Here is a 58,524-nt window from a genome sequence, read left to right on the forward strand (position 1 = left end):
GCACAGGACAATAGGCTGTAGAGTTATGAAGACATACAAATGCTGCGGATTTTGTAGCATTGAGAAAAACATTCAGAAATTTCACATGGAGACGGAAATATGACTTTTCAGGGGCAAAATACTTATACTGAGTGTCTATTCACACTAAGTGTCTTGTAGTCAAATTCTGTTTACACTAACTCCACCCACCAAACCAGTCCAACAACTGGCAGGGTGCAGTAAGAACGTAAAGACACTCCATTTCAATTTTGATAACTGTCCTGAGTTTAAATTCGCCTTTTCGCCTCTTTCTTATTATTCTTATTAGCGCAGGGATTTTTTTTTTATAAAAATGAAGACAAGCACTTATGTACTTATGCACTACTCAACCATGCAGTGTATGAATCACATAAGGTTATTTAGTCATTCATAAATGGAGTTTGATAGCCACTCCCCCTTCACTATGTAATTAAAACTGTGATAGTTGAGTGCATGGTTATTTAATTTCTGGTTATTTAAGTGCATCATGCAGTTATTTAAAGTGCTCTTTTTCTGTTTAAAATTTTAGTGTGAACACACTACTCGCACTATTTACACTACAAAACGTCATATAATATTGCATAAGTATGTGATTTGGGACACACCTAATATTCGAAAAGTGGAAATAGCCTGACATGTATTTAATAGCACACTTTGACATGAAGCTTATAATGCAAATAGTATCTGCCACTAGTATTGAATAATATCTAGGTAACACTATATTTATACTTTTTTTTCATTACTTAGGTAATTGCGCTTAGTGTAAATAGGATCTAATTCTATTTGCACTTAGTGCAAATACACCTCTTCCATGTATATACCATTTTCCTAAGAAAGTGTAAGAGGTGCTTGCTTATGCATATGTTGCTGCCATGACAGTACAGTATTGAAATAGTTGCTATGTGCTTGTTAAGGTGTTCTGCATGTTTTCAGCATGTTGCTCTGTGATTGTTATGCTGTTCTAGGAGGTTGCTATGCGGCTGATTACAAGGCCAAGACAAACAAGCCCACCCCCAAGTCTCTTTGATATTCAGGTCTCTAGATATCTCAGACTTTTTAGGTATTTTATTGCACATTAGCCATGTAATGTTTGACTTAGCAAACACTAAATAAAATACATTAAATGCAAGGCAGTATATATTTTTTTACAATTCAGATTCAGTCCTTCTGAAGACTGGTCAGCGTCAGATGAGCATGGCAGATGCACGGCAATGCCAATCAATACACCTGAAGCTAACATTTTCCACCCTCATCTTATTTCCACCTATGAGAGGTCAAGAGTGTGGCACTTCTGTCAGGGCTCAGCCGAGTCATTTCAAAGGAGCCCACATCACTTCATAGACAGACACGCAGAGAAACGCGTGCAGGCCAAGCAAAACACTTTTCACTGGAAAATACATAGAGTGCAGAACTGGTTTCGCTAACAGCACAGGAGCACATTTGATGTGGATTTACTTAGATATGTCAGAAAAAGGGGGCTTTTGCAAAAAAAATCAGTAATGCAAACAGACAAATGGTTAAATAAAAACAAGATTTGATCTGCCACTTTAAAGGTTCCTCTGCCTGTTTATCCACCCTAGACATAGATCAACCAAGTGTGATTCCATTTCTAAATACCCACATCCACACAAACAAATTATCCAATATTATCCATACAAACAAATTAGTCATCTCCCATTTGAACTAGTATACAAGCTGTCAACTTTACTCCCATAATCTCTCTATGCCAGGGTACGTGAAAGGAAAGCTGCACAGTCTTGAAGTACTTAGACTTTCTTCATGAAATGGGGCATCATCTGCAACCAATAGAGACACTCTGGTTACGAAAGGAGAGCCTGTTTGACAGATGTCTCCTGCTTCTTCTTACTCTACTGAAGTCCACTTCCTAGATGGCACCTCATGACTTATGTTTATGGTCAAGGTTGTTTACCAATTCAATGGAGTGCACGCAGAACACATTAATGGAGCATGGAACACGTCAAAAAGACCTGAAAAAAAGTTTTTGTTTGCTTTTATGATGTACATATATTACAACATCTGATGCTCTGAAATATGATTGCAGGATTTTTCACTGGGATCTTATACCATGTTACTGATTAGGAATCTTCAGGCTTTACTAGATTATCATACCCAGTCTCTTTGTAGATTAATACCATCAAATGCAGTCAAATTCAAGTGCGACTCCAACGAGATGCAGTCATGCATGCTTAACCTTGACACTGTACAGAGACGTTAAATTTGAACTCAACCCGCCCTAAAAACTGGGTGCCACTTTAAAGAAATCTGTTAAAGAAACTTCTTAGTGAATTACAAAGGTTTTATAGATGGCGATATCTGCTTTGTTCTTGGAATGAGGACTTCCACCTGTTTCTGATGATGGTAGCTGGAGCCTGTCCCTTTTAAGAGCTTGATCCTTCTTGATCTCTTTGATGTAACTCGACCTAACAGTTCCAGCGAGAAGAATTTGATGATTGCGGATGGGCTCTTTTAACTAGCTGCGTAGGAGATATGAGAATTGAACAAAATGAGTCGAGCCAAAGGAAGGATGGTTAAAAAAACAAAAAACAAATATGGGTTAGAAAAACTGAGCAGTGGTAAAGGCAACATGAAACACAAGTTGCAAACCATTTCATTTCAGTTATCTGCCGGCTTTCCACATGAAACAAGATATTTAATAAGAAAACATGTAGAATGAAGATATTTTTCCCTCATTGGAGACTAATTGTTTGTGAAAATGGGCATTACATACCAGAATGGTAGCAGGTGGTTAGAGAGGTTAAATATAAGAGCAATTTATGCAGGAGGTTTGATTGATTAAACAGCCCCTGCTGGTAAATGTTGTAACTACACACTCTCAGAAAGAAAAAAAAAATGTGCAGAAATTGTATCTTTAGGAACTGTAAAAAGTTGTCCCTGTGCTCTTGTTTTGTATGTGAACTTTTAGTTTGCAGTGTTGTCCTGTTCCTGTTCCTGATTTACTAGCATTAAAGCGATAGTTCACCCAAAAATTTACCCCATTCACCCAATGATTTACTCACCCTCAAGCTAGATGTATGAGACTTTCTTTTTTCAGACTAATATAATCAGAGTTATCTTAAAAAAAAAATGTCCTGGCTCTTCCAAGCTTTATAATGGCAGTGAATGAGGTTTAAGATTTAGAAGTCCAATAAAAGTGCAAAAAGCTATCATAGCTCTGGGGCGGTTAATAAAGGCCTTCGATGCATTTTTGTAAGAACAATATCCATATGTAAAACTTTATAAACTGTAATATTTAGCTTCTGCTAACTGACGTACATGCGTACATGAAATAGTGGCATTCCAGCGGATGAATTAGGCAAATATGGTGACGAACGCCGAGGTGATGAACACAGAAGCAGTGTACGGAGCAAAACAAAACGGCAGTAACAAATTAGAATTATAAAACAAGGATTTGTTAAGAAAAATGTTGGAGGATTTTGATATAAGCAAAGTGGAGACTTAGTTCTTGTGAGCATATTCTCACCAGAGCTTATGAACTTTTATTGAACTTCAAAATTGAACTTAAACCCCATTCACTGTCATTTTAAAGCTTGGAAGAGCTAGGCCATTTTTTAATAAAACTCTCACTCTAACTTTTAATATAGCTTGAGTAAATCATGGTGTAATATTCATTTTTGGGTGAACTATACATATAATATATTCAGATATTGTCTTTTAGCATCAATGTCTTCTCCAACTTTTGTAGCAGCAGCAGAAGCATTTCAATTCATGTTACTTTTTATAACAATCTCTTCATCTTCAGCAGAGAAGTGAATGGGGCGGTTTCACAAAAACTGAATCCAGCTCATGCTCTCCATGTTTTGTATTCTGACTCAAACCCTGAATTCACAGAATATTTATAGTGAGCATTTTGAACCCGCTGAACCTGATCTAAATCGAGTTGGATTTGTTTCAACTTTAAGCCTACTCTGTAATTCAGAGTTTGTTCAACTAGCTTTGTGTAACAAGCCACAGGTCTTGTCTTTCTCAGTATGTACATCGGCAAGCTAAGTTTAATTTCCGGTTTTTCTCTGTTTCCTAGTTCTTGTGTTATTATTGTTGTTAAAAAGAACATCTGAACCAAGTCTGGTGTTCCCTGCACTCCCCAGCCTGATGGTCCCAAGTCCAGTGGTTCTTGCCTTGTGCTTCTGGTTCTTCCCTTGTTGTCAGCGCGTCCATGCCTGGAGCATCGTCCCTAATGTTCCCTAAGCCGTCTCTTCTTCATGGCTTTTAGGCCATCATTGTCTTCCCCGAGTTGCCTGTTCCACCAGCTCCAACGTGGTCTCCTGCTCCGCTGTTGTGGTCTCTATCTCCAGCGGCATTCCCTGGTGGTCTCCTGTTCTTCCAGCTCTGCCTTGGCTTCCTAGTCTGCCGGTACCTCTGTGGTCTCCTGCTCTGCCCAAGGTCCTCTTCCACCTCATGGTCCTGGTCCACCTTACCTTCCCCTGGTGATTTCCATTGTCTCAACCCCTGGTGGATCCTTCCCTGTCCTGTTCATGTTTCCCTTTGTGATTTCCTGATTGTTCTCCCTTGTTTCTTGTTACTTCAATTAGTCCTTGTGTATTTAAGCCCTTGAATCCAGCTCTCCTTCATGTCTGAGTTCACCTGACACAAACTGAGGCAGTACTCTCAAAGCGACATCTTTGGGGCTGTTTACAACTGGTCACTTCATGCATTTTGTCTGATTGGATAGCTATCCGATCATGAAAAGACCAGGTGTAAATGCCCTCCAACATGCATTCGAGACGGATATAAATCCGATCGCTCAAACCACTTTAGGAGGTGGTCTGGGCCGCATTCCAGACGAAACTGGACAAGTGTAAATGCATCTGGTTGTTGAAACCACATTTGCTAATTTTAATCCTCCCAATATATTAAAATAATAAAACGTGTGAGAGCGTTTTATAGGCTATATGGCATGTTATAGTCAGATATGACAGCACTAATGCAACAAGCATCACCACGGATGAGTAGCTGAGTATCTCTTCAGCAAGCCGAGGCGCAAACTGCCGCGAATGAAACTGGAAGTAAGTCGCAAAAGCTCAACACATAATCATCTTCATTAAAATTAGTGAGACTAAAGCAATCTCTCCAGTGCTGATGCCGCGCTCTCTCCTGTTGCGGTCTCCGACATTGAAATTAGCTGATAATGAATAAAATGCAGCGCATATCTATTGCTCTCATTGACGTGAACTCCATTAAATTTGCATATAGTACAGGAATTGAAGAACGGATTTATATCTGTTTTGCGAAGACACATTTATGTGGCCAAGTGTACATGGAAACGTTTTAACAAATCAGATAGATATCCGATCAGAGAAAACGCATGAATTGACCAGGTGTAAACAGGCCCTTTGTAACCTTACATACTCCTGAAAGGTTTATAGGGTACATATTACTACTATTATTTACTACGCACTTAAAAAGGTAGGTTGGTAGATAAAGTATGAAGCTGGCTACTGCTTAAGTAACAAATTATTGTACCCCTAAAAGTACAATTTTTTGCACTCTTTTCCCCTTAGAGCGTGCCAGTATAGGGCCAGAAAGCATCTTTCTCCATTGATGCTATTCAGAAAGCAGGTATTCTGAACAAATATATTTTTTCACAACCATCATAGGCATTTTTTCCTTGTTTGTTGCCTTTCATGCTACAGCTCTGGACAGTCACTAATGAAGGTGAGTGATCTTGTGGAGCCAATAACCAATCAGTGTTGCCCCGGTGTCATTTTCATCTAATTTGGAATAACTGGCACCAAAGAATAGTGCACAGTAAGACCAGGAGCATACATAACATACACAGGGTTTGATTTAAAACGGTCTTCACTCATTTTGTATCACACTCTTTGTGATGACTGATTATAATGTATGTGAATGCTAAGCATAATGGTCTTGTGAGCAGGTCTTCCAGGCAAGAGTTAAGCAGTAAAACCTGAGTATCTGTTGAGGGCACGTGCAACTGATTGGAGATAAAAGACAGCCTTTGACTCTGACAGAGCCGAAGGGTTAGCGAAAATGGGTTAGAGAGGAACATGAAGCTCATTTGAAATCCCCTAATTCTCAGATTGACCCACTTGGACAGCATGAGACACATATCTAGGTGTACTTCAGAGAGCATCTCTTGTAGTGCAGTGGTGAGTTACTGCAAAGACCTGTTCATTGCTGTGTACTCCTCCAACAACAGTAATGTTATCCCCAATGTCATGCTGCCATGTGTGACGGGGCCCCTTGAGAAGGTGTAGCAGAAGTAAAGATCCATCTGTGAGTGATTTAATGGCTACAGTTCCAAAGATGACGTGTAATAAAATGGGAGCTATGGGTCAAAGTGACTAGACTGGATTAGGGACAGACCCTTTCCTTCGGAGTCCACCACATGTTCTAATCTATACAAACATCTGTTTGAAGTTCCCCAATGAATACCATCAGTCCTGCTGGTGTGACCTCATGTAGACAGATCCCGCCACCTCATGCTATTGCTATAGCTCAACGGGAAGAGCTATGTGATGTGTACAGTACACCCCCCTCACAACTGAGTTTTTAAAAGATAACTCACCCAAAAATGGGAATTGTGTCATTATTTACTCACCCTGTGTCATTCAAAACCCTCCAGACACAAATTATGAACAGTTTTCCGCTCAACAGATCTTAGTCAGGTTAGATTGTCATGTTGAATTTTATGTGGATGAAAACGAGACTTTGAGGGACAGACTAAAAGGCTTTACAATAGCATGCACTGTGTAGATCATATAGTTTTCAAAAACATTAAAAACAGTTTATTGGAGTTTTTGTCCACAAAGGTTTGTTTTTTTTCTCGGAAAGATGTTTCGCCAGCTGAACATCTGGCATGTTGTTAAACAAAAGTGCGATCCATCGAACACACTGTATTTCCGTCCCACAAAGCCTTGTTTTCATTCCTGTCAAAAAATTAAACATGACGCTTCCCTGAGTAATTCCCTGGACCCTTTTCATAAGACGCATTTCAATGGTCATCAGCGTCATAAATCCTTGAAAGTTTTTTTTTATATTTTGAAAAGAGCTATGTACATTTATAACACTATACTTTGTATTAGATCACATTTGCAAGATATTACACACAAAAAAATAGCTTCTATGGGAGACACTGTACATTTGACATTGTCTTTTTCTTTTGCGATTTGAGCAAATGGGAATGCAAATATATATATATATATATATATATATATATATCTGTTATACTCTCTCATTCACTGCTCTCGAAGTTTACCCAACTATGATTGTCACTTTGGCCAATTGTAAGTCGCTTTGGATAAAAGCGTCTGCCAAATGACTAAATGTAAATGTAAATGATGACTTCTGCTGCTGAGAAACCCGGAAATGTGAAAAAGATCTATGGAGACTGTAACTGTCAAGCTTTAGAAAGGATGCAAAGCACTAAAAAAAGTAGCCAATATAAGTTATATGCCACTGGCTCTTACCTTTTTGACTCAAACATATTCAAAACTCTATAGCCCTAAATTTGTTTTCAGAACTGAATCTAATCAGGGGTCTCCAACCCTGTTTCTGGAGAGCTACCATCCTGCAGATTTCAGCTCCAACCCCAATCAAACACACCTGAACTGTGGGCTCGCATGGTTGCTTTAAGCAAAGGTTTGCCACTCTGTTAAACCAATGAATTTACATTTGTCTTCCACTCGTTCATGATTTGTTTAATTAAAATTAAGGATAAGGATTTTCAACATTTTTAGCTGGTAAAATAGAGTTTGGCATAGTTGGTAAAATGTAAATTTATTAGAAAAACAACAACAACAACAAAATGTTACTGAGTTCAGAACTGGATCAGTTCTGTTCTAGTACTATTCATTTTAAGGTATAGAAAATATGTTTAACAAACAGAATCCAAATGCCATTTATTCAGCGCTGCTGTCTCTATAGCCTAAATAGTTTTTTTAATGCAAGAAGAGAATAAACACAACTATTAAACAATATTTTCTGAATCATGTACAAAATTTATCAAATGCCATCAAAATCACATCATGGTGGTTATTTACACTCAAATGCAGCATAAATTGACAGCATGCATTCTGTTTTTATTGTGGAATCAAACAAATCCTCTTTAAGTATTTATTTAGTTAGTTAGTTATTCACTTTAAAAGAATGCCATTTAAAAAGTACTGAAAATGCATGCCAGTACTTTTAAATGCTTGAAGTCAGTACAAGTTCACACAGATGTCCAAGTGGAGTAACCTCCAGTGTAGAGAATCACTTTTATATCAACAGGATCCACTGACAATTACAAATTTCCAAACAGGCCTATACTGTTTGTCTTTTTAAGTGTTTTATTATATTTTTTTCTATTTTAATATTAAACATATTTAATATTTAACTTAATATTTCATTAGCAAGTTAATTTTATTTATTTTTAATTATTAGGCTATTTATTTATTTTTAAGCTTAAGTGTCCCAGATCTTTTTGCAGCCAACGTTGGGCAGACCTACCTATGGGCTTGAGTGTTTAATGGTCCTTGTATCTCTGTCTGAATAGTGTATGAATGATCTATTCCAGTGTTTAGCATCTAAACAAAGGAGGACTCGCGGTAAGTGACGGAATGAATCGACGCCAATGGGCGAGTTCCCCCGTTTCCACGGCACTGCATGCATAAAAGTGAGAGCAGTGGTCTGAAACAACAGGCTTGTGTAAAGTTAAGTGTCGCGCTAACACCAGCCACTTGACACCCTTTTATCTCAGCGCTCAATGGCCGATTAATGGCCGACGCAGGAATCCAGCGAAGCCCATTACATTAATGCGATGCGTGAAACACTTAAATGAAGACATCATTGTGAAGGGAGAGAGAATTAAAGGTCTCGAGTGAATAAAATACATTTAGAATAAGCGAGATGAATGAACAGAGGTGGTGACAAAAGGTGAATTTGCTTGTTTGACTGACAACGTGATAAAAAGAAAATTATGCATTTACTCTAGCAAGGAAACGTTTAATTTAGCCACAAAAAAATGAGCATTCCTGTAAGGCGCGGGTTTCCCTTCCGACTCCAAATCTATAGAGCAGAGGGAAATCTGGAAGGGGCTTCATACGGGTGGAGGAGTGATGACCGACCCCTTTGATCTTCAGAGGCCCCGTCAACAGACTCCTGTACATAAGAAGTCCCGGAATCTTTCCTGACAAAAATGCCTGCATACGTTAGACTAAGTTTTCGTCGCAGAGAAGACATGGGGACATTAAAATAATAATAATAAAAATGGGTTTGCATAAATGTTATATTTAAAGTTAGACATCAAATAATACATTCTAAAATATAAGTTTTATATATACAAAATTATAATAGCATACTAACCTAATTAAAAAAGTAACAATATTGTGTGCGTTTTAGGTTCCAATGCACGCTATTCTCGTTGCGCATATATTTTTATTTTTATTCAATGCACGAAAGTGTGTCAGAAGAGTCTTATTCTCACTCTATAAATTCGTGTGGATTATGAAACGGGCATTTCATTGCCAATAAAACCTACCACATCAAGTAAAATATCGTAGATCAAAAGCACCAAACTATGGGCATTTTTTTCAATAAATGAAAAGGACCGAAATCAGTGCCTGGATCACGCCCCGTTGCACTGCCCTCCACAGCGATTGGTTCATGGGAAAGAGAGCAGGGTTAAAACCCAGAGCGGTTAAATACACAGGTATTGAACAGAAGAGCGCACACAGTCCGTTTAAGAGTTTAATGTCAGTGGAGGAACCAGTCTATTAAACATTAGAAAGAAAAAAACCTTAAAGGACTCCTAAGTTTTGCACTGAGAAAGCTCACCTGTTCATCTCACTTAAATTAATTTGGGTTAGTGTAGCCTGTTTTGCTTTTGAATTCAGTGTAACCGGTTCTGCAGATTTTCAGCAACCTCTCAGGATTTTGGGGAAAGCGTGATGGAGTGCAGGCGGCCGCAGAGGAGCATAAGGGTGCTGGAAGTCCTTCACTGGGCTGTGATGCTGGGGTTGATTCAGTCCGTCGCGCTCGGCGCGAGGAGATTCCGCGGAGGTCGAAACCCGCAGCCGCGGCGAGCGCTTCCCTCCGCTCATTACCGGGACCGCGCCGAGACCACCGAGAGCTTCTCACTGGATTTCACAGCTGTTGAAGAGAACATGGACAACTTCATGACTCAGGTGAAGAACTTGGCGCAGTCCCTCTACCCCTGCTCGGCCCAGAAGCTCGACTACGACATGAAGCTACATTTCCTGGAGAATACATCAGTCACCTGTAACGACGGGACCACTGCAGGGTAAGACAGCAAGCCGGTTACAATCACAGACCTCAGGTAACCCAGTGGTCTGCCAACTTTATATATTTGGGCATCACAGGCGCATGCAGCACTGCATCATCTGCGCGCTCAGATTCACACCATAGTCTCATTCATTATTTTTAGTGTACAATCAAACTTTGTTAATTTGAGCCATCACTGTCATAAACCATCAACAGAAAGATTGTAACTTAAGTTTCTTACATCGTCAGAAGAGTTATATTATTATGATTCTACTGACAGTACATATGGCTATTTTTAAACCCCTAAAGTCTAATGTTTTCATAAGAGTTTTTGTGTGTCCATCCACCTTGTCACAACATTTTCTGTCATTGCTTCCTTGGTGTTTCAAAATCAAGTGCTTAAGCAATTGCTGTTAATTTAAATTTGTTGACATTCATGAATTGAGAGTGCGTTGTCTAGTACAGTCTAATTCAGTCTACATCAAATTTTTTATAGGTTTTGACATCCATTTTCTGTAGAAAGACAATGGCATGATGCTTTCATGTTAAATCAGGATTCATTGAAACATTATGAGTGTAATATTAATATTAAAACAATAATACAAATGTGGGATTAAGATGTCAGAGCAAGATGTGCACGTCAGGATCTTGAGAAGACTCACGAGGGAATCGCTAGAAGAAATAGTAATACAGTGACAGGTGGGTGGGGCTTGTGCAGAGTAAGAGGGAAATATATGCTCTAATATAGTCTATAGGTAGAGTTTACAGTAGTTACAACGTATCCAAAATCTGCATTGGAGCTGATGGGCAACTGAGGTAGACATGACAAATATATAGTAGAAATGCCTGCTTGCAGTGACATCTCCTACTGGCTTTTGCAGACATGCCACTGCTGATCTTTTAGAATTAATATTTAATTTGATGTTATAGCAGAAAAAGCCATCTTTGAAAATGTCAGAACAAGTTCAAAACCTCCATGAGGGGCACATCATCCCCAGAGTAATGGTCAATCATTATGGGTTTTCAATGACCAATTCTGAAACATTTACATTCCTCCACCCACACCTTCCAAGTATTGCACAGATTTTCACTTTATCTCTATTTTTGAAAGCATCACTTTTCTGGCATACCTGGTGACTGAAACTCAACTCAAGATACAGAGGTCAAAACAACACAAGTTAATTGGCGATATTGCCCAATTACTAGGGTATATAGAGAAATTCTTATAAGAGCAGGTTGATTGGTTTTATGATATTGCTTGGGTTTAGACACTACAATATGACCATGCTCAAAATAACTTATGTACATTATTTACAATATGAATAATTTATTAGGCACCAGACACATCATTACATGACATGCCTGAGCCTCTGCTGTCTTAAATTTAAATCTTAAGCACTTAAGTTAAAAAGTTAGACTCTTGTAAAAATGTAAAAGTGGGGACAGATGTACAGAAGTAGAAAATTTGATCCAGCTGTGCGTAAGTACTCCTTCCTTGCGACAGTAGAGCATATAGGCCAATGTTTCCAGTGGAAAATAATTTAATAATAACAATGATATCTATAAATAATGTAAAATCTTGTAAATCTGTCAATGTATCCAGTACTGCATTTACATAATCATTTGCCATTTTCCATTCTCCAGCATCATTGTCTTATGAAACTCCATATTATCATGTGACAAATAAAATTTGATCTGCTGCTATAAGGATCATCAAACAACTGACCTTCAAAAACATGTTAAGCATATTTTATGCATATCACATTTAAGCACATAAGTGTTTTGGATTAAGGAATATCCACAGGGAAATGGGTTTTCAAATTTGATTCCATTTGTAATCAACATTATTAATGTTAGATACAAAGAATCTGAAGATGAAGTGGGAATCTAAAAGCTAGAAGTAGCCTATATAGCATTAACTGATTATCTGTTTCTGAGATTCTGTCTTGCAAAATCCTGATGTTCCCAATTACGAATCATAATTAATATGCTTGAGTGGTCTAGAGTTCTGTTACGCTTTGCTATCAGGGAATCAGAGCTGGCGTAAACGCTGTCTCTGGGAACATGCTCACCGTAGACGCTCTTCAATGCACTAAAGCTGCAATATTTTTTTGGCAGCAGCCTGCGTTCTTTCTCAGATCTGCAGTCAGCGCTTGTAGAGAAGGTCTCCTGTGTGTCGTGTGATATGCTGTTACACATGGATGGACTCCACTCATGGATTCCCCAGGTTCTCTGGAACTCAAAATCATTCCTGTGTAGCTACTACAGAAAAGTATTCAGGCTTGTCTTAACTTTTCTGCATTTATAACTTGTTCAGGTTAAGTTTCTGAGGTCTGGAAGACTTGTAGCCCGATCTTTATAAGTTGTAGTGTAATGAAGCATAAATCGTTAGTGTGTAAGTAGTGGTGAAGTGGGTAACAGTGAGAAATGTACACCATATGCCAAAAATGTGGTCTCCAGTGGCGTAAATTGGATGCATATTAAAGCTGTCTTTAATTATGGCAGACTGATGCCCATCAAAGTAACAAACTGAACCACAACTGTAACTTTTCTCACACAAGCAAAAAAATGATTGAAGTTTGAGAGAGACTGAGTTTACACACCCTCTTGTGGATACGGTGAACATTGCATAGAAAAATCAAGTGTAAACTGAATTTAATGTGTTTAGACGCTTAATTGCATCATAATTGCAATTAAATAAAAATGTATTCTAGTATAATTTATAATAAATGCATCAACTTTAGCTTTTTGACCCACTTAAGTACGTCTTTGTGTGTAATGACTTTGTCAAAATGACTTGATGAAATATGGTTAACGTTTACTGTTAAATGCATTGACAAATTTATGGAATACTAAAATATACTTTAATGCAATTTCTATTGAAATTTGTATCATGTATTTTAATATTTGTTGTAACAATTTTGCAATGATGGCGATGCAATTTAAAATATATTAACTGTAAAATGTAATATTGAATAACACTATGGTTAAAAACAATCATATGTGCTTTAGTACGTTAGTCAACACATCAAATAAGTGTATTTCTGTAAAACATGATGAAAGATTATTAAAATGTACTTTAATGTTGAACATTATTACAAAGTGCATTTTTTTAAAAGTGTGCTTACATATAGTCATAAGTACATTTAAGTAGGCCTTTATTTCAATAATATTATATCATCTCTGCATGTACAACACACACACACACACTGACCTGAACCTGCTGCACATTCAATCAATGTCTTTTTAGGATTAGAATCATAAAGCGTGCATTAACGTGCAACAGATTACATGATAACAATAAGCTTGTATATGTTGAGGAGCTATCAAATTCAGAACTAATTTAATACTTTACTGAATTTATAAAAAGGCAGTGCTTTGCCTATATAATTTGTAAGTGTATAGGTTTAATGTAAGTACCTGCTTCATTGCAGGTACTACCTGAAAGAGTCCAAAGGAAGCAGAAGGTGGTTAATATTTCTGGAGGGTAAGTGTGAAGCATTCAGTCATCAGAATAACTTCTTTAGAATTCAGACTCTATTTTCTCAGCATTGTGTGCATCTGTCAGGAAGATCATGTAAGACACTCGTCTCTCTCTGCAGGTGGCTGGTACTGCTTCAACAAAGAGAACTGTGACAGCAGATACGAGACCATGAGGAGGCTCATGAGCTCCTCCAAATGGCCACAAACTAAGACCGGTTAGAATTGCCAACTGCCTTTCAACTGATAATAATATTACTATAAAGGCGTATTCACACCCAGTTCAAATTCCTGGCACAATAAACATAAACTAGATTGCAAAATGAATATACAGAGATTATTCTAATTTCTCTTATTTCATATAATTTAATAACGTATGTCTTTATTTTAACTTTAGGCACAGGAATACTGTCTTCGCTTCCAGAGGAAAACCCACACTGGTGGAATGCCAACATGGTGTGAGTATCCCACTATAAATGTTTGTGTAAAAGAGAAGGAAATATTCGGGGTGATTTTCATTTTTGTTGGCATGGTTTTGGATCTGAAATCTTTGTGTTCATTGCTTATTAGGTTCATCCCATATTGCTCAAGTGATGTATGGAGTGGAGCCACACCAAAAACTGATCAAAGTAAGCCTCCTTACCAGATGTTAAGATGATACAGATGATACATTCACCACTATGGTATACACAGCTTACCATGCACAGATGAAATCTCACATTAACCTGAGAGAAAAAGAGGAATGTTTTATGATTTTGTTTGAATTAATAATAATATTAATTCATTAATAAATATAAATAAATAAATATACATACATGCATGCATAAATGTTTATGGAAAAAAAGAGAAAATTTTGTCAATATTTATAGGTAACTGCTATGTAAAAAATATTTTGTTTCCATTCATAACATTCTCAATTATGCCAAATAACACGGACCGTCTGATTTTGCACAATCGTGTGGATTTCATGCCAGTTCAAGTGTAAATTCATGAAATCTATTGATGATAATATAATTTATGAAAAATGGTGTACTAAATATGATGGGAATACTAAATTAAAATATTTTCACTATAATAATTATAACTATAATTGAATAAGATTTTTCACTAGTGGTCTCAGACTTTTTTGGAAGAAATACCTTTTGCTCACCAAGGCTGCAGGTATTTATCAGTAAACACAGCAATATTGTGAAATATTTTTATATATAAAAAAAATATATATATAATAATTTAACATTTTAATTTGTAAGTCGCTTTGGATAAAAGCTTCTGCTAAATGACTAAATATAATTATTATAAAAAAAATGTATGTATTACTGTGGCAGCAAAGCTAAATTTTCAACATTACTCCAGTCTTCAGTGTCACATGATCCTTCAGAAATCCCTCAAGAAACATATCTTAATATCAATGTTGAAAACAGTTGTGCTGCTTCATATTTGTGTTTTTGAAGATTATTTGGTGAATAGAAAGTTCAAATGCTCAACATGTTTTTGAAATAGAAATTAGTTGTAACATTATACATATCTATTGACACTTTTGAACAATTGAATGCATCATTGCTGAACAAAATTTATAATATCTTTAAAAAATCGTAATGACCCAAAACGTTTGATTATTATATCAGCACTTGATACTGTCACTGTATAGCAGTCCAACGCATAGCTGTCATTAACTTGTTTATTGTGTACAGATGACTATGCGTTCATGGGTTCACTGATCATAAAGGAAGTTGTAAAGGACCTGCTCACCAAGGGTCTGGACAATGCTAAGATACTGCTGTTAGCTGGAAGCAGGTGAGTCCACATTACAGACCACGGTTTCTGTGTTTGATATGCGTGACTGATGTTGGCTAAATTTATCTGTCTTGTCCAAAGTGCGGGTGGCACTGGGGTTTTGCTCAATGTGGACCCAGTATCTGAGCTCCTGGAGGAGTTGGGTCACACAAACATCCAGGTCAGGGGTCTGTCCGACTCCGGCTGGTTCTTGGACAACAAACAATACCGCTGCACTGACTGTGTGGACACCATCAACAGTGCCCCCACAGAGGTCATCAAGAGAGGAATCAAGTAAGAATATTACATTCCTTATTACCATAGAAATAAAATAGATTTTGGTCACCATTGATTTTTTTTCCATACCCACATTCTTCAAAATTCCTCAAACAGAAACTTGAGGTTGAGTGAATGATGACAATTTTCATTTTGGGGTGAACTATCCATTTAAGGATGGTCACATTATAGCGTTTATGTTGTCAGAGAACATTTATTGTAACGGTGATGGTTTGTTGCATGGACTTAGAGGAAAAAAACAATTGTGGAAGTGATGCAATGACAGAAAATTGATTTAATCCAATAAGCAGTGAGAATTTTTTTTAGAGAGGTGGGTCATGTTAGAAATCTGATTTGCTGTTTTCCCTCTTGATTTAAAAAAAGACTCCACGTTTTCTCAAAAACATATCTTGCATATCGCATGTCTTCGCTTCACGACTGTATAACAAAAAGGCAAGTGCTGCATAACTTTCTTGTCATGGAGAATAAACGAAGCATGTTTTTAAACCGCTAGTCATACTTTTTTTTTTTTTTTATCGTTATGCTGTTCAAACAACAGCAAATACAAGAGTACAGAGACGAGAGCCAGGTCCAGATCTTTCCTTTGCTATTCAATGTTGCTTAGCAAAATACTCTGTTCATAAGCGCCACCATGTTGTAGTTTTATGTAACAGCAGCAGCTCTGGGAATGTGACCTAAAGTGCAAATCTTATTGGTTGGTCAGCTTTTTTCACAGTGCGACGGAAAATAGATTAGACAACCTCCATCAAATTGGCGACATGCAAATTTGTTTGTTGTTTGATTCAAATTAAAATGTTTATCGTATTGAATATTCAACTTGGTGTGAACAGTCTTTCAAATACAAATGGCATTCCATGATTACCTTTTCCTTCATAAACATGTGAACTTGACAGATTCATTCCTCTAAATAATTAATTAAAATTTTTTTTGACAGATACTGGGGCGGTGTGGTACCTGAGCGATGCCGACAGGCTTATGAAGGAAAAGAATGGAACTGCTTCTTTGGATATAAAGTTTATCCTACCATTAAACGTGAGTATAGGACATACTAAGCACCAGCCATGGCCACATTTTAACTAGTTTCTTACAGACACTGTTGAGTTTGGTTACTTTTTGTTAACCCAATGTGATGTTTCTTTGTCACAGGCCCTGTGTTCATAGTGCAGTGGCTGTTTGATGAAGCCCAGCTAACAGTAGACAACATTCATCTGACGGGACAGCCTGTCCAAGAGGGCCAATGGCGCTATATTCAGAATCTGGGGACTGAGCTGAGGAACACTCTGAAGGATGTCCCGTAAGTTTCACTAGCCCTTCAGAGACTCTCATTGTGAAGAAAACATTAAGTTTTGTTTGATGTGAATACCTTTTTTGCTGTTTTTAATGCTCTGCTTCTTACATCCAGTGCCATGTTTGCTCCAGCTTGCCTTTCGCATGAATTTATAACAAGAAGGTAAGTGATCTCTTTGAATTTTGTAAATCTCTACTAGTTCAGAAGTATATTTATAGGGTACAACGGGGCTAAATAAATATTATAAATATTAGATCAAGTAAGCACAGAATCAACTTTGCGCTGCTGCGTGAGATCGAGTCTAAGATCACACAAATCTACACGTGCTTCTTTTCGAAAGTGCTACGCCACGTTTTTGTGCCATCTAGTGGTTTATAGATGAAAATAATATCAAAGGCGCCTTTTCAATATCAAGGGTGCCTTTAGCCCCATTGTACCCTACTATATTTTACCACTTTTCTATTTATTTAAATACAGTTCAAATTGTTATTTTCACCATTAGCATAAATTATGGCTTTGTTGATTTCCATTAGTGAAATGAATGGGATGCTCATTGACTAGCTCTTCCCTCTTGTGTTTGTTGTAGTTACTGGACCGACGTTCAAGTCAAAGGCACATCTTTACCCAGAGCGCTCCACTGCTGGGACCGTAGTCTACAAGAAAACAGCCGAAATAATAAATCCCCTCCCAAAGGCTGTCCCATGCACTTGATCGACAGCTGTCCATGGCCTCACTGCAACCCAACATGCCCAACGATCCGAGATCAGTCGACAGGACAGGAGATGAACGTTATCCAGTTTCTCATGCACATGGGATTTGATGTGCAGAAGATGGCCCATCAGCAGGGCATGGACCCAAGTAAACTACTGGGCATGCTCAGCAGCGGCAGCTAAATATCGTGGAGGAACTCGTTCCCATTTGGGGCCGTGCTTCCCATCAGTCCGTTTGATACCTCCGACCCCGTTTACCCACCTCAGCTTTGACCTCAGGCTGAGCCCTGCCTTTAGTCGGGGCTCTGTGCCAACTCTTTTGGGCCTTCCATCTCCAGATCCCCTCATTTGGTTTCAGTTGGTGTCCATTTTGCTCCAGTCTATACTGTTATCACTGAGCAGCTTGGAGATGGTGGAGATGCCCAAAACAGAGATTTGGAACGGAGCCCTTGTCAGATCCACCTCAGTTAAACCATGGGCTGCTGACTGTTTAAAGGTTCCCAACACAACACAGTACCAGTGAAAGTACTGACGAACCATGTAACCAGGACTAGGTACACCTGCATCTTTGCTCTTAAATTATCTTTTGGTTATAAAAGTATCACGAATGTAATCCAGTTTTACGGATCTTCAGCATTGTTGTCTGCTTTGTTTTTTTTATCGTATTTTCTTTTTTTACCAATATATTTAGCCACAGTTTTTTAGAGTTTTATATGTCCATTCAGAGGAAGAAAATACAGAGAGCGAGAGAACAGAGATTATCGATTATAGAGTTTATAATCTGTAACACAGATTATGGAGTTTATGAAGTGCATGTAAAATATATAGATCTACTCAAGAATCTTAAAAACAGGAATTTCAGAACAGACAGACACTGGATCATCTGCTCTAAACCCAACATCACTCTTGGGGTATGGCTAAGTTGTGATAAAATAGGTCATAATGATAGTGTTTTAAGGAAAAGTAATAGCCTTATAATAAATTCTGTTATCATTTACAATCTCCCATGCCATTCCAAACATTATTTATTTCTTCAGTAAAACACAACTGGAGAGCTTCTCAAAAATGTCCAAGTTTCTGTTTTTGATACCATCAAAGTTTATGGTCATTTATACTGCCAAAAGCCAAAAAGGACATAATGGCACCGTAAACGTATCATATTAGTCCATATAATCCATACAATACAGAGTTCTGGTATGAAACTCTAGATGACGCAGTCCTATAGGTCTAACTCAATCTGACCTAATGACATCATTATCACATGGCACAGCTGATTGGTTCTCTCCTGTATCAGTAGCCAATCAGCGCACTGCTAAACATTCAAATATATGACTAGTGCTTGCTGTAGCAGTTTGCAACATGCTTCAGAAACCCCACACCTTCCCCAGCTCCACATTTATAGATCTGCTACGAGGATATTCATGTATGCTATATGGGGGTTATTTCATTTGTGTTATATGTGCAGCAGCAGTATTTCTTACATGCTCACAGCAGCATGTTTTGGATGTATAGGCAGTAGCGAGTCTCTGTACTTGCTCTGCCGCAGCAGTAGCGTAGCAGATCTATTCTGCCAAGACCAAATACATTAACATTGTCTGGTACATTACCATGCCAATCCCTCCGGGAGTTGTCATGACAGAACTATATTTTAAGTCTTCTGAAGCCGTTCATGCCATAGCTCTCAAATCTCATTTGTGATCATTTGGGACACAAATGCTTTTACCTGAACTCAAGTGAGAATGACAGTTGTGAGCCGTCACAATATGTATCATAGTGTTGATGAAAAATCCATACCCCAGATCATGGTATAGGGAAGTACAGGTGCTGGTCATAAAATTAGAATATCATGAAAAAGTTGATTTATTTCAGTAATACCATTCAAAAAGTGAAACTTTTATATTAGATTAATTCGTTACACACAGACTGATATATTTCAAATGTTTATTTCCTTTCATTTTGATGATTATAACTGACAACTAATGAAAGTCCCAAATTCAGTATCTCAGAAAATTTGAATATTGTGAAAATGTTCAATATTGAAGACACCTGGTGCCACACGCTAATCAGCTAATTAACTCAAAACACCTGCAAAAGCCTTTAAATGGTCTCTCAGTCTAGTTCTGTAGGCTACACAATCATGGGGAACACTGCTGACTTGACAGTTGTCCAAAAGACGACCATTGACACCTTGCACAAGGAGGACAAGACACAAAAGGTCATTGCTAAAGAGGCTGGCTGTTCACAGAGCTCTGTGTCCAAGCACATTAATAGAGAGGCGAAGGGAAGGACAAGATGTGGTAGAAAAAAGTGTACAAGCAATAGGGATAACCGCACCCTGGAGAGGATTGTGAAACAAAACCCATTCAAAAATGTGGGGGAGATTCACAAAGAGTGGACTGCAGCTGGAGTCAGTGCTTCAAGAACCACTGCGCACAGACGTATGCAAGACATGGGTTTCAGCTGTCGCATTCCTTGTGTCAAGCCACTCTTGAACAAGAGACAGCGTCAGAAGCATCTTGACTGGACTGCTGCTGAGTGGTCCAAAGTTATGTTCTCTGATGAAAGTAAATTTTGCATTTCCTTTGGAAATCAAGGTCCCAGAGTCTGGAGGAAGAGAGGAGAGGCACATAATCCACGTTGCTTGAGGTCCAGTGTAAAGTTTCCACAGTCATTGATGGTTTGGGGTGCCATGTCATCTGCTGGTGTTGGTCCATTGTGTTTTCTGAGGTCCAAGATCAACGCAGCCATCTACCAGGAAGTTCATGCTTCCTGCTGCTGACCAACTTTATGGAGATGCAGATTTCATTTTTAAACAGGGCTTGGCACCTGCACACACTGCCAAAGCTACCAGTACCTGGTTTAAGGACCATGGTATCCCTGTTCTTGATTGGCCAGCAAACTCGCCTGACCTTAACCCCATAGAAAACCTATGGGGTATTGTGAAGAGGAAGATGCAATATGCCAGACCCAACAATTCAGAAGAGCTGAAGGCCACTATCAGAGCAACATGGGCTCTCATAACACCTGAGCAGTGCCACAGACTGATCGACTCCATGCCACGCCGCATTGCTGCAGTAATCCAGGCCAAAGGAGCCCCAACTAAATATTGAGTGCTGTACATGCTCATACTTTTCATTTTCATACTTTTCAGTTGGCCAACATTTCTAAAAATCATTTTTTTTTGCATTGGTCTTAATTGATATTCTAATTTTCTGAGATACTGAATTTGGGACTTTCATTAGTTGTCAGTTATAATCATCAAAATTTAAGGAAATAAACATTTGATATATACCAGTCTGTGTGTAATGAATGAATCTAATATACAAGTTTCACTTTTTGAATGGTATTTCTGAAATAAATCAACTTTTTCATGATATTCAAATTTTATGACCAGCACCTGTAATCACATGGACTACTTTTTGAAGAATTCTGAAGCGGTATAAATCCACTTGTGCTTGTATACAAAAACAGAAGATCGGACGTTGTTGGAAATTCTTAAACTACATGAGGGTGAGTAAATGATGTCAGAATTTTTAGGTGAACTATTCCTCTATGGTACCAAATGTATACAAGCTCACAAATCCTGGATGAAATGCTAATTCCAGACAACAGATCCTCTTTTTCATAGTCACATTCCAGGTACACGTTATCCTGAATGTGACCCTGCTACTCAGGTTGGTCTCGATGCCGTACTTTCAGTTGAACTCATTCACATTGTATTAAATGGGGATTTCTCATTTCACTGTGTATAAACTCTTGGGACATCTTTTTCTTAGTATCTTAATGGTAAAATAAGCAAAAATACACTGTTTGAGAGAGATTCCCTTTTGTGTAATAAACCACCATTGTACTGACAAGACAGTAAGGCGATGGTTGATCAGTTTTATCAATGCAAATTCTCACTCGATTGGGAGAGGGTATTATGCTCTTTATCTATTTATAGGTTTTCTTAACAGCTGACTCCTTTGTGAGTACTTTGTCAAATGAAGACACTCTAGACTGTTACAATATTTAATAGAAATGACTTTTTAAATATAACTTTTTGTAGCGGTCTCATGAAAAATAATAAAAACAAATCAACCAAACGAAACAAAAACAACAGAGATGTGAAGGTATTACTAATTGCTATTTTTTTCTGTAACATATTTTTTAACAGAAACTCAATCTACATTGCTAAGTTGCATATTTATTTTATGTAAATCATATTTATAATGCTATTTTCACAGAGAAGTGATTCTTTGTAAATTGTAAATAATGCTGTTTTTTTTTCTTGTGTTGAATGCATGTATGTTTCCATGAGAGAACACATTACAGTTATTTCAAAGAAACATTCAGTATCGCCTTTTCATTTTTTTAGACCCATTCCCAAAGCATCACTGCTGACCTCATGGTGTTACTGAATTTGGAAACATGACACTTTAACATCAATCAACAATCATATTTTATATTCATAACATTACAGAACTATTTCTATCAGGAATCGATTGAAGGGTGAGATGCCTATTTAAGACCGGTACTCGGAGATAATGCATTAAAAGTAATGCGAGTTATGTAATCAGATTACTTTTTGCAAGTAACTAGTGAAGTAATGCATTACTTTTTAATTTCAGAAAAAAAAAATATCTGAGTTACTTTTCAAATAAGTAATGCCAGTTACTTTGTTTTCCCATTTACTGACTGTCCCCATGTTGAGAGAAATCTGGAGTAAGTGCAGTTGTGAATTTACATTTCCTTTAGCCTGAGGCTTATTCATTTCACTTTTAGTGTGAAAGGACTTTTAGATTGGCCAAAAATATAACTCTTTATATTAAAAACAAAACAAGCAAGCCCAGTTCAGATTAAAAAAATAATGCAAAAGTAACATAATACATTAAAAAGTCAAATGTAGTTAAGTTACTTTTTAAGGGAGTAACACAATATTGTAATGCATTACTTTTAAAAGTAACTTTCCCTAATACTTTTTAAGACTGACTAGAGCCAACTGTTTGGAGAGAAGGGGTTTGAAAACAAAACAAAACACACACACACACACAAACAAAAAAACACAAACACAACCAACCAACTGTGCACCTATTAGTACTTTAAAGGTACATACTACCTGGATTGTACATATACATCCTTAGTGTCAACTGTTAGGCTTGATGACTGTAGAAGCATTTAAATGTAGCATCTAAACTACTTCTTAATTTAAAAATAAAGGCATTTAAAAAAAAAAAAAAATCTAAATTATCACTAAGGGAAAAAATGAATAAGTAGGAGAATGTCTTGACAAACTGACAAGCAATTTTTTTTTATCTGTCCCTTAATCTGGAGCCATTACATTGCACTTTTTCTTTGAGCCAGACAGATGTGCCAGGGCCTACACCTTGTAACTGTCCCTAAATAGCTCACACACATACACACGCAGTTTGCAACCATATGAAACACGACTCCCTGCACTGTTGCTTGACGCGGACATTTGGATTCCCACCCCATTCCACAGTGGAATATAGGGCTCTATTTATAGAGCTGGTGGAGCCCGTGGCCCTGAGCTCGGCAGAACGCACTCATTAAAACCGCTTTCCCTAGTTCACTTCAACTCAAAGCCCAGCATACGTCAGTGTGTGTGAGAGTGGAAACAGTGCCGGAGAGAGTAAGAGATCTAAGGTAATCGTGTTAAAAGAAGAAAGTTTGAAGAAAGTTGGGAACCTTATCCCATCGATATTTACTGGATCTTGCTAATTTTGTTATGAAGAGACACTTCAGCTAAAGCAGCATCTTGAAGGTAACTTTCGACTTGTGTGGAACTTCCAGTGGTCGCGATCAACTGACAAATACCACAGAACAAGACCTGCGAGGACAAGGTGACTATGTAAAGACCCAAGCTCTAAAGTGTCGTAGAGAACCATTGACTGCTATTCAGAACTTTATGTAAATAACAGCAATGATTTGAATTTAAAAGTCAATTCTCTTATGGTCATTCTATTGCTTTTGCTATAGTTTGCTAGATAGTCTTTTGTCTTCAAGTTCCTCTTCACTCACAGAGAGAACATCCAGAGATTTTACTGAAATCCGATCCCACACACTCTCCAGTAATTATAACGCAGAGCTGGGAAGCAGTAAAGGAGATTTGTCATTAAGGCTGCCTAAATAAAGAGGCAGGCAAAGGGAAAGGTTTGTGGATTGGGCCGTGGAGGTGCAGCGACACTCATCTGATTCATCGAGATCCACCCTAAGCTTCCCATGGACCCCCAAGGAGGCCATTATCTAAGCAAGGCAGCAGTACTGTCTGGAGTCGGCGCTGCCCGCATGTGCCAGCTGCTTCTGGGTTGCACCACCATGGCCCTGGTGGCCCACAGTGCGGGATTCAGCGCCACCTATGGGACCTACTGCATGTTCGTCTGGTGCTTCTGCTTTGCCATCACACTGGTGGTCTTCACTCTGGACGTGACTAGGCTACACGGGTGTATGCCCATCTCCTGGGACAACTTCACTGTGGCCTTCGCCATGTTGGCCACTCTTATGTATGTCACAGCGTCAATAGTCTACCCCGTCTACTTCCTCAGATCCGAGTGCCCATCTGAGGGCTGCGAGGTGCGTAACTACCGCATCGCCGTCACCGTTTGCTCCAGCGTCTGCTGCTTTGCTTACGGAGCCGAGGTGTTCATCACAAGGGCCAAGCCGGGCCATGTGGTTGGCTACATGGCCACAGTGTCTGGCCTGCTCAAGGTGGTCCAAGCCTTCATAGCCTGCATCATCTTCGGCGCTCTGGCTAATGACAGTGAATACAACCGCCACATCCCTACTCAGTACTGCGTGGTGGTCTACAGCCTGTGCTTCGCTGTAACCATGGTGGTGGTGGCTCTCACCGTCTCGGGGAGAACGTCTTCGCTGCGCTTCCCTTTCGACCGATTTGTGGTCATCTACACCTTCCTGGCTATGCTACTGTATCTGAGTGCTGCTGTGGTCTGGCCGGTTTTTAGTTTTGATAAGAAGTATGGCACCCCGGGGCGACCAGAAGACTGCCCTAGAGGAAAGTGCCCATGGGACAGCAAGCTGGTGATCGCTGTGTTCACTTGTGTCAATCTGGTGCTGTACTTCACCGATCTGGTTTACTCTCAAAGAATACGATTTGTCTCACATTCAGCTGCATAAGACCAGCTCATCTCAAGTCCGGTGGACATATGAATACTGGAAATGAGGCATTAAACGTGTTGTGACATACAGCCATGCCAATAAAATATGGTTGTGTGTACTTGTAGTAGTACTTTAAAATATTCTGGATTTTTGTATTTTTGTTGATTAGAATGAAAATGTTTAGACTTTCCAACTGTAATTCTAACTCCAATTGAATTTTTCTGTGTTAATTAATAAAGTTGTTACTTTGCTTAGTAGAACAAAATCAAAGCAATATTAAACAATGTAAAATTGACATCTTTCACAATACCTCTCTGCAATTCATTGACACTGTATGTCTTAAAGGGATAGTTCACCCAAAAATGTCAATTCTGCCATTGTTTACTCACCCCTATCTCATTCTAAACTGACTTTCATTCTTCTGTGGAACATAAAGAAAGATATACTGAAAATGCTGTGAGTTTTGGTGATTGCATTAGACAAAACTAAAAAATAAGTTCTACAGAAAGTCATAGAATTTCTGGATGACATGAGGGTGAGTAAAAGAAGACAGAAGTTTAATTTTTGGGTGAACTATCCCTTTAAGAAGGTTTTTTTTTTGTTTGGAGTTTGTTGTGAATTAGAACTCTATTATAGGGCTTACTATGAGTACAACATTCATAAACATCATCACAACATTATTATTATTAGATTACTAATATGGTAATGCTTGCATTTGGAAATTATAATTTCTAACACAGTCAGACTTTGTCAGGTGCTTATCCAAACATGAGAGATCTGTGACCTCTGACTAGGAGAAAACAATATAGCCTATTACTTTTTTATGTATTGTCCATAAATACTAAGCAATTTATTTTTTATTTTATTTTATTTTATTTTTGCAATCTCTGTATATCTGGTCAATCTACTCAGACTCCAATAATAGTTCAGTATGTTTCTTTTCTTTCTTTCTTTAATAGCATGTAACAATATATTGTTACTTGTTATTTTCAATGCATTTAAATAAATCAAAATGTTGGTAATTAAACTGGATTATTTTGTGCCTAGATCAGTTCTTTCTCTTTCTCACAACTTTAAAATACCAGCAAACAAAAACAATTAAGACACTTTTCTGTATTAATATGCCCCCTCACCCCAAATAAATATATATATATAATGTGATGTATATTTGAAATTTACATATAATTTAATTATTAATATATATATTTCGGTATAGGTGTTTATAACCATCTCTATTATGAATATTTATAGAAGTTAGCTAAATCTGCCAACATTTTATGGTAGTAGTAATCATATATATATATATATATATATACAGATCTATAGTAGGTCTCTAATAAAGTGAAGTAGTTAAGCAGGTGGGACAGAGAGCAAGAAAAGAGTATCGAGGAATAAATACACATCAATAAGAAGTAAATGTATCAAATATAAGATAGCTAGATAATCTGGTAACTAGATCAAACAGGCGGATTTCTGTTGACACAAGCCCATGTGTTCATGAAGAGTGATGCAACTGGCAAGTCTGACAACAGAGCTGGCCAATCAAGACGCATGGTGCATACATGGAGTACAGCGATTGGCTGAGACTCAAGCAGTGCTCTACCGTGATTGGTCAAAGCCACGTCAGTAATGGCTGTATAACTAAACGTTCACATACAACGTGACCACAACAAACAATCGTGAAATAAACTAAATATAAGTACACCAGCTCTTCGAAAGACACTATTTCAGGTAGGTGACTTTTAAACATTTAGTTTTCTGCATTTATCTCGTTGTCCCTGCTGCGTTACTGCTTTTCCAATCCAATCAGGAAGTAAGATATACAGCAAGCAGATTCCTTCCTGATTTGACCTCCTCTTATCAATGAAGCGCCTTTAAACTGATGGATATCTCATGTGTTTAGTCTCTGGCAAGCCGTTTGGACTTCTATTCATTCTCAGGATATGAATTCTTGATATCAATTCAGTTTTCACTTGTTAAAATGCTAATTGTTGATATCAAGAATTAAATTGTTGATATCTGTAATTGTATTTTCACTAGTTATATATCACCATAGGTGATACATAGCTGCCATTCAAAATCAATTGTTGATATCAAGAATTAATTTCTTACTAATTTCTTGAAATTCCAATTTCACATATCAGAAATACAATTCTTACTAGTAAAAATGTAATTATTGATATCAACAATTTAATTGTCACTAGTGACAATGTTCATTTCTGATATCAAGAATTAAATTGTTGATATCAGAAATACATTTTCAGATATCAGAAATGAACATTGTCACTAGTGACAATTAAATTGTTGATATCAAGAATTAGCATTTTAACAAGTGAAAACTGAATCAAGAATTCATATCCTGAGAATGAATAGAAGCCAAAACGGCTTGCCATATTATTCTGCTGGTGAATGCTGACCGGTGTGGTTGTTAACAGGTCAAAATGAGCGTTGGTTTCATCGGAGCAGGTCAGCTGGCTCACGCGCTGGTGAAGGGCTTCACAGCAGCAGGTACAACATTACACACAACAACCAGAGGCGCCAACACCAAATCATCTTAAACAAAACAAGACTTTGCTGTATAAAATACATAAAACATGCACATTAGTCAAAGTTTTAAAATGTAAAAATCAGACTTAATTAAGTACAATTGTGCGCATTATATCAATAGTAATATAGACACAGTACATGTAAATAATAGTATGAAGTGAGCATGAAGACCACAAGTGTGTGAAAAGCTTTTTCATTACCTGATGGGACACACTTTGTGTTTACAGAGCTTTATTTATTCATATTTACTTTGCACTCTCCTGTCCTTCAGGTGTGATCGCCACACACAGGATAACAGCGAGCTCTCCAGACAAAGACCTGCCAACTGTCATTGGGCTAAGAGTGAGTGTTTGACCAGGATCTGAGTCATTATAGACAACAAAATAGTTTGAAAGTAATATTCAAATACACTTTTGAACATCTTTAATGAGGTACTTTCTCTGTACTTCAGAAAATGGGAGCATACTTCACCACCAGTAATAAAGAGACTGTGGACAAGAGTGATGTTCTGTTCCTTGCGGTCAAGCCGCACATCATTCCCTTCGTTTTGGATGAAATCGGGCCAAACATCGAAGACCGTCATCTCATTGTTTCCTGTGCAGCAGGAGTGACGATCAGTTCCATAGAGAAGGTCAGAATACACCTGTTCCATGAGACATAGTGATATAACAGATCCTGTCTTTGGTGGTTTGGTGAAGCAAAGCATACAGTTTTTAGGGCAATGTTGGACCCCAACAAATTAATAAGTCAATGTCTATTAGATAAGAAATGTCAATAAGTAAATGAAAATATATAAACAAAATAAATAATAAGTACGTAAATGAACATTTATTAATGTATTTATTATTTACATTTTCTTTTTTTGTTGGTTATCAGTTTTGGTAAAGTGCATACTTATTTGCACTGCTGGTCGAAAGTTTGAGGTTGGTAAGATTTTCTTGAAAAGAAGCCTCTTTTGCTCACCAAGGCTGCATTTCTTTGATCAGAAATATTGTGCAATATGGTTACAATTTCAAATAATTATTTTCTATTTTAATATGTTTTGAGAAGTAATTTATTCCTGTGATGCAAAGCTGAATTTTCAGCATCATTACTCCAGTGTTTAGTGTAACAGGATCCTTCAGAAATCATTCTTAATATGCTTATTTGCTGCTCAAGAAACATATCTTACTATTATAAATGTTGAAAACAATTGTGCTGCTTAATATTTTTGTTGAAACCAAGATACACTACCATTCAAAAGTTTGGAATAAGTAAGTTTCTGTGTCAAATCAAATGGTATATATAGCCAAAATGGCATGATCATAACACCCCGCGAATATTCGACTGTGAGATTAGGAGTCGAATCAGGCTCCTCCTATCGAAGCATCGAATCTACTACTATTCGGGGTCACCCCTAATGTAAACATAACACTTTTATTTTGGATGTGATTAATCGCGATTAATTTAATTTAGAAAACAGCCCTAATTTAAATAGAAAACATTATTTTAAATGCAAATTATATATTACAATATTACGGTTTAACTGTATGATCAAATCAATGTATCCTTGGTGAGCATAAGACACATCAAAAACACATCATTCATTCATTCATTCACTTATTAGTTCATGTTTGATCATTCATAGAGTTGGCAATAAAAAAAAAAATCATCTCAGATAAAAAAAAAAAAAAAAAATGGAAATCCAACAAATATATATATATATATATATATATATATATATATATATATATATATATATATATATATATATATATATATATATATATATATGAGAGAGAGAGAGAATTCCTGTAGTAATGCCCATTTTTGAACATTACAGTGCAAATGGAAGGTACTTCATTTGATTATTTCTTCTTTTTATTTTAACTTGGATGTAAAACAGGTTAAGTCTTGAATTGAATAAGTCTTGCATTAGTGCAAAAACAGCTTCACGTTATGTAACACTTAATTAAAAACAAAAGACTCAAAACAGTAAAACCAGTATTAATACAGATTTACACTCTTGATTCTATGCACACACCTGTGATCACACGTTAATTAAATGTCTTTTCATAACTTACTGTATTTGCAGAAATTGATGCAGTACCGCTCAGCACCTAAAGTAATCCGCTGTATGACAAACACTCCAGTGGTGGTGCGTGAAGGGGCCACGGTGTACGCCACAGGCACCCATGCAGAGGTGGAGGACGGGAAGCTCCTGGAGCAACTAATGGCCAGTGTGGGCTACTGCACAGAGGTGGAGGAGGACCTGATTGATGCCGTCACTGGCCTTAGTGGCAGCGGCCCAGCCTATGTAAGAGACAACCTAGGATTATAAAGGAGGTTTAAACCAACCGTTGTTCTCCTTGTGGCTTCCTTTGCACATCCACCGCTGACTTAGCAAATCTTTATATATCTTTTTATCTTAGGCGTTCCTAGCTGTTGACGCTCTTGCTGATGGAGGGGTGAAGATGGGACTCCCCAGAAGAACGTGGCTTCGCCTGGAGGTGCTACGATCCATGCTTTGCATGTCATGGAAAGTGGCGGCTTCCGTAGCCTCCTGATCAACGCTGTGGAGGCGTCATGCATTAGAACAAGGTACATTTACATTTACATTTACATTTATTCATTTAGCTGACGCTTTTATCCAAAGCGACTTACAATTGCTATATATGTCAGAGGTCGCACGCCTCTGGAGCAACTAGGGGTTAAGTGTCTTGCTCAGGGACACATTGGTGTCTCACAGTGGATTCGAACCCGGGTCTCTCACACCAAAGGCATGTGTCTTATCCACTGCGCCATCACCACCCACGGTACAGCTAAAAAAAAAAAAAAAAGTGCTGCTAGAAAGAATGTGAAAGAATTTCAAATGAGTGTTTTTCAGCTAGTTGTGGTAGTTCTTCATAATTCATAATTAATCAAGTCGCAATCCTTGAAAATGAATTTGATAAGCATATTTTTGTTTCTGGTGTTCATGCATTTTCTATTGAAACAGGATGATAGGGCAGAATATATTGAAAAGGGCTTGTCCTTTTTAAAAAGGAAAAAACAAACCGAAGTAAACCGACTCCGCCGCATGTTTTTAATACAACGGAAACTGTAGGCTATTTAACGTGATCACAATTTAATAAAAACATTAGACCGATTAATTATTTAATTTCCACGGTTATTCAAAGAACAAATAAATTATATAGGAAAGTGAGCAAAGAACATTTACAGTATCAATGGAGCTTTTTGAAACTCCGAATCAGTTAAACCATTGCGTGCAAAATGATTCACTGTTTTGAAGCGCTCCAATCGGATCGCGTATCGCGAATCAATTGATTCAAATCTGGACTTCGGCGCTGTTCGTGGGATGCCTTTTTTTTTTATTATTTTTTATTTTTATTTTTTTTTTTTATCCCAACCGGAGATAAAATAATTCAGCAGAGACAGGGATGAGGGGTGGGAGGGGGGATCCCCCCGGCAAATCACACACTATAAAGTGGGTCTGTATATCTTCACCTGCATATACAGTATCTCACAGAAGTGAGTACACCCCTCACATTTTTGTGAATATTTTATTATATCTTTTTACAACACTGAAGAAATGACACTTTGCTACAATGTAAAGTAGTGAGTGTACAGCTTGTATAACAGTGCAAATTTGCTGTCCCCTCAGAATAACTCAACACACAGCCATTAATGTCTAAACCGCTGGCCATAAAAGTGAGTACACCCCTAAGTGAAAATGTCCAAATTGGGCCCAATTAGCCATTTTCTCTCCCCGGTGTCATGTGACTCATTAGTGTTACAAGGTCTCAGGTGTGAATGGGGAGCAGGTGTGTTAAATTTGGTGTTATCGCTCTCACTCTCTCACACTGGTCACTGGAAGTTCAACATGGCACCTCATAGCAAAGAACTCTCTGAGGATCTGAAAAAAAGAATTGTTGCTCTACATAAAGATGGCGTAGGCTATAAGAAGATTGCCAAGACCCTGAAACTGAGCTGCAGCACGGTGGCCAAGACCATACAGTAGTTTAACAGGACAGGTTCCACTCAGAACAGGCCTCGCTATGGTTGACCAAAGAAGTTGAGTGCACGTGCTCAGCATCATATCCAGAGGTTGTGTTTGGGAAATAGACGTATGAGTGCTGCCAGCATTGCTGCAGAGGTTGAAGGGGTGGGGGGTCAACCTGTCAGTGCTCAGACCATACGCCGCACACTGCATCAAATTGGTCTGCATGGCTGTCGTCCCAGAAGGAAGCCTCTTCTAAAGATGATGCACAAGAAAGTCTGCTTGTCTTCAGCAAACTGTTTGTGGGCTAAGGACATGGATTACTGGAACCATATACTGTGGTCTAATGAGACCAAGATAAAACTTATTTGGTTTAGATGTTGTCAAGCGTGTGTGGCGGCAACCAGGTGAGGACAAGTGTGTCTTGCCTACAGTCAAGCATGGTGGTGGGAGTGTCATGGTCTGGGGCTGCATGAGTGCATGAGGGAACCATGAATGCCAACATGTACTGTGACAGCATGATCCCTTCCCTTCAGAGACTGGGCCGCAGGGCAGTATTCCAACATGATAACGACCACTGCCTTGCTAAAGAATCTGAGGGTAAAGGTGATGGACTGGCCAAGCATGTCTTCAGACCTAAACCCTATTGAGCATCTGTGGGGCATCCTCAAACGGAAGATGGAGGAGCGCAAGGTCTCTAATGTCTCGTCTCCACTGAGCGGTACGGTACAGTACAGTTCAGTACAGTACGATTTGGTACGGGTAACCCTGATCAGGCTTGCGTTTCCACTGCCAACAGTACCCTTTACTTGATAGGCGTGGTGTATGCCGGAAAGTAGCGATCGAAAATAAAGCACGACAACAAGCACAAATCTGCCTCTTTTTATGAACAATAATAGCCATTATAAAAGTATAAGTACAAAGTATAAGAGGCTTATATAAGAGGAAATAGAGACAAAAGCATACAATTCACAGTCAGACTTTTACTACCATCAGTGCTGTACGTTCAAAATAAATATAAAGTTAAACTTTGTGCTCAGTCAAAACGATATGACCAGGAACAAATAATAGATTCATGAGACCACAAATTCCTGTTAAATATACACAAAACGAATTGATTCTCATTTAATCACCACAGAGACCTCAGAGCCAGCGGCAAATGTCGGAAGGACTAGCCGAGCGTAAGGCTGCTCGAGGCGGATACATGAGCATGGAGAACCCGCTGATCGCGTGGAGCTTTGAAATCAGCATAGCAAATTTTCAAATAGGCGCTATATATTTATAAATAAACTGCAGATTTGAGTTTTAAACATCTACATTCTCACCTGAAAAACTCTTAAAACTACATTTCATGACAGAATAACAGTAATATTTACAAAATTACATGGGTTTTTGGGCAATGGCGTTTCACAAGTCCACAAGAACAGACAAGAACACATTGAGAGACTGTTATTGTCTGTGTGAAAATATAAAGGTATAAAATACACTGTTATATATTTTTTTGTGTGTTTGCGCACTCTGATGTAATAAGCAGAACACAGCAGAGCGGAAAGAGTGAAGGAGAAGCTTTATCCCCTTGTATCACGCAAAAGTGACGATTCTAGTAAACCAATCAACTTCTGCAGTGAGTTTAGCTCCACCCTTTTGGTACCTTTTGCTGTGCTAGGTACCCCAACGAAAGGGTACCAAAAAAGTGGTACGGTACAGTTGGCTATTTTGGTACCATTCACAACTTCTGACAATGGAAACGGACATAATTGCGTACCGTACTGTACTGTACTGAACTGTACCGCTCAGTGGAAACGAGCCATAACATCCACCAGCTCCGTGATGTCGTCATGGAGGAGTGGAAGAGGACTCCAGTGGCAACCTGTCAAGCTCTGGTGAACTCCATGCCCAAGAGGGTTAAGGCAGTGCTGGAAAATAATGGTGGCCACACAAAATATTGACACTTTGGGCCCAATTTGGACATTTTCACTTAGTGGTGTACTCCCTTTTGTGGCCAGCGGTTTTAGTTGCCAACACACAGCCATCCATTAATGGCTGTGTGTTGAGTTATTTTGAGGGGACAGCAAATTTACACTGTTATACAAGCTGTGCACTCACTACTTAACATTGTAGCAAAGTGTCATTTCTTCAGTGTTGTCACATGAAACGATATAATAAAATATTTACAAAAATGTGAGGGGTGTACTCACTTCTGTGAGATACTGTAGTTGTCTGCAAACATTTTATGCCTACTTACGGACAATTTATGCCTACTTTTTTTTTTTTTTTTTTTTTTGACAGGGAGCTTCAGCACTTGGCTGACCAGGAGAAGATTTCTCCTGCTGCCATAAAGAAGACGACTCTGGACAAGGTGCTTCAGCAGCCGGGTGGGATGACAGCAGGGGTCGGGGTCAGGACAGGCCTCAACCTCTTTAACAGCAGCACCTCCAAAAACAAGAAAAACTGAACCTCTTCAGCATCACATTCGGTTTATAGTAGGGTTGAAACCACTGCAAGAATTGCAGATAAGGCACTAAAATACAAAAAAAAAAAAAAAATGTTCACATAAACTGTTTTTTTTCATAACCTGTACGGCATGTTCACTTATTTTGTATATTGTGCTTTTACCTTATGCTGGTTTGGACCAACTCTACAGTGTATATCAAGAGAAACTATTGCTTAAAGAATAAACTGTGTAGATTTATTAAACTATGTCTTAACTAGACCGATTATGCTGTATTTTGCTAAGTGTATCTGGGCTGACTTGAACGAAGTTAAAGCATTTATAGTGGGATTTCTAGTTTTGAAGTTTTTTTTCTCCCTTTTTAAAAATAAATTTTTATATTTAATATTGACATTTTATTTTCATCTGGACAGTTTATAAATTTGTTGTACTGCTCAATAGTTCTGTGTACTCCAAATAGAAAAACAAAGTCAAAAGATTGTCCATTAGGTTATTTGAAGCAAATGATTTAACTGATAGTAAACCAGGCTTTTAACAACTCTGCTGTTCTGTTCCACCAGCCAGTCAGTTTTGTTATTGTGTCATTTTCTTGCAGCTCCAGAGAGCTTAGATGATATTTATTTCAATACAACATGACGGCTTGGATCAAAGATGGCAGATTTGTGTACTGAACATTTTCATTTATTCATAAAGGTAAATCTTCCACTTCACTTTCTGAGGTGATCTATCGATGTGTACATGTGCTGTGCCCTGCAGAGTGAACACTTGCGTTCCTAACAATTTGGAGTCTCAAGATGTCTGAATACAGTGTACTATTGGGTGATTCGAATGTACCTCATTCATTTAATATGTAATGCCCATTTTCAGATGGACCTGTGGAAAATTTCCTACATGAAGCCATGGGTAACACAACCTAATTGTAGATAGTGATGACCATGTTCAATTTCTTTATAAACAATAAGGTATGTCATCTTTTTTAAAGCGGACATAACCCACAGTTTCTGCCAATCTCATGTTAATCTTGAGTACTTTACACCTTATGTATGAACGGCTTGCAAATGAATCCTGAAATTGTGGCATTAATTTTATTATTATTGTATTTAGTTGTCTTATCAATGGGATTATGTTTTCAATTGAATTATTAAATTGTTACCCATTTACTAATCTAATCTAAATTAAGTACATTTTGCTTAAAATAAGTGAAATTATCTGCCAGTGGGGTAAGTAAAATATTCTTAAAATAAGATTATTTTTCTTACCCCATTATTTTTTGGACATTTCATTTGATCATAAGGTCCTTGCACAATAAGTGCATAAAGAAGTGTGGCATTTGCCACAAACAGTTGAAACTGTGAGAATCAACGGTTGAAGTTTTGATATGAATGAATCATGACTGTTATTATGGACCAGATTTACTAACAGCTTGCACCAGTGCAAACCCTCTTTTGGCATTAAAAATCTACACACAAAACATTAGCAATGAAATGGTGGACAATTATGTTTGCAGTTGACCTTATTGCATATGCATGTGTAAGAGTTTGCCTCTCAGATGCAACATTTGTGGGGAGAGAGTATTTAAATAAATCACGCAAAGTGATTTACTTAAGTTTGTAGTAGTCAATTTAATGGTATTTGTGCCACACTGCCAAAAAAAAAAAAAAAAATCTGATAAATGATGCACTTCCACATGGTAACATCGGTGCATTTTTAGGATCAGCAGTAGCACATTCTCTTGATAGTGGCTTGGCTGAACTAGAAACAGAATTAATGGGCTAATTTAGTGGGGAAGTCGTGGCCTAATGGTTTGAGAGTCGGACTCGTAATCCAAAGGTTGCGGGTTCGAGTCTCCGGCCGGCAGGGATTGTAGGTGGGGGGAGTGAATGTCCAGCGCTCTCTCCACCCTCAATACCACGACTGAGGTGCCCTTGAGCAAGGCACCGAACCCCCAACTGCTCCCCGGGCGCCGCAGCATAAAATGGCTGCCCACTGCTCCGGGTGTATGTTCACGGTGTGTGTGTGTTCACTGCTGTGTGTGTGCACGTTGGATGGGTTAAATGCAGAGCACGAATTCAGAGTATGGGTCACCATACTTGGCTGAATGTCACTTCACTTCACTAATTTGTATTTTTTTGTTTTTTTGCATGGCACTCTTGTGAATTAGTGTTTTGTGTTTATAACTAGAAATCCATTTTATTTGAAATATTTTTATTAAATACCAGATTAAACACAAATCACGGACACTCATCTGAATACATGATAAAGTAAAAAATGCATTGCTGGAGGTGCATTTTCGGATCATTACACGTGAGTATGTAGTATTCAAATTAGTAAAACTTTAAAAAAACAAAAAACAATGTTGAATATATATTTACAACTGAAAAAAAAAAACAAACATAGAAAATAAGCCTTTAAAATTAAACAGAGGAATGCATATCAGGTGTGGAAAATTTGCTGACAGCACATGAGAAAATTAATTTGTAATGTTGACAAAATAACATATAGGCTCAAAATCAAAGAATATACATATACATTTACATTTAGTCATTTGGCAGACACTTTTATACAAAGCGACTTACAATTGGGGAATACAAAAAGCGATTCATCTTGAAGAGGCAATCAGACAGAGGAAGTGCTCGTAACACAAAGTCTCAGTTACTGTTCAAATAAGTACAAGCTAGTAAGGGAGGGAGAGAAAGATAGAGGGAAAGAGTGATTTTTTTTTTTTTTGAGTTTAGGATGAAGTCAAGTACTGCCGAAAGAGATGAGTTTTCAGTTGTTGCTTGAAGATTGCCAGGGATCCGGCGTTCCCGATAGGGGTGGGAAGATTATTCCACCAGCCAGGAATGGTGAACGAGAATGTTCTGGAGAGTGATTTTGAGCCTCTCTGTGATGGTACCACAAGGCGTCGCTTACTAGCAAATCTCAGACTTCTGGAGGGGATGTAGGTTCGTAATAGTAAGTGGAAGTAGGAGGGTGCTGAGCCTGTGGTAGTTCTGTATGCAAGCATCAGTATCTTGAACTTGATGCGAGCTGCCACTGGTAGCCAGTGCAAGGAGATGAAGAGAGGTGTAACATGCGCTCTTTTGGGCTTGTTGAAGATCATTCGTGCCGCTGCATTCTGAATCATTTGTAGAGGTTTGATTGTGTTTGATGGCAGACCAGCCAGAAGAGCATTGCAGTAGTCCAGTCTAGAAACGACAAGGGCCTGGAAAAGAAGTTGTGCAGCATGCTTTGTCAGAAAGGGCCTGATCTTTCGGATGTTGTGTAGTGCAAACCTGCAGGATCGAGCTGTCTTTGCAATGTGCTCTTTGAAGGTCAGCTGGTCATCAAAGATTACACCAAGATTTCTGACCGAAGTTGAAGGGGTAATCATTGATGAGCCTAACTGAATCGTGAAGTCATGCTGTAGAGTCGGAGTGGCAGGGAAGACCAGAAGTTCCGTCTTTGCCAGGTTGAGCTGTAGGTGATGTTCTTTCATCCATGCCGAGATGTCCGCCAGGCAGCCTGAGATCCGTGCAGCTACCGTTGGGTCATCTGGTTGAAAAGAGAGATAGAGCTGTGTGTCATCGGCGTAGCAGTGATAGGAGAAGCCATGTGCACGTATGATGGGACCCAGTGATGTAGTGTGGAGAAGAGGAGGGGTCCAAGAACCGATCCCTGAGGAACTCCAGTGAACAGTTGATGTGGTTTGGATACCTCCCCTCCCCAGGCCACCCTGAAAGATCTACCGGTGAGATAGGATTCAAACCATCGAAGTGGAATCCCAGTGATGCTCAGTGATGAGAGGGTAGACAGGAGAATCTGATGATTGACAGTGTCAAAAGCAGCAGAGAGATCCAGCAGAATGAGGACTGATGATTTGGAACAGTATACAGTATATACAGTATACTGTATACAGATATACAGTATATGTATCAAATCTTTGATTCGTTAGTATCTACTTTTAGATCAGTGTAAGTGATTCCTTTGTATTGGCCTGTGGTTTGAAAAGAAAACACTGCCGTTACAGCAAGTTATCCTCACTGTGCCCTTGTACGTGCACATTGCGGACTTCTGTAATGGGGTATATATTGAACGTCACCAGACCAGGAACAGGAAAACAGGTCTTATTGCATCCATTTGTTGGAGAAAGTGTTAACAGCAGTATGAAGTGAAGCCGATATCTACGAACTCCAACCTGGCTAGTTGTTTTATTGTTGCCATTTTATTCGATTTTAATATCCAAATTTTAGTTAGAAAAAGAAAAATGAAAAACATTTAGATAACAGTCTGCATTTTGATGGACATTGGTTGTGATTATCTTTTTTTTCTTTTTTAAAGAACATATACAGTATTTAGTTTCAACCTTCATAAACCGAAGTATATTTTTAGGGGCAAAAAAAATCATTTTCAGTCTTACATTAGCCTACATTTAATGTGAATGGCCTACTAAAGATCAAAAGTAGATTTATAAGGATTTAATAATGTTAAATCTATTTTTATATATTGCTTTATTAAATTTTTTTGGTGCATTTTAATGGGATAGTTCACCCACAAATGAAAATGGTCATTATTTACTCATCCTCATGTCATTCCAAACCTGTAAGACCTTTTTTCATCTTTTAAATTTTTGGGTGAACTATCCCTTAAAATTATGTTCCTTGCCGAAGTTATTTGTTATATGTGTTATATGTTTGCACGTGTTACGCACAACAAATCAATGTGACACATGTGAATGCATTTTCTTGGATTGAAATATATAGAGGGCAACATATATATTTTTAAACTGTTAAATATACAAATATATTTATACATTAAAAATATTTTCAAAAATATACAAAAAATGGCCAAAAATATATTGGTAGAAAATCTTCTCAAAAGCAGCTTGTTTGGTAACAGGCAGAAATGGCTGGTCAGTGTGATTCTGGTTGTGAACAGCAGGTGTCATCACGAATGGTCAATCATCACTTGACTAATCATTCAATTATCTCATTAATTGCAGCACTGCTTAACAGTAATAAACTATAAATAATGTTTATGTCAAGTAACCTGCACCAGAGGATGCGCATCTGCAGTCATAAGAGCGTTGGAGCTACGCATGCACATTGGCTGGTCTAGGCTGAAAAATAAGCTTTTTAAACACTATTTGAGCATAAGAAACAACATTCATGGGGCAGTTAATTGCAGATTTTGTTGTGGATTTAAACTATGAAATTTAATTGTGAGATCAGTGAGCAGTTTTTGAGATTTCAGGATTCCCCGATTCATTTAGATAGGGCTTGTTTGAGCTGCCTGGAGGTCTTGTCTTGGTCTTGTTTGAGCTGCAAATACGGCTACCGAGTGAACATACTTTCCTTACAAAGGAAAACATACAAAGGAACTTTGGTACTAATCACCCACACCTGATCTGCAATCACCCCACCACATATAAACACACACCTCTCACTCAGAGCTCAAACTTCGCTTCGGACTGCTTACATGTGTTTCTCCCACAATTCTCCAAGGCTGTGCTCCTTTGATGTCTCTTGTGTTCCCTGATTATCTCCTTGGATCTTCTTACCTGTGTGCACTTCTTCCTGGATACTTACCAACCTCAAAGAGGTGTGCGCCCTATCCTCTGCCCCGTGTCACGATCTCTCCACCATCTGCAAGGACAGTATCCCAGTGGATTCTCAGTACTGTCTATTATCTGCTTCCTATATTGCTGTTAATAAACTGTTTTAACTGACCTCTGCTATCCTGGGTCCTTCTGTTACTGTACTTTAGAAACACAGTTCCAAGCAGCCAAACAAAGTCTTTTTAAAAAAGAGCGCAAATAAAACAAACATCTCCACAACAGCAACCTCAAACTTTATTATTTTCAATACAACATCAACATCTAAACCTATGTTAATTCTCAATAAGAAGTTTTGTATGAAAGAGATCAAGTCAGACTGGATTGTAATAAGTGAAGATGCTGAAGTAGTTGTTGATAAAGTGATAGTTACATTAGCTCATGCATGTGTGCTGATAGCTAATTGTTAACTGTAAGAGATTTACATTTTACAAAGAATGTTTCACAATAATATTCCAGGAAATACCTGTAAACTAACTTTTTTTTTATTGTAAAACTTTTAAGAAAAATTTTAATATAAATTTTGATATTTTACCTTAATTTTACCTTATAGTTTTTATTTGGCAGCCGCTTCTGCCAGTCATTGACCGCTGCATGCAAACAATATTTAACCATTATTTCCTTTAATAGTAAACGTTTGGCACCCTGTGCTGCCTTGCTTTTGAGTTTTTTTTTTTTTTTAAACAGTGCATCGATGTTTGGCATGGAGAAAGGGAGAAGAAAAAAGAATAAGATGAAAAAAAATATATATCATTGCACAACAGCCAAGTTGATTGAAGTAATATTTCACAGGTAATTTGGAACCAGCATACCCATATTAAACAAGATACGGATTAATCAATTGAGAGGGTATATGTGATAGTATGTTAACTTTGCTTTCAATTAAGTAATGAATAAAGAAAGAACAAATTGAAACAACACAAATATTTGCTTCTATAGTAGCTTGAAGAAACACATCTTGCTATTTAAATTCTGAAATTAGATCCTTAGAGCTGTCACCACAAATCTCTATTCTTTTAATAATCTAAACTAGGAGTTCTTAGTTCTGATCCTCAAAGTTTTCCTGCAGAGTCTAACTCTAACCTTTTTCAAATATACCTGAACAGGCTACTCAGGGGCTTCAGGATTACTAGAAAGTTACAGGCAAGTGAGTTTGATCAGGTTTGGAGCTAAACTCTGCACTAAAGAGTTATTTACACATTGTTTGTGATTTTATGCAAGACATCAATATAGTTCCCAAACCTTCCCGAGCACACACAGAAACACAATAATGGTGATTATGTAAAGAATCAAGAAGGTCACATCTATGACCCTTGCCACTCTTGTCCAGCACAGAGATGTCTTCTCACGTTGGGTTTGTTGAGTTGAAGCCTGACACTCAGAGAGGATCTGCTTTAGAAGGTCAAGTGTATAAGACTGTTCTTCATTCTGATCTCTGACTGAGTCTGGAGGGCTCTGCAGGTCTCTGACACGGTCTATGAGAGGAAATACAAAACTTGGTTCTTGACAAATGCTATATTTCTTGTGTTTTGTGTAATCTTATACAGTTCCTTGATGGGGAAAATTTGCTGAGACTACTATAGAAAAAACAACTGAATTTCATGTGAATTTCATGACAGCTTAGGTTACAAAGGTCTTTAGGCCATCTCATCTACATAATCAATTCACAATTAAAGCATTTACTTTATTCTTCACCTTTAAACATGAAAATAATGAAGAATATTGTCTGAAACCTCTAGCTGAGAAAAAGTACTTCATATCCAGATGTTTGGGGAAAGTTCCTGATTAGACCAAGGGTTTGAACAGCCCAGCCTTGAAGAAGCTGCGTATTCTCCATGTGTGTGTGTTAGAATCTGTCTCCAGGGTGATTCGTAACAGCACCCAGGATGGACATCTTCCCTCACCCTGATGCACTAGGTGACAGGTATACGTCTTGAGAGCGATACATTGCGTGTGAACTGTAATCACTTGTCCTCTGAAATATGCTTTGAAATGTATTTCTGTCATGACAACTCTCGGTGGGATTGGCATGGTAATGTACATTAAAACGTTAATGTATTTAGTCTTGCGGAACAGATCTGCTACGCTGCTGCTGCAGAGCAAGTACAGAGACTCGCTACTGCTGATACATCCACAACATGCTGCTGTGAGCATGTAAGAAATACTGCTGCTGCACCTATAACATACCCCCCATATAGCATACATGAATCACCTCATAGCAGATCTATACAGGTGGAGCTGGGGAAGGTGGAGGGTTTCTGAAGTGCTCTGCAGCTGCTACCACAAGCACTAGCTAAGTGTTTGAATGTTTAGCAACAAGCTCATTGGCTGCTGATACAGGAGAGAACCAATCAGCTGTACCATGTGATAATGATGTCATCATGTCAGATTGAGTTAGACCTACTCAATCGTACTGCGCCATCTAAAGGTTCATGACTGAACTTCGCTTGTTTTTTCTATTATTTAACCAATCGGATCCTTTTTACCCAAGTAATGACGAAGTTAGGGACCTCTGTTAGAGTATAATTACTGATGTATTGATTGTGTACGCAGAGCGGCCTACGAACTCCTCGCGAGTATTGAAGCTGACCTCTGCTGATGAAACTGCAAAAAAATTTTCTTCAGTAAACTACTCTTCAATTGATTACATCTCTGACTCCTGGTCTTCATTCCTCATACCTGGTCCTTGGGTTTTAACTGTAAATCCCTTACACTTTGGTGTGGTTTGTTTCATATGTGACTACACGGTATCACATGCATGTACAAATTGATTAAATAAAACAAAATTGAACATATAGATGTGTATAAAAACTGATGATTACTCTTGTCTAACTCAGGTTCGGATTCATTGAACGGCTACAGGATGTCCGGCTAGAACATTAGGTCTCACACCAGGAATGTACTTCAGGGTGATTTATTGTGCAAATATGTGTGTGGTTCTGTAAATATAAAACAGTATACAAATATAATGAATAAATACATATTAACAGATCTTTATAGCAGTGCTTGAATACTCATAAGTTAAAGCATTGTAAATGACAGTGAACTTAGCATGAAGTAAACAATATAAATATAATATAGATACAGATACAGATCGAAGTTCTATAAATGATCGCACTACTGCACTGGGTGTGTAACTCACGTGCCTAACGCACGTGCCTAACTTGTCAGGTGAACAAGCCCAGACATGTTCTTTGAGATGCGTTGCGTCTACGCATTATAACCTAATATGCGATATAACATTAAATACTCTAACAAACAAATAACTTAGGACAATTATAACATTTTCAACAGGATAATGAGCAAATATAGTTAACAATGTAAACATTTAGGCGGAATGCCGCTGTAGCGATCATTAATCTCTTTCGAGAACTTATCATACTTTAAATTATGTAAATGTACTTACGATTAGCTGCACACACACATATATCCACACAATCCTTAAACGGTGCACTTCTAACTGATTAAAACTTATTAACTATTGACTATAAACATCTACACATCCAGCCTCAATACTGTCTTGGGTTTTTTTACTCCGGCGGAAAGTTTGGAACAGTCCAAATCGCGAACACAGGCGGGAGGGTTCGGAAGAGTTCACTTTGAGAGGTGGCCTTTTTTACAGCCGCCCCCAAATTCACACTGTGAATTTGAACAAGAAGAAAGGCCTTACTAAGTATTGAAATGTCATTCAGGCAAAGGAGGTAGGCAGATGATCTTTGTCACTGGCCTTAGGTAAGTCCTGTCCTTCACCTTGATATTAGCCGATCTGACTCTGTTATCCTTCCCGGGGAAAACTTGAACAATCCTTCCAACAGGCCAGAGTGCGCGAGGTAGCTGTGGATCTACAATCATAACAGTTTTACCTGTCTGTAGGTTATCTGTTTCTGACATCCATTTTTGTCTGGTCTGAAGGCTAGGTAGATAGTTACGGATGAAATGCATCCAAAAGTGATCAGCTAGCAGCTGACTATGCTTCCATCTCCGTCTACTCAGAAGCTCAGAATCCTGGTATGCCACTTGCGGAAGTGAGGCGTCCCGCCGCCCCATCAACAAGATGTTAGGTGTAACTGGGTCTGGGTCAGCGATATCTGAAGATGTGTAACCAAGGGGTTTGGCATTGAGGATCCCCTCAATTTCAATGAGAACAGTCCGCAACACTTCTTCAGTGACTGTTTGGGCTCCGAGGGTCACTTGCAGGGCTGTTTTCAGGGACCGAATTTCTCGCTCCCAGCATCCACCGAAATGTGGGGCATTAGGTGGATTGAATGAAAACTTGATTTGCTGGCTTGCAAGTTGAGTTTGGAGCTCAGGCTGAAGAGCAGCGTAGGCATCCCGAAGCTCCTTTTCCCCACCTTTGAAATTCGTTCCCTGATCTGATAGGATTTCAAAGGGTTTCCCTCGTCGAGCAATGAAGCGACGAAGGGCCATCAGGAATGAATCACTGTCCATACTTGCGAGGAGATCAATATGCACTGCACGGGTGGTCATACACTTAAAAATAATACCCCAACGCTTCTCATTTCGGCGTCCAACCTTTATGAGATAAGGACCGAAGCAATCTATACCAGTTGAATAGAAAACGGGCTGGTGAATTCTTAACCTGGCAGGTGGGAGGTCTGCCATCCTTGGGGGATGTGGTTTGGCCCGCCATTTTTGGCATTCTGTGCATTGCCGTTGATGATGTCTCACTGCTGCACGTCCTCGTAATATCCAGTATTTTCTCCTGAGCTCTGCAAACACTCTCTCTGGTCCAGGGTGATGCAAGCGGTCATCATAATCTCTGATGATCAGTTTGGTGAGCGGGTGATGTGGGTCAAGGACAATGGGGTGAATGGTATCTTCTTCTAGTTGCCCGATTAGTCTGAGGCGACCACCAACCCGTATGAGATTTGTACTGTTATCTAGTTCTGGAGCTAGGCACAACAGTCGACTATTGCTTGGTAGAGATTTACCAGATTTCAAGTGCAATATCTCATCAGGGAATGATTCTGCCTGGATCTGTCGGAGGGCTGTGAGCTCAGCTTCTTTATAGTCTTCTGCAGTTGCGATAGAGGGGGAGCTTTCAGCTGATGGATGTATAAGAGCATTTAGGTAATCTGTGAAGGTGCAAAATCGATGAGGATCTGGCAGTGATAGAGCAGAGGTTAACAGTCCACAGAAGGTCGACTTCTTTAGCTCACTGTCTTGATTTACATGGCTTAGTGGTGGCATCTCTGGCCAGCGGTCTGGTATTTGTCTGAGGAATGCTGGGCCTTGGTTCCATCTGCTTTCTCTGTTGAGATTAGAGGGAGACTTTCCTCTTGTAATGGCATCTGCGGGGTTATCGGCAGACTGTACGTAACGCCAAGTGTCAGATTCAGTCAAGTCCTGTACCTCTGCCACTCTGGTCCCCACAAACACCTTAAAGCGGCAGGAGTCTGATAAAAGCCAGGTTAGCACTGTGGTGGAATCAGACCACAGCGTAACACTACTGAGTGGTATTGTTAGCTCTGCCTTCAGGACTTTAGCAAGTTGTGCACCTGTGAGTGCTGCACACAGCTCAAGGCGAGGGATGCTCTGCTGTTTCCTGGGAGCAACACGGGACCTAGCTGTTACAAAGGCTATATCCACTTTACCTTGAGGGTTCTCTGTTCTCAAGTAGGCCACAGATCCATACGCCTTCTCTGAGGCATCACAAAAGATGTGAAGTTGCCTAATACTAGTAGAGCAGTCCATTTCTTTGCTGCAGTAACATCTGGGCAAACTGATATTCTGCAGATCTTCCAATTCACCTTCCCAGTGTTTCCAAGAATCTAATAAGTCCTCTGGCAGCCTTGGGTCATCCCACTCCCTCTGTTTGTCCCACAACCTCTGTACTATCACCTTGGCTCGAGTGGTAAAAGGTATGATGTAACCAAGGGGATCATACTGGCTGGCAAGGATCTGGTAAATACTTCGCATTGTGGGCACTTTATGGTCCGATTTGCGTCGTTTGTAAGAGAGGGTATCTGATTGGCAATTCCAGTGCAGGCCAAGAGTTGATTCCTGAGCTTCTTGGTGGCCTTCGCGGAGCCAGAGGATGCTACTCTTAGACTGAATGTCGGCTGGCAGATGGCTGATAACTGAAGGGTCATTGCTAGCCCACTGCCGTAGCTCAAAGCCACCAGATGCTAGAAGGCTGCAAAGTTTGTCTACAAGATTCTTAGCCATGTCACAGGAAGCAAAGCTTTGTAGGCAATTGTCCACATAAAATGACTTCTCCACTGAAATTCGTGTGTCTTCTCCAGGCTGGCTGTGATCTAGAACGTGCTTCTGTAAAGCAAATGAGGCACAACACGGACTGCAAGTGGTCCCGAAAGGCAGTACCTGCCATTCATAGACATCTGGGATTCTGTCTCTCTGCATGTCTCTCCAGATGTATCTCAGCAGTGGTTTATCTTTTGGCAAAAGGCGTACCTGATGGAACATGCCACGGATGTCACTACTGATGGCAACGGAGTGCTCCCGGAAACGTAGAAGGACTGCCAGGAGAGATGGACCAAGTGTTGGACCAGGAAACAGAAGCTCATTCAGGTTGTGCCCTTGGTATGAGAATGAACAGTTAAAGACCACCCTGTTCTTCCCATTATGCTGCACTATGTGGTGCGGGATGTACCAGGCTTCCTTTGTCTTGTCCACTTGCTCCTGCCCAAGTTTGACAACATACTCAGCTTGCACTATCTTGGCCAGCTCCTCTTGGTATGCTGCAGCTAAATCAGGGTCCTTTTCCAACCTTTTCTCAATTCCTCTCAACTGTGGTAGGACAGCTTCCTTTGGTGCATAGAGACGAGGCATGTTCTTGACACGGAGCAGAGGAGTAGCATATCTCTGCACACCATTAACCGCCACTCTCACTGTATTTTCTTGCAGAAGCTGAATGGACTCTTTGTCTTGGCGTGATCTGGTGATCACCTTTTCACTCTGGTAGGGTAAAACATCCATTTGCCACAGTCTCTCCACATTTGCATAAAGGTCGTTGACAGGCCGCAGCGAGGTGAAGAAGCATTGATCAGGGGAAAGATGACTGCTCGAATCTTCAGTTGGACCCTGCAGTGTCCATCCTAGACGTGTTCTAACTGCTGCTGGCCCACCAGGGGGCCCCAGTCGGACTGGTTCTATGGGTGTAAGGAGGTGGGGGCAATCAGAGCCAATGAGAAGAACGGGGTGTACTTTGTCCAGCTGTTGTAGAGGTAACCCAGCAAGATGTTTGAATTTCCGTTGCAGAACACTGACTGGGTGTGTATGTTCTGCTAGACCAAGTGCTTTGGCTGTGAAGGCATTACGGATCTTGTAAGCTTTGCTGAGGTTAACAGTTGGGGACACAGTAAAAGTCACCGCCGCCCCGTGAATGACCTGGGTGTCCTGTCTCACTGTACGGAGTACAAGGTCCTCTGGCTCCCCCGCAAGTCTTAACTTCTGCATTGCATCATGCAGAATGATGGTCCGTTCTGATCCATCATCTAATACGGCATAGGCCTCCATTGACACGTTTCCATTCCTGATCAGAACCTTAGTCACTTTGAGCAGCACTTTACTGCCGGAGGTTGGGCGGTCAACATATAAAACTGCACTGGAAGGAGCTGCACTTGGCTGAGATGGCTTGCCCTGGTCATTGACATCATGCAGTACCAAAAGGTGCTTCTTGTTGCAAGTTGGGCAGAGAGTCTTTAGTGTGCAGTTAACTGCTTGATGTCCACGACCACAACGCCAGCATCGGTTCTTTGTCTTTATCCAGTCTATCTTCAGGTCTTTGCTAAGATGTTTGAAGTTGTCACAGCCATTCAGATAATGTTTATTATTGTCACAGTATGGACAATAAGCTCTTACTTTCTCTTCTCTGACTGAAGCTGGTGTGGAATGTGACTTGTCAGTACCAAGTAGAATGGTGGTCGGTCTGCGAGGCTGCTTAGACTCTCTTTTCACCTCTCTGTCACGCACTGAAGATTCCTGCCTTGGGTAACAAGCGTACTGGCTATGGTCTTCCTGTACTTGAAGCTCATATTCCAGCCAATCAGCGAAGTCCAACAAGGTGGGAATAGAGACTTGCAAAGGGTGGGTGTACCGCTTGAAACTCGATCTGAGGTCATGTGGCAGTTTACTCAGGAGTCGAGACACATGTGACCCACATTCCAGCTCTACAGTACCTTTGTGGCCCAGTTGCTGCAACATACTGACAAGTGAGCGCACCTGCAGTCCAAACATCCTGAAGGCCTTTACATCTCCACTGCGTATATTAGCTCCATCCATCAGCTCAGCGATTCGTTGCAGGGCTAATTGGTGGGGTTGACCATACATCTTATCCAGAGCTTTCATGGTGTTGGTGAAGGGAAATCTGGAATTGCTATAAGAGTCTGACATCAGGAGGGCCTCCTCCAATTTCAGATGGTCTGTGAGGATTTGAAATTTGAAACGTTCTGTGGCATCGTCAGGCAGGATGTTCTCTAAAGCAATTCTCAGTCTTGAAAACTCCCTAGGGTCAGAAGATGTCAGGTAGGGGATGGTAGGGGCTGGACCTCTGTAGATTTTCTCTTGGGTAGATGAAGGTAAAAGATGTTTAGAAATGTATTCAACTTGGTCTGGCCTCCTCCTATCCTGTGATGGAACAACAGACTTAGGCAGTTGAGGTGGCTGAGAATATGCGGGAGAGTTGGGATACCTGAACTGAGCTGAGTCACTATAATGTGCTGTAAAGGAAGGTCTCTCATAAGTGGAGGAAGAAATGTTCACGTTTCTCAGATCTTCAGTCAGCTCTGAGCTTTCCTCTGGCATAGCTGGCTGTGGCGGTCTCTTAGTGGCAGATGGTGGCAGTCTGGAGCGTGGAGCTGGTATTGGGCGGTATGGCTGTGGAGTCTGAAGGTTGACTGCTGGAGAGTGAGAGCGTGGTGATGGCATTGGTGGAGTGACTAACTCAGGTGTAAATATCCGCTTCGATTTCAAGTCTTGAAGCTCATGCCAAAGTACTGCATTCTGTTGACGCATCTCTTGGAATGCTGAAACGATCTCAGGGAGCTGGCTGGATTGTCGTTGCAAGGCTGCGTTCTCCCTCTTGATCTCCTCAAGCATGGCTGTAAGCCCTGGCAGCTGTTGCACTTGTCTTTTCAATGCTGCATTCTCCTCTCTCAGCTTTCCATTATTACTGTCCCATTGGTCGGTCAATATCCATTCTGAACATTCCGATGCTTGGCTCACTGGTGAAGTGGATCTGGAATGACCTGTAGTACTTGCTGGTTCATCCTCCTGTAATCCTTGGCAGGTAAGTGACCGTGATTGTTGTCGATGAGGCCCAGGTCCACTGAGCTCAAAATCTTCTAAGTAGGCTGGAGGGTTAACTTGTCGCCTTGATCGCACAGCAGGAGCTTCTCTTTCTGGGTGAGACATTTCTGTAGCAATCCACAGATCCGGCTCGAAGGACCATATAAAAACTGATGATTACTCTTGTCTAACTCAGGTTCGGATTCATTGAACGGCTACAGGATGTCCGGCTAGAACATTAGGTCTCACACCAGGAATGTACTTCAGGGTGATTTATTGTGCAAATATGTGTGTGGTTCTGTAAATATAAAACAGTATACAAATATAATGAATAAATACATATTAACAGATCTTTATAGCAGTGCTTGAATACTCATAAGTTAAAGCATTGTAAATGACAGTGAACTTAGCATGAAGTAAACAATATAAATATAATATAGATACAGATAGAAGTTCTATAAATGATCGCACTACTGCACTGGGTGTGTAACTCACGTGCCTAACGCACGTGCCTAACTTGTCAGGTGAACAAGCCCAGACATGTTCTTTGAGATGCGTTGCGTCTACGCATTATAACCTAATATGCGATATAACATTAAATACTCTAACAAACAAATAACTTAGGACAATTATAACATTTTCAACAGGATAATGAGCAAATATAGTTAACAATGTAAACATTTAGGCGGAATGCCGCTGTAGCGATCATTAATCTCTTTCGAGAACTTATCATACTTTAAATTATGTAAATGTACTTACGATTAGCTGCACACACACATATATCCACACAATCCTTAAACGGTGCACTTCTAACTGATTAAAACTTATTAACTATTGACTATAAACATCTACACATCCAGCCTCAATACTGTCTTGGGTTTTTTTACTCCGGCGGAAAGTTTGGAACAGTCCAAATCGCGAACACAGGCGGGAGGGTTCGGAAGAGTTCACTTTGAGAGGTGGCCTTTTTTACAATGTGCACATACAGTATGTAACTAACATGAAATGTGCTCTTTTTCAGTCTCTCATGCTCATGTCACAAGACCCTGGGGAAAAAAATCACAGTAATTTATTTTAATTTGTAAAAGGGCATAATGATTCAGAATCAGATTTTTATCAAGTACATTTAAATCTAAGATATGACTTACATAAATATATATATATATATATATTTTTTTTTCCAGCAGGACAATGCTCCATGCCACACAGCCAGGTTAATCAAGGTATGGATGGAGGACCAGATCAAGACCCTATCATAGCCAGTCCAATCTCTAGACCTGAACCCCATTGTAAACCTCTGGATTGTGATCAAGCGAAAGATGGATGGTCACAAGCCATTAAAGCTGAGTGGCATAAAGTCACCCAACAGCAAGATGAAAGACTGGTGGAGAGCATGCCAAGACGCATGAAAGCTGTGACTTTAAATCTTATTCCAGCAAATATTGACTGCTGAACTCTTCCAAAGTTAAAACATTAGTATTGTATTGTTTACTAATCAATATAAACGCTTTGCATTATTTGAGGTCTGAAAACACTGCATCTTTTTTGTTAATTTGACCAGTTGTCATTTTCTGAGCAGTTTATAAAATAAAATAAAAATGTTTATTTTACTCAAACACATACCTGTAAATAGTAACAAATAAATAAAAATAATACCAGAGCTGTATGTATATGTAGATGCCTCATAAGTCTGTTTCTTTGGGCACTATACATAAAATAATCTGTAATTATTAATGTGTTCTTTCTACATTTTGTAAAGAGGATCACTATAAATAATGGCAAAATAATCCTAATCTATGTAAGGATTGTAATATCCGAAGCGGATGTCATAACAAATGTCAGTAGATTTTAAAACAAGCAGTTCATTCATAAATTTGTACGACCTTACATTCATGCCGTGGAAATTCAGACGGAAGGGGTGGATTTACATAAGGTCCATATAGCCATTTAGTTCAACCTGATTTGTAAATTAATACAATAACTAACATTTACTAACTTGTAATTAAGGTTGTTGTTGTTATTCATGCATGAACCCCTTGACTCCAATAATTGTTAAAGGATTAGTTCACTTTTAAAAAAACTTTTGCTGATAATTTACTCACCCCCATGTCATCCAAGATGTCCATGTCTTTCTTTCTTCAGTCGAAAAGAAATTAAGGTTTTTGATGAAAACATTTCTCCATATAATGGACTTCATTGGGACCCAAATGGTTCAAGGTCCAAATGACAGTTTCAGTGCAGCTTCAAAGGGCTTTAAGCGATACCAGACGATGAATAAGGGTCTTATCTAGCGAAACGATCGGTCATTTCAAAAATAAATAAAAAAGTTTAAGTTTTATAAGCACAAATGATGTGCGTTCATGACGTCACGTAATACGCAATGACGTTGAAAAGGTCACGGTTGATTTAGGCGGAAGTACCGAGTCAGTGTTTACAAATGTGCGGAAGGAGGACCATATACACATATTCAAATGTCTTTGTGTCAGTTTATCGTTCAAAATGCCCATTTCGTGTGCGTATCCTGGGTGTTTTAATATTAAAAAGCCTACTGACTCGCTACCTCAACCGTGACCTTTTCCACGTAATTGCGTATTACGTGACGTCACGAACGCACATCGCAGAACAGAGCAAGGCGAGCATTTGTGCTTATAAAACTTAAACTTTTTAATTTATTTTTGAAATGACCGATCGTTTCGCTAGATAACACCCTTATTCATCGCCTGGTATCGTTTAAAGCCCTTTGAAGCTGCACTGAAACTGTCATTTGGACCTTGAACCGTTTGGGTCACAATGAAGTCCATTTTATGGAGAAATGTTTTCATCAAAAACCTTAATTTCTTTTCGACTGAAGAAAGAAAGACATGGACATCTTGGATGACATGGGGGTGAGTAAATTATCAGCAAAAGTTTTTTTAAAAGTGAACTAATCCTTTAAGGGGTCGCACTTGAGATCTAAGAATCCAAATATATTCCTCATAATCCGATGCTGTCGATTCTTACCATCTCGCCCAGTAACAGCAGATGTAGTTTCCACGGATTCAACTGATCTCCTCTCAGATCCTCTAACCATCAGAAAATTCACAAGGATGGTCTCCAGAATGCTGATACCGATGAGACTGAAAATCATACTGCAGTACACCCCTGTGAAGACAGCAGACTATGACTGCAACAGCTTTGCTGCACTAAAATGCCTGTGAAACAACTCCTCTGATGTATTCTAATGTGCCAGTGTATTTAATCTGATTTGTCATGTTTGTGATTATGGCCCATAGACACAGATTAGAAAGTAAAGTATTGATGTACTGTATGTCAATGTACTCAGAGACGAAGGACATTTGGATTCAAATGCAGTTACATTTAAGAAAAAAAAAATATATATATATAAAAAAAGCAGAAATTCAGGATGCAAGGAATAAGAACGTCTCGGTTACGTATGTAACCCTTGTTCCCTGAAGGAGGGAACTGAGACGTCATGTCGGATGACTGACGAAATTGGGATCTCGCCAGAGAGACCAATCCACTTCGAGTGTAACTAAATGAGCCAATGGACATTGGCATGTGATCGTTGCATCCAGCTGCCGCTGATCACAGTGTGAGCATAAGAGGCAGCAGGTGCACCGCATTAATTCATGCTTTCGCTGAGGAGCCGAGCCGGTGACCCGGCAGCTCAGCGGTGGTACAGCGACTGTGGCGACGGGACGTGACGTCTCCGTTCCCTCTTTCAGGGAACGAGGGTTACATACATAACCGAGACGTTCCCTTTCAGTCGGTCACTCCGAGTCATGTCGGATGACCGATGAAATTGGGATCCCTACCAAAGCGCCACAGAAGCTCTACACAGAGAAGGTCAACTACTGTTGTTCCTTGAGCAACCCACCAGTAGGACTTGGATAACACTGGGAAGCATGCCCTTCCGCTTGAAAGAGGCACACTGCGGAGTCACCTCCTCCCAGAGGGGGTTAAGTGACATTTAGACATGTGAAGTAACCCCGTAGGGCCCTATAGCACATGGAAGTCTCTGATATGGCTTAGGCTGCATCATCAGAGATGGCAGAACGTGGTCTGCCAGGGGAAACACGGCTCTAATAAGCATACCGTGGGACACACATATGGGATCCCGACAGGGTCTCTCATATGGGCACTAGCCTCACACCAGATTTCAAGAATTCATTGGCTGAAAGGCCTGGCGCCGGACGCTCCGCCACGTCCGGACGCCGGAGTGCTGGAGGACTCGACAGGGTTTGCCTGATTAAGGAACTCTCTGGAGAATTAGGCGTAAGGACGCTGCAAGCCGACTCTGAGCTGGGCCTCTCAGTGCTACTACCCGTTTGAGGTGAGAACACAGGAGGAAACCGGTTCGACACGTAGGCTATAAAACCTAGCGAACATGTTGGGAGTCGCCCAACCCGCAGCTCTACAGATGTCTGCTAGCGAGGCACCACGAGTCAGTGCCCAGGACGATGCGATACCTCTAGTGGAGTGAGCACGCAACCTCAGCGGGCAGGGCACACCTTGTGCTTCATAGGCCAAGGTGACGGCATCCACTATCCAGTGGGCCATCCTCTGCTTGGAGACAGCCTTCCCCTTCTGCTGTCCTCCGTAACAGACAAAGAGCTGTTCTGAGGTCCTGAAGCTCTGAGTTCTATCCACGTACTGTCGCAGTGCGCATACAGGACAGAGCAAAGCTAGGGCTGGGTCTGCCACCTCCAGGGGCAGCGCTTGTAAGTTCACTACCTGGTCCCTAAGGGAGTGGTAGGAACCTTAGACACATAGCCGGGCCGGGGCCTCAGTGTTGCACTGGAGTCAGCCGGCCCAAACTCAAGGCACGATTCGTCGACCGAAAATGCCTGCAGGTCCCCCACCCTCTTGATCGAGGCCAATGCAGTCAGGAGTAGGGTTTTCATAGAGAGAAACTTCAACTCGACTGACTGCAAAGGCTCAAAGGGGGCAGTTTGTAGGGCTCTTAGCACCAATGACAAATCCCAAGAGGGTAGGGAGGGAGGACTAGGAGGATTTAACCTCCTGGCCCCCCCTAAGAAACCTGACAACCAGATCATGCTTCCCCACCGACTTCCCCTCTACGGGGTCGTGGTGAGCGGAAATGGCAGCAACATAAACCTTAAGGGTGGAGGGGGACAGCCTACGGTCCAACCCTTGTTGCAAAAAGGAAAGCACGGCTCTGATCGAACATCTCCGGGGGTCCTCATGGTGAGAGGAACACCATTCGACGAACAGGTTCCATTTCAGAGCATAGGCCCGTCTTGTGGACGGTGCACATGCTGAAGCGATATTGAGTGCTACCTCCTGGGGTAGGTCACCTAGAACCTCCGCATCCCATCCAGGGACCATACGTGGAGTTTCCACAGGTCCGAACGCGGGTGCCAGAGGGTGCCCCGTCTCTGAGAAAGCAGATCCTTCCTCAGAGGAATCGGCCAGGGAGGGGCTGTCGCGAGGAGCATGAGTTCCAGGAACCAGGTCCTGTTGGGCCAATATGGAGCCACTAACAGGACCTGCTCCTCGTCCTCCCTGATCTTGCACAGTGTCTGTGCTAGTAGGCTCACTGGGGGGAATGCATATTTGCGCAGGCTCTGGGGCCAGCTGTGTGCCAGTGCATCCGTGCCGAGCGTTGCCTCGGTTAGGGAGTAGAACCACTGGCAGTGGGTGGTTTCCAGAGATGCAAACAGGTCTACCTGAGCAACTCCGAACTGACTCCAAATCAGCTGGACCAGCTGGGGATGGAGTCTCCACTCCCCTGGAAGTGCTGCTCGAGACAGCTCGTCGGCTGCCCGGTTGAACACTCCTGGGATCTGGATGGCACGAAGGGACCTCAGATGCTTCTGACTCCAGAGGAGGAGGTGGCGGGCGAGTTGCGACATGCGACGGTAGCGTAAACCGCCTTGCGGTTGGCAGCAAAGAGGGTCAAAGGAATGAGGGATCTGACCACGGGCTGAAGGTTTTGCGGCAGGCCGGTGTAATCTGAACCCGTTGAGTACCGCGTTTCCACACCCACCTCGGGATTCGGCCATGGAGCCAGTGCTGAAGCGGTCTCATATGGAGAAGACCGAGCGGAACTATAGCCGCAGCTGCAGCCATATGCCCCAGGAGCCTTTGAAAGTGTTTCAGTGGGACCGCCGTCCTGCCTGATAAAGTCTTGAGGCAGTTCAGCACCGACTGAGTAAGTTCCTGGGTGAGGTGTGCTGTCTGGTTGACCGAATGCAACTCCATGCCGAGAAAAGAGATCCTCTGCGTTGGCACGAGTTTGCTCTTTTCCCAATTGACCCGAAGACCCAACTGGCTGAGGTGCCTGAGCACCAGGTCCCTGTGTGCGCACAACTGCTCTCGAGACTGTGCAAGTATGAGCCAGTCGTCGAGATGGTTGAGGATGCGCACACCCCGTTCTCTCAGGGGAACAAGGGCCGCATCCTCTGTGACTTTGGTGAAGACGCGAGGCGAAAGGGACAGCCCGAAGGGCAGGACCTTGTACTGATAACCCGACCCTCGAACGCGAACCGCAGGAATGGCCTGTGTCACGGGAGCAGCAGGTTTCCCCTGGCGCATGATGTGTTTGATCGCCTCGGTCTGCTTCTGCCCGTCCGAGAACTGCTGGGCAAAGCTCTCGACAGCGTCACCGAAGAGGCCAGTCTGTGACACGGGAGCATTTAGGAACTGTACCTTCTCCTGCTCCTTCATGTCAGCGAGACACAGCCAGAGATGGCGCTCCTGGACCACTAGCGTGGACATCACACGACCCAGAGACTGTGCGGTCACCTTCGTCGCTCGAAGCGCGAGGTCCGTCGCAGCACGCAGCTCATGTAGAACCGCCTGGTGGACCCGCAATAACGCCATGGCGTGGAGGGCAGAAGCCGCCTCCCCACAGGCTCTATAAGCACTGCCAGTTAGACCTGACAAATACTTACAGGCCCGTGAGGAGAGACACGGGTCACCCCGCAGGGTGGTAGCGGCTGTTGGACATGGTTGCATGGCCACAGACCGCTCCACCGAGGGGATGCCCGCGTACCCCAAAGCGGCCCCACCATCGAGGGTGGTGAGGGAGGAGGAGCCACAAGATTTGTTTCGGGCAGTAAAAGGTGCCTTCCACGATCTTGTAAGCTCCTCATGCACTTCCGGAAAGAATGGCACTGGAGGGGGGCGCTGAGAACCAGCACGACCCCCACCGAGAAACCACTCGTCCAACCTCGAAGGATCGGGACGCAGTGGAGGATTCCACACGAGCCCGACATTCTCGGCAGCCCGGGAAAGCATAGCCGTCATCTCTGGGTCTGGCTCGGACAATGCTACCACACCCGAAGGGGGCAACGCAGCCGAGTTGTCATCCCCGGAGAGAGAGTGCTCATCCTCCGATGCAGCGATTGACATCTGGTCGTCAGAGGGGGCACCGAAGGAAACGCCTGGTGCACCCTGTCCAGCAGAGTGCCCAGCACGCTCCTTCGGCAGCTCCACCGACTGCGGAGTGCTTGAGGGGTGAGGAGCTCCACTTGGGGATGCCCTCACCGTGATCCTCAAATCACCTCTGACCATGCAGCGTCACCCCGGGTGCCAGGACGAACGCTGGATCGCGGCAGAGGCAGAGGGACTCCGCTATGTTTGACATAATGAAGTCTATTACGCAACTCTGAGATGGTCATGTCCCCACAAGAAGAACATGAACCATCCACGAAAGCTTCCTCAGCGTGCTGAATGCCCAGACACGTGAGGCAGCAATCGTGACCGTCCTGAGGCCAGGAAACGACCACACCCAGAAACACACGGGTGATCACCCATGTTACTCTTTTAGAGAAATTGCTCTTTCAGAGAAATGCTCTTTTAGTGCTGAAGCACGCAGGGGAGCTGGCCACCGCACACTCTTAGTGTGGCTGTCAGCCAGAAGACAATCTTTTTCTCCCGTCCAACGTGACCACCGCTGCTGCGCCGTAACACCCACACTCGCTCGCAGAAACACTCTCTGGAAGGGGAGAGCAGTAGCTTCACCACTACTGCTCGGCTCCGAAGCGAAAGGATGAATTAATGCGGTGCACCTGCTGCCTCTTATGCTCACGCTGTGATCAGCGGCAGCTGGATGCAATGATCGCATGCCAATGTCCATTGGCTCATTTAGTTACACTCGAAGTGGATTGGTCTCTCTGGCGAGATCCCAATTTCGTCGGTCATCCGACGTGACTCGGAGTGACCGACTGAAAGGGAACAAAGAACAAGCACAACATCCATGAAACTCAACACCAGACTAAAGCATTATGTCTTACACATGAACTAATTAAACAAACAAGACACTGGTGATAACCATCAGGAAATGAGGAGATCACAGGAAACAGGAACTGAGCCAAATACAAACTAAGAGAATACAAGTACGGCAAAGAATGCATAACAATTGAAGTGGATTCATGTGCCTTGTTCTATTAACACTTTTTGACACACAAGTTTAAAATATTCTAAATAAGCCCCCTGCATAGTTTTTTATTATTAATATTGCAACCATTATTTTATAATATCCCATGGCAACACGTCAAGTTCAATTGTATTTGTAGAACACATGCATTGTCTTAGGCCAGGGGTGTCAATTTAATTTTAAATTAAAGGCGAGATATGACTAAACATCCTTTTTGTCACGGTCTTTTTCAGAGACTGTTATTTTGATTTCAGTTTCTTTTCATTTTTCTTCTTTTCTTATCCCATGTGTTTAGTTCCTTTTTCCTTAGTTGTCTATGCCTTGTTTAATTCCTCATTTAGTCTGTGTATTTATAGCCCGCAGATTCAGTTGTTATTATGTTGGTTGGTCTTCCAAGTGTTTCCATTTTTTTTTTTTTTTTTTTTTTTTTTATTGCTTGCAACTAGATCCATGCCTCAATTCTTCTTGACAGCACCCAATCGTCATAAGAATGGACTGCCATTGATCCACCAGCAGTGTAAATCCTCCTCTTCACTCAGTGGGATCGTTCAATCGAGGGCTATACATATGATCCTTAAGATCGAGCACATGTGGCATGCTACCCAGATAAGTCCCCAAGGGTGTAAAATACTTGAGTAAAATACTGTACAAATCCACCAAAATAATACTTAAATACAGTAATCACTAGAGTTATTACTAGAGGTATAACTAGAGTTCCTACCCACCCTAGTGCCCACCCTGGAATTTCTTCCTCCTCCACCGGTCATTGTTTCATCCAGTTCCCTGGTCCAACCCTGCTCAAACTCACCCACCTGTGATTTTCTAATGATCCTGAAGACACTGATTAGCATTCTCAGGTGTGTTTGATTAGGGTTAGAGCTAAAATCGGCAGGAACGTGGATCTTGCGAGCCAGATTTGAGGATCCCTGCTTTAAGGAACTGAAGGTGTATCTTCAGCGTCTTCATTTTATGGATGCACAGTAACCACTGCTTTTGATTCAGTATCACTTATTTTACTTCTGTCAGCTCGCATTAAATGCTAATTTTATTCAACTTATTGTTATTCATTATTTTAATTTGACTATTATTAGATTCCTATATTCAGCTACATTTTTAGGTTTAATGCATATTATGCGTACTTCCTATGATGTGTTAACTCATTTGAGCTTCAAATTCAATTAGCTATACGATTGAATTTTTAACATTAAGCCATATTCAAGTTAGACTCACCAATCAGTGGGATTTTTTCAGCTGTAGAGGGCAGTGTGTCATTAAGAATCAGCAGCATCACAGAAATAGACAGCAGTAAAGTCACTTTAAAGCTTAGTTTGTCT

The 58,524-nt window shown here is 40.5% G+C and overlaps 2 protein-coding genes and 1 pseudogene across 3 annotated transcripts; all 3 read left to right on the forward strand.

Annotated features, from left to right (window-relative positions):
- Positions 1-10,007: 10,007 nt before the first annotated feature.
- On the forward strand, positions 10,008-18,012 carry LOC306846165 (palmitoleoyl-protein carboxylesterase notum1a; the record flags this gene model as incomplete). The annotated part of the gene is made up of 11 exons (XM_079379306.1): positions 10,008-10,300; positions 13,716-13,768; positions 13,884-13,979; positions 14,159-14,219; positions 14,332-14,390; positions 15,453-15,555; positions 15,637-15,828; positions 16,766-16,863; positions 16,978-17,125; positions 17,234-17,281; positions 17,706-18,012. 11 exons carry the CDS (start codon positions 10,008-10,010, stop codon positions 18,010-18,012), a joined length of 1,458 nt encoding a protein of 485 aa, XP_079235432.1.
- A 5,399-nt stretch (positions 18,013-23,411) lies between these two features.
- On the forward strand, positions 23,412-25,233 carry LOC306846215 (myeloid-associated differentiation marker-like protein 2). Its single transcript, XM_079379384.1, has one exon. It carries the CDS (start codon positions 24,052-24,054, stop codon positions 24,961-24,963), a length of 912 nt encoding a protein of 303 aa, XP_079235510.1. The 5' UTR covers positions 23,412-24,051; the 3' UTR covers positions 24,964-25,233.
- A 1,329-nt stretch (positions 25,234-26,562) lies between these two features.
- On the forward strand, positions 26,563-34,305 carry LOC306846224 (pyrroline-5-carboxylate reductase 1, mitochondrial-like; annotated as a pseudogene). The gene is made up of 7 exons (XR_013785793.1): positions 26,563-26,676; positions 27,381-27,453; positions 27,764-27,834; positions 27,944-28,123; positions 29,567-29,788; positions 29,904-30,072; positions 33,761-34,305. The product of XR_013785793.1 is annotated as a pyrroline-5-carboxylate reductase 1, mitochondrial-like (transcript).
- Positions 34,306-58,524: the final 24,219 nt, after the last annotated feature.

This window comes from Barbus barbus (genome assembly GCF_936440315.1).
Source record: "Barbus barbus genome assembly, chromosome: 3".
Classification (NCBI taxonomy): Eukaryota; Metazoa; Chordata; class Actinopteri; order Cypriniformes; family Cyprinidae; genus Barbus; species Barbus barbus.

What these genes read in the sequence shown, in the direction of transcription:
- LOC306846215 (XM_079379384.1), top strand. Translation starts at nt 24,052, where the DNA reads ATGGACCCCCAAGGAGGCCATTATCTAAGCAAGGCAGCAGTACTGTCT.